Genomic DNA, 62500 nt, shown 5'->3' on the forward strand with positions numbered 1-62500 from the left:
AACAAGGAATTGTTCTCCTATGTACTTTGTGAACACTTGCAGTTTGAACCGTCTCTTAAACTGAATCATTTTGGTGCTTTGTTTGATTTCTTTGGTTAATCCATTCCATTAAGGTTTTAAGTGTTGTACGCGCATACAAATGTTTTAAAATTAGATTTTCCTCTAAGGTTATGTTGTGGCGAGTTTTTTCGTTACATTAATTTTGGTTTCCTTCCGGAGCAGATGCGAGTGGCCGCGTATCTCCGTCCATATCCTACAAACCCCATTTCCATATGAGTTGGGAAATTGTGTTAGATGTAAATATAAACGGAATACAATGATTTGCAAATCATTTTCAAACCATATTCAATTGAATGCACTACAAAGATAAGATATTTGATGTTCAAACTCATAAACTTTATTTTTTTTTGCAAATAATAATTAACTTAGAATTTCATGGCTCCATGTGCCAAAGTAGTTGGGAGAGGGCATGTTCACCACTGTGTTACATGGCCTTTCCTTTTAACAACACTCAGTAAACATTTGGGAACTGAGGAGACACATTTTTTAAGCTTCTCAGGTGGAATTCTTTCTCATTCTTGCTTGATGTACAGCTTAAGTTGTTCAACAGTCCGGGGGTCTCCGTTGTGCTATTTTAGGTTTCATATTTTCAATGGGAGACAGGTCTGGACTACAGGCAGGCCAGTCTAGTACCCACACTCTTTTACTATGAAGCCACGTTGATGTAACACGTGGCTTGGCATTGTCTTGCTGAAATAAGCAGGGGCGTCCATGGTAACGTTGCTTGGATGGCAACTTATGTTGCTCCAAAACCTGTATGTACCTTTCAGCATTAATGGCGCCTTCACAGATGTGTAAGTTACCCATGTCTTGGGCACTAATACACCCCCATACCATCACAGATGCTGGCTTTTCAACTTTGCGCCTATAACAATCCGGATGGTTCTTTTCCTCTTTGGTCAGGAGGACACGACGTCCACAGTTTCCAAAAACCAATTTGAAATGTGGACTCGTCAGACCACAGAACACTTTTCCACTTTGTATCAGTCCATCTTAGATGAGCTCAGGCCCAGTGAATTCAAGCGGCTGGTCGCTCCCAAGCTCTTTATGACAGTACAGCTGAGTAGAAGAACCACCAGAGACAGAATAGGTATTTTGTAATTTTATCTCCAAAGCTTTGGAAATATAATGAGACCAGTCCAGCATAGAACATTCAATCGCGCAGCTAAGATGGTCTGATTTAAAATATGGAAACCTTCTCTTCTATAAAGTGTCTCTCCCTCCCACCCTCGTTGTCTTGTCTCTCTTTCATGCCCAAACACATGCCCATTGTCCTCCTCAGCTGGACACAGGAACAGATAAGGAAAAGGAGTATCTTTCCTCCTTACATTCCAAAGTCAAGGTTAGCACACAGTATTTGCAGACAACCAAAAGACCACAATTGGAAGAAGAACACTAGCTGTTTTGTAATATGATTATGAAAATAAAGAAGTAACACTTAAATACGGATATATGTAAATATATGCCTCCGACACCGCTCAGGCAAATCATATTGTCTAAAAATGAATTTTCCCATCGATAACGTGACAATGTTAAATGTTGATGAACGTCAATGTTAATTGATGTTAAATGACAAAACGGATTATAAAGACAATGTATATATGTATATATACATATATATATATATAGTTAAAAAGTTTGGGGACCCCTGATCAATACAGTCTGCAGGGATACAGTCCTTAAGCACACATGATTATATTTTGTTCTAGTCCGTGGGACAACTTTTCAAGCGTTGACCGGTCCGCAGTTACAAAAAGGTTGGGGACCACTGTTCTATCGGGTTCAAGTCAGGACTCTGTGCAGGCCAGTCAAGTTCATCCACACCAGACTCTGTCATCAATGTCTTTATGGACCTTGCTTTGTGCACTGGTGCACAGTCATGCTGGAAGTGGAAGTGGTCCGCTCCAAACTGTTCCCACAATAAAACCGACTGTTGACTTTGGAATATTTAGGAGCGAGGAAATTTCATGACTGGATTTGTTGCACAGGTGGCATCCTATGACAGTTCCACGCTGGAAATCACTGAGAGCGGCCCATTCTTTCACAAATGTTTGTAGAAACAGTCGCCATGCCTAAGTGCTTGATTTTATACACCTGTGGCCGGGCTAAGTGATTAGGACACCGGATTCTGATCATTTGGATGGGTGGCCAAATACTTTTGGCAATATAGTGTAGTTATGGGGAACGTGAACTGTTTGGTCAACAAGACAGATAAGCTGGCTGCCCTTGTGAGGAATGGTCTGACATTTGGAGGGTGCAGCTAAATGTGCCTCGTAGAAACCTGGCTGACACGAAACACTCCGGACGCTATTGTGGATCCACTAGGCTTCACAACAGTGAGAGCGGAGAGAGATACTAAACGCAGCGGCAAATACAAAGAAAGAAAACATGCACTGTTTATTAACAACAGATGGTGACACCTGTGAAGGAAGCATCGTTCAGGAAGGACATCAAGCTGCTGGCGGTAGGACTCAGACCATACTACATTCCCAGGAAGTTCTCCCACACCAGTGACGTGCAGTCACTAGAGGCAGGTGGGGCGGGGCCTCACCTGCCATCATGGAAAGAAAAAAAATGTAAAAAGAAAAAAAAAAATGTAATTGTTATATGTATCCAGTGATTATACTATAAAGTTATTTTCCATTTAACTTCACCAGTTTTAGATTATTTTTATTCAAAATCACTGAATTTTCACATTTCAAATACTGAGAAGAGACGGTGCGGTGAACAGCAGCCAGTTGAGGCACGTCACTCAGTGCCTCAACATGAACGGACTCGGCTAACTGCTGGCCTGCTGTGCAGTGAGACTGTATTGCTATATGAACTATATTATACATTTCCATAGTTTAGTTAGCTGAGGTATATAATGTACAGTGTATTTTGTCAACAACTGTATGTGTGTAAAGTATTTCTTGTGCTGAGCAATCCTAAAACGGCTGCAAAAGACGCACTGGCTGAGGCTCGCCTCCTGCACCCCCGCCGTAGAATTGTTATATCAACTAAAGCCCACACTTAAACTTTCCACGTGCAAGATTGAATCTATTTTAAAAAATTATTTCATAAGAAGCCAAAAAGTGCAAAAACAATAATGTTGGTGTTGGAGGAGTTGTGAATGACTGCAGGGACACAACATTAGATACACCTGCAGACTGCAGGTGTACCTAATTCACAACTCCTCCAACACGAACATTATTGTTTTTGCACTTTTTGGCTTCTTATTAAATAACTTTTGTAACCTATTTTCATGGGCTTTCCTCTTTGTGATGTTAAGTTCCTGTTATGCGCTGTTATACAGTACATGCCTTGAGCTCTTATTTTGAAGGCGCTAAGAGCGGAAGTGATGTCACGTTGCGGAGGTTTTTGAAAGAAGGTAAATAAAGTGGTCCTCGTGTAAACTGGAGCCTCCGTGTTTGTTATTTTTGTAGTTTCATACAGTATAGGCGACATTTATAAACCCTCGGTTACACTTTTTTTAAATAGATTCAATCTTGCACGTGGAAAGTTTAAGTGAGGGCTTTAGTTGCGGCGCATGGACTTAATTTTTAAGTAAAGGTAAGACCATAATAACGTTTTTTTTATTAAATGTGCTTTTTTGTGTGCTACAGTTTGTATGTGTAAAGTTAAAGTTAAGTTAAAGTACCAATGATTGTCACACACACACTAGGTGTAATGAAATTTGTCCTCTGCATTTGACCCATCCCCTTGATCACCCCCTGGGAGGTGAGGGGAGCAGTGGGGAGCAGTGGGCAGCAGCGGCGCCGCGCCTGGGAATCATTTTTGGTGATTTAACCCCCAATTCCAACCCTTGATGCTGAGTGCCAAGCAGGGAAGAATGCTGGTATGAGCTTTTAAACATAACCCGTTAACTGCTGCCAATCAAATGGTGAATAAGATACTCTTTAGGGTTCATATGTTTGTAAATCTGACTGTGATGAAGTCAGTGCCTCACCAGCCATCAACCTCACCGCACGTCACTGTCCCACACCATTGTTTGTGTTGACATCCCAGAAAACCCAGACTGCGTGTGACGTCGTCCACGCCGATGTCGCGATATTACACACACACAGCATTTCCGGATGAACAACCAGGCCGAGATCCCGTGGGACTTCCAGATCCAGACTGATAAAACGGTGACGGCCAAGCAACCTGACAAAGTGGTGGTGGATAAACACCAGACGACAGGGGTGGTGATAGATATAGCAGTTAAGAGCGAACATCTGGGAAAAGGAACACGAAAAGCTTGAGAAATGCCAAGAGATGAAAGAAGGGCTTGAGAAAATGTGGGTTTTAACGGCAAAAGCCAGTGGTGATGGGGACACTGGAGACCGTAACCCCCAAGCTGGGTGGACGGCTCCAGCAGATACTAGAAACAACATCTGGGAACAACTAAGATCCGGCATCGAACCCTCAATCTCCAAGAACTCCGGTAGTGGACTAGAGCTTGAAGGGATTTTTAATACTGTAAATTGATTATACAACACATATTACTCAACTTTAGTGAAGTGAATTATCGTTATATAGCGCTTTCTTTCTCTGGAGACTCAAAGCACTTTTACATAGTGACACCATTATCTACTTTTTAGCTACATTCAAGTCAGTGGGGGTGGCACTACCGAGCAAGGTGGGTAGAGTGTCTTGCCCAAGGACACAACGGCAGTGACTAGGATGGCAGAGGGTGGATGATGCCCAGCTTTAGGGGTTCTATGGACAGCCATAGTAATGGTTTTGTGTCCTTGTGGTCTATTACAGTATAGTTATTTTAGAACCTCAAAAATGTTCCAACTGTTCTAGCAGAGTCCAATAGTTCGTATTATGTGGTACATTGTCCTTGAGAGAATAATGCAGCTATAGTAAATGACGTTTAATCACAGTGAGTCGAAAGCCACTTTAGATTTCAGCTCAGTAACCTATTTGGACACAATCCCAGGCTGCTTGTGCAAAGACCTTCGACTGTGAAGCTTTTGTTTCATTCTTAGAACTCAACGTATTTCTAGTACCTGTACTCTGTGTTCCCAAGACCAAGAAACACAGTGAGTGACTACTATGTCAACCGTGTCACGTCTCAAACTTTCTCGACTATACATTCTTGGTCAACTAGAAAAAGATAGGCCAATTATAGGACATGATAGGATAAGGATACGGTATGCTAAGATAAGGATTTGAAAGACTCGACTGAGGCATATAAGATGAGAACATGAGAGGCTAACGATATTATGGGTCTGGCTGAGACAGGACATGATAGGGTAGGATAAAGATAGGGTATGCGGCGCTAAGGATTTGATAGACAAGGCTGGGGTATAGACTACGATAGGACATGATAGGCTAGTGTTGGGCAGTAGCCGTTACAATTAACGAAGCAATGTAGCTTAACTACATTTCCCAGTAGCTTGGCACTACTTTTTAATGAGTAGCCATTCCTGCAGCTTAGTTATTTTTAGACCCATGTAGCGAGGTAGCTTACACCAAAGCTACAAAGAGAGAAAATGGACTGCGAACCCAGGCCAAAAAAAATAAAATGCGGAGAAAATCCAATTACCTGGATGAATGAGAACATCCATATATATACATCACAGACTGGGACGATTTCTGAACTGAATCGCAAGATGGATCACATCATGGAAAAGCTGGTTGAAAGGGAAAATTGGATATGAGTGCCAGCATGGACGAATAGAACAGACAAGCCATTGTAATGTCTGCTCGCATAAAAAACAAAAATCCTAATCTACGATTTGACTCCCTCGAATGGTCTTGACGCTGCAACAACAGGAGCAGGCTGTTCTGAAAACATCCCCGAGGACACCTCAATGATGGACGCTTATGACCTCCCTCCCTCCTCAACGACACCTGGAGTCGAACTTTTGCTTGCATGCAGAACGGCCCCAGGCCTATGGACACTACATCAACACACCAAAGACGATGGGCATATACTCACACACACACCCTCCCCCACCCACGCCTTCACCACCGCTTGATTCCCCTTCAGGGTGATGGACGGCTGGCAGCGCTTCATAGCAGCAGTCGACCTCCAGGGTCCCAACCCCCCACCCCCTCCAAAAAAAATTAAGGCCTTAAATGGCCATCTCCAGGTCAACACGCAAGAGCGAACCTGGCTAACATTGACAGGTCTGGTGACGTACCTCACGTGACCTATGGTGGCCTAGGATGGACAAACAAGGCAATTCTCACAACAGACCACAACTCTTATTCACTGACAGTAAATAAATACAAGTTCCTTCAGCTGCTTGACACTTTATACATATCTTGCTATATACTGTATTTATTTTAAATGACTTTGAGGATGTAAAATACAATATATTCAAGATGTTTCATTGACTGAGCTTATTTTTAGCGCATGTGTAGAAGTCGCTGTCTTGCGGTTCCACAGATATGTACGTCAAAGTATCCACACGTACAGAGTTGACAATAATGTTTTTCAACACAACCATCAAATAATATACTTTCTTTCAGGACTTTCCAGTCTCTCTCCAAACGTCCTCCTTCTCCTGCACCCGGCCGCTCACTGTCAAAGACAACAAATGATTGGCTTAACACGTACCGCCTGTGCAATCTAATCATCTGCCAGGTGTGTCTCGCCGGCAGCACATGCCACGCCCCCGTCTGATGGCGCTCTGTTTTCAGCACCATGGACAGAGGCGGCGACCTTTACTCCTGCAAGCGCGCTGCTCACAATCCCTTTCCACAGCATGTTATCGCCATTTTTCCAAATATCGTTCCATGACATGTATTTTTAAAAACTGTTTAAATCAAATCATCCGATTTTCAATCAATCAATCATTTTCATTACTAGTATAGTATTCATTTGTCATTCCAATAACCCTTTTAACAATGTTTTCGAAATTTGTATCCTGATTAAGAAACGTATTCTCCAGTTTGTGGCTATCATGAGTTATACTTTCAGAGGATATGCATTTTTTCGGCATGTTTTAAAGATATATAATTATTTTTTTTTAACTTCTGTGTATATTATATCGATCAACTAATTAGATAAAAAAAATTAGATGTTTATTTATATGGCTTAAGTGCAGTTCCCCTTTAAAACCTCTAAAGGCCTTAGTGGCCACATGCGTGGACAGCACCTTTTAGCTCTTATTTCCAAAACTGTGTACACTACTGAATTGGGGTCTTATGGCTGCTTATGTGGACATTTATACTGCCATCTGGTGGTGTCAGAAGAGTATAACATACAATGGAATTTGGAAAAATAAAGTGTAAAAATTAAAATGTGCATGTCACTACACATGAAGTACACGTTTGTGTACTTATGGACTAAGTACATCATATCAAAAGATGATTTGTAGTTGTTATTCTAATTAGGGTCCAATAAGCCCAAATAGCAAATAAAAATAAAAATAAAAACATGTCAACAAACAGCTTGGGCCTTAAGAGGTTAATAATTTTGAGCATTTGCTTATTAAAATTGATGGTTATGTGTCACATTACGAAGTGCCAATGAGGACAAGACAGTTCAGTATAGGACAGGCTGCCTTATACTAGAATAAAACCGAGTTTTTATACACAAACCTCTCTTTAGATCTCTACCGCACAAGACACTCTCCCAAATAAATCATATAAATTCATAATCTACGTCAGTATTAAAGTTTTATTGCACCTTTTTGCATCTAAATCCTTGTGGGTGAGCGGCCTTTAAGTATGTGTGGCTTTACTAGCCTGAATGAGGCTTTTAACCTGTTGGGCAACCATATCCCCGCTTGTTGGAAAACTCAAGCATTCCATATATTGTGCAAATCCTTAATCGTATTTGCTAAATAAAGCCAAAGACTGCATGACATAAGTACTTTATTTAGATGCAATGTCATTCTAGCATTTTGAGAATGTGATCAATGTGTTCGCAACAACATATTGTCGCTGTTTCATGTATGTCATTATTTTTCAGATATACTGTAAACAAAATGCTACAGTTTGCATGTATCGAGGAATAAATAAATGATGCCATATTCGTGATTCAAATGAAAAAAAAGCGCATACTTTCATATGATTGGGGACATTTTCCCCTATATTTCCCAAGATTCTTGACCTTATAATCCTGAGGGTGGCTCAACAACGTCAGGGTTGTTACAAGGCATGAAAAGCTGCAAATGTTGTTGTTGCGACATCAAACATGGGATGATGACAACACTTGATGGCATTTTTTACACTTTGCTTAAGCATCTTATCGTTCATGAGAGTGCCAAGACTTTAACTTATGGAACGTTTGCCTTTTTACGACTCATTATTTAAAAAAAAAAAATCATATAACAATGCTGTTAATTTTTCTTATATTGTTTTATTTGGAAAAAAAATAATTGTATATTTAGATATAATTAAATTGATATTTAGGACTTTTTAAAATAATATTTATCATGGATATAATCGTCTCGGAAAAGTGCTGTTTTCAGCCATTTTGCCCCCCAAATAAACTGTAGAGAGTACTAGGCATTTAATTGAAGGAGGTGTCTTCTTTTTTTGTTTTCGCCTACAGCTGTTTTAATAAGAAAATGGGAGGGCAAACACCTCCATCAGGGTTTTATATACATGATGTAAGTATATGTGTAATGTAGTAACAGGCACATTTACAAACGGTTTGTACATCAAAGCTACATTTAACTGCATTTCTATCTATGTGTCTGTGGAGGGGGGCGTGGCCTGCGCGCCTGCCGGATTGGCCTCGAAGACAGCGACGGGTGAGTAGATGGCCCAGGTGGGCCTTTTTATCTAATCACCTGCCGCCTTTATTAGCAGCAGCCGGAATGAGACACGGAGTTGGGGCTGGAATGGGAGCGAGAGAGAGAGAGTGAGAGACGGACACAGAAAAACCTTTGGCTGAAAACAAAACACTAGCACTCTTGTTATGGAAATAAAACAGTGTTGTAACCCTGATCTGGGCTCTCATGGCAGTGTTTGGTGGTCTAAGGCAGTGGTCCCCAACCACAGGGCCACGGCCCGGTACTGGTCCGTGGATCGATTGGTACCGGGCCGCACAATATATATATCTTTTTTTTTTTATTAAATCAATATAAAAAACAAAAGATACACTTACAATTAGTGCACCAACCCCCCCCCCCCCAAAAAAAGGGTTGTTTCTTTCTGTTATTAATATTTCTGGTTCCTACTTTATATATCAATATAGATCAATACAGTCAGCAGGGAAACAGTCCGTAAGCACACTTGATTGTGTTTTTTTATGACAAAAAATAAAAATACCATACCCCCCCGCCCCCCGGTCCGCAGTTACAAAAAGGTTGGGGACCACTGGTCTAAGGAACCCACTGGAGGGCAACCTCCACAATTTGGCGCCCAACGTGGGGCCCACCTGGGCCATCTACTCACCCGTCGCTGTCTTCGAGGCCAGTCCTGGCACACCCCGTTCCGCGGCAGGACCGCAGGCCACTCCCCCCTCCACAGTGTCCATGTGTATAATATCAATGTTAATCAATCAATGTTTATTTATATAGCCCTAAATCACAAGAGCCCACATAAGGGCAAGGAAAAACTCACCTCAGTGGGACGTCAATGAGAATGACTATGAGAAACCTTGGAGAGGACCGCATATGTGGGTAACCCCCCCCTCTAGGGGAGACCGAATGCAATGGATGTCGAGTGGGTCTGACATAATATTGTGAGAGTCCAGTCCATAGTGGATCCAACATAATAGTGAGAGTCCAGTCCATAGTGGGTCAGCAGGAAACCATCCCGAAACGTAACTGAGAGAGTACATATGAACCCAATAAGGGTCCATTACTATTAACTATCTGTCATTTAGCTGGGGACACCCTACAACTACTTCTAGGGGTCCCCACACCCCTCTGTATAATTGTATTTAGTTTGCCTTTTCTTTGGCCCACCGCTATAATATAAAGGAAAAATATACTCCATGAAGGCTGCCCTATGTGCCTCAAGTCCGCCTCCTAACAGGACCTAAATGCCTCGTCTGCCGAGATTGTGCCGCGAGTTCCGGGTGATTTCATTCCTGATGCCAGTACACCCTGGTCGGCGGCCAGGAGGCCATCAGGGTGTTCACACCCGACCCCATTTCACATCACGGCACCCCCGTTTTACGGGTTCCCCCCAGCCCGCGCTCGGCGGATTTAATTTTCTTCCGTCATGATGCCCCCCCAAACCCCTTCCCACAATGGGCCATTTAAGGTTCTACAGTACGGGGATAAGAGCCTGGTCGTGGACGTTGGGGGCAGTCCTGAGACTGTCTCTAATGATAGGATTAAGCCGGCCCACATAACTGTTTTCAGGCCATTGGAATTGGGCCATGCCACGGCCTCTCCCCCATGCCCGACCCCCCTGATCCAGTTGGGGTCCCATCAGCATCATTCCCCCCTCAGCCCGGGGGATTGTCCGGGTGAACCCGCCACCGCTCTCCCACTAACAACAGAAGAATAAGTGATTATTACATTTTAACAGAAGTGCAGATAGAACATGTTGAAACGGAAAATAACCAGATAGTACATTTTTACAGCTTGTCCCTCATCATTTTGACAAAATAGAATGATAAATGACACAATATGTTACTACATATGTCAGCAGACAAATTAGGAGCCTTTGTTTGCATACTTAATAATAAAAGAAAAGTAGTCTGGTATGTTCACTATTTTATTTAAGGACAAAATTGTTCTTTGATTGCAATAAGAAACATATGTTTAATATACTGTAAGATTTTTTGTTAAAATAAAGCAAATAAGGCCATTTTTTATGGTTGCCGTACTTCAATAATAAATATGGCAGTGCCATGTTGGCATTTTTTTCCATAACTTGAGTTGATTTATTTTGGAAAACTTTGTTACATTGTTTAATGCATCCAACGGGGCATCACAACAAAATTAGGCATAACAATGTGTTAATTCCACGACTGTATATATCGGTATCGGTTGATATCGGAATCGGTAATTAAGAGTTGGACAATATCGGAATATCAGCAAAAAAGCCATTATCGGACATCTCTACTTTTTACCTTATCAGTATTAGAACAATGAGGCTGTATTCCTTTCTGGGCAGGGTGGGGGGCTGTTTTCGTATTCAATAAAGTTGTCTCTTCCCGTTTGATATTCAGACCGCTTCTAGATGCCACTATTAACGGACTGTAGGACTGGTCTCCTAAAGCTTTCTTAAAACTTGATAATATTCCTATTCTGTCTTGATGGTCCTTCTTACTCTGCATATATGTCATCTGGAAGAATTTGGGATTGACCAGTGACTTGTATTCCCTGAGAGGAAGACTGGTCAGACGCAACTAGAGATGTCCGATAATATCGGACTGCTGATATTACCGGCCGATAAATGCTTTAAAATGTAATATCGGAAATTATCAGTATCGTTTTCAAAAAGTAAAATTTATGACTTTTTAAAACGCCGCTGTGTACACGGACGTAGGGAGGAGTACAGAGCGCCAATAAACCTTAAAGGCACTGCCTTTGCGTGCCGGGCCAGTCAAACAATATATACGGCTTTTCACACACACAAGTGTGTGCAAGACATACTTGATCAACAGCCATACACGTCACACTGAGGGTGGCCGTATAAACAACTTTAACACTGTTAAAAATATGCGCCACACTGTGAACCCACACCAAACAAGAATGACAAACACATTTCGGGAGAACATCCGCATCGTAACACAACAGAGCAAATACCCAGAATCAATCAATCAATCAATCAATCTTTATTTATATAGCCCTAAATCACAAGTGTCTCAAAGGGCTGCACAAGCCACAACGACATCCTCGGTACAAAGCCCACATACGGGCAAGGAAAAACTCACCCCAGTGGGACGTCGATGTGAATGACTATGAGAAACCTTGGAGAGGACCGCATATGTGGGTAACCCCCCCCCTCTAGGGGAGACCGAAAGCAATGGATGTCGAGTGGGTCTGACATAATATTGTGAGAGTCCAGTCCATAGTGGATCCAACATAATAGTAGTAAGAGTCCAGTCCATAGTGGGGCCAGCAGGACACCATCCCGAGCGGACACGGGTCAGCAGCGCAGAGATGTTCCCAGCCGATGCACAGGCGAGCGGTCCACCCCGGGTCCCGACTCTGGACAGCCAGCACTTCATCCATGGCCACCGGACCTGTGCCCCCCCCCCCCCTCAAGGAAAAGGGGAGCAGAGGAGAAAAGAAAAGAAACGGCAGATCAACTGGTCTAACAGGGGGGCTATTTAAAGGCTAGAGTATACAAATGAGTTTTAAGATGGGACTTAAATGCTTCTACTGAGGTAGCATCTCTAATTGTTACCGGGAGGGCATTCCATAGTACTGGAGCCCGAATAGAAAACGCTCTATAGCCCGCAGACTTTTTTTGGGCTCTGGGAATCACTAATAAGCCGGAGTTCTTTGAACGCAGATTTCTTGCCGGGACATATGGTACAATGCAATCGACAAGATAGGACGGAGCTAGACCGTGTAGTATTTTATACGTAAGTAGTAAAACCTTAAAGTCACTTCTTAAGTGCACAGGAAGCCAGTGCAGGTGAGCCAGTATAGGCGTAATATGATCAAACTTTCTTGTTCTTGTCAAAAGTCTAGCAGCCGCATTTTGTACCAACTGTAATTTTTTAATGCTAGACATAGGGAGACCCGAAAATAATACGTTACAGTAGTCGAGACGAGACGTAACGAACGCATGAATAATGATCTCAGCGTCGCTAGTGGATAAAATAGAACGAATTTTAGCGATATTACGGAGATGAAAGAAGGCCGTTTTAGTAACACTCTTAATGTGTGATTCAAACGAGAGAGTTGGGTCGAAGATAATACCCAGATTCTTTACTGATTCGCCTTGTGTAATTGTTTGGTTGTCAAATGTTAAGGTGGTATTATTAAATAAATGTCGGTGTTTAGCAGGACCGATAATCAGCATTTCCGTTTTCTTGGCGTTGAGTTGCAAGAAGTTAGCGGACATCCATTGTTTAATTTCAGAACCCCTTGCAACACTAACTCTTCCGGGACGCTACAATATACACCCCCCCCCCCCCCCCCCCGCCCCCCCCTCCCACCTCAACCTCCTCAAGCATGTCCCAAATTCCAAGCTTCTGTTTTGAGGCATGTTAAAAAAAAAAAAATGCACTTTGTGACTTCAATAATAAATATGGCAGTGCCATGTTGGCATTTTTTTCCATTACTTGAGTTGATTTATTTTGGAAAACTTTGTTACATTGTTTAATGCATCCAACGGGGCATCACAACAAAATTAGGCATAACAATGTGTTAATTCCACGACTGTATATATCGGTATCGGTTGATATCGGAATCGGTAATTAAGAGTTGGACAATATCGGAATATCAGCAAAAAAGCCATTATCGGACATCTCTACTTTTTACCTTATCAGTATTAGAACAATGAGGCTGTATTCCTTTCTGGGCAGGGTGGGGGGCTGTTTTCGTATTCAATAAAGTTGTCTCTTCCCGTTTGATATTCAGACCGCTTCTAGATGCCACTATTAACGGACTGTAGGACTGGTCTCCTAAAGCTTTCTTAAAACTTGATAATATTCCTATTCTGTCTTGATGGTCCTTCTTACTCTGCATATATGTCATCTGGAAGAATTTGGGATTGACCAGTGACTTGTATTCCCTGAGAGGAAGACTGGTCAGACGCAACTAGAGATGTCCGATAATATCGGACTGCTGATATTACCGGCCGATAAATGCTTTAAAATGTAATATCGGAAATTATCAGTATCGTTTTCAAAAAGTAAAATTTATGACTTTTTAAAACGCCGCTGTGTACACGGACGTAGGGAGGAGTACAGAGCGCCAATAAACCTTAAAGGCACTGCCTTTGCGTGCCGGGCCAGTCAAACAATATATACGGCTTTTCACACACACAAGTGTGTGCAAGACATACTTGATCAACAGCCATACACGTCACACTGAGGGTGGCCGTATAAACAACTTTAACACTGTTAAAAATATGCGCCACACTGTGAACCCACACCAAACAAGAATGACAAACACATTTCGGGAGAACATCCGCATCGTAACACAACAGAACAAATACCCAGAATCAATCAATCAATCAATCAATCTTTATTTATATAGCCCTAAATCACAAGTGTCTCAAAGGGCTGCACAAGCCACAACGACATCCTCGGTACAAAGCCCACATACGGGCAAGGAAAAACTCACCCCAGTGGGACGTCGATGTGAATGACTATGAGAAACCTTGGAGAGGACCGCATATGTGGGTAACCCCCCCCCTCTAGGGGAGACCGAAAGCAATGGATGTCGAGTGGGTCTGACATAATATTGTGAGAGTCCAGTCCATAGTGGATCCAACATAATAGTAGTAAGAGTCCAGTCCATAGTGGGGCCAGCAGGACACCATCCCGAGCGGACACGGGTCAGCAGCGCAAAGATGTTCCCAGCCGATGCACAGGCGAGCGGTCCACCCCGGGTCCCGACTCTGGACAGCCAGCACTTCATCCATGGCCACCGGACCTGTGCCCCCCCCCCCCCCCCCCTCAAGGAAAAGGGGAGCAGAGGAGAAAAGAAAAGAAACGGCAGATCAACTGGTCTAACAGGGGGGCTATTTAAAGGCTAGAGTATACAAATGAGTTTTAAGATGGGACTTAAATGCTTCTACTGAGGTAGCATCTCTAATTGTTACCGGGAGGGCATTCCATAGTACTGGAGCCCGAATAGAAAACGCTCTATAGCCCGCAGACTTTTTTTGGGCTCTGGGAATCACTAATAAGCCGGAGTTCTTTGAACGCAGATTTCTTGCCGGGACATATGGTACAATGCAATCGACAAGATAGGACGGAGCTAGACCGTGTAGTATTTTATACGTAAGTAGTAAAACCTTAAAGTCACTTCTTAAGTGCACAGGAAGCCAGTGCAGGTGAGCCAGTATAGGCGTAATATGATCAAACTTTCTTGTTCTTGTCAAAAGTCTAGCAGCCGCATTTTGTACCAACTGTAATTTTTTAATGCTAGACATAGGGAGACCCGAAAATAATACGTTACAGTAGTCGAGACGAGACGTAACGAACGCATGAATAATGATCTCAGCGTCGCTAGTGGATAAAATAGAACGAATTTTAGCGATATTACGGAGATGAAAGAAGGCCGTTTTAGTAACACTCTTAATGTGTGATTCAAACGAGAGAGTTGGGTCGAAGATAATACCCAGATTCTTTACTGATTCGCCTTGTGTAATTGTTTGGTTGTCAAATGTTAAGGTGGTATTATTAAATAAATGTCGGTGTTTAGCAGGACCGATAATCAGCATTTCCGTTTTCTTGGCGTTGAGTTGCAAGAAGTTAGCGGACATCCATTGTTTAATTTCAGAACCCCTTGCAACACTAACTCTTCCGGGACGCTACAATATACACCCCCCCCCCCCCCCCCCCCGCCCCCCCCCCTCCCACCTCAACCTCCTCAAGCATGTCCCAAATTCCAAGCTTCTGTTTTGAGGCATGTTAAAAAAAAAAAAATGCACTTTGTGACTTCAATAATAAATATGGCAGTGCCATGTTGGCATTTTTTTCCATTACTTGAGTTGATTTATTTTGGAAAACTTTGTTACATTGTTTAATGCATCCAACGGGGCATCACAACAAAATTAGGCATAACAATGTGTTAATTCCACGACTGTATATATCGGTATCGGTTGATATCGGAATCGGTAATTAAGAGTTGGACAATATCGGAATATCAGCAAAAAAGCCATTATCGGACATCTCTACTTTTTACCTTATCAGTATTAGAACAATGAGGCTGTATTCCTTTCTGGGCAGGGTGGGGGTTGTTTTCGTATTCAATAAAGTTGTCTCTTCCCGTTTGATTTTCAGACCGCTTCGAGATGCCGCTATCAACGGACTGTACTAGGACTGGTCTCCTAAAGCTTTAATAAAACTTGATAATATTCCTATTCTGTCTGGATGGTCCTTCTTACTCTGCATATATGTCATCTGGAAGTGTGGTGGAACAAAAGTGTATTTAGTACAAAAGTTTTATTTACCCATAATCAAATGGTACAAGGTTGGATTGAATTGCCATGCAAACAGACAACGTCTCCGGAGACGTTGGATGAATCGAGAATCATGCGAACCATGCATGGACTTGGTCTACTTAGTTATTTATGTGTTTCCCTCATGTGTCAAGGTCCAGTTGTTTTGGACCTGTTTGTTCTGCAACATCCTTGAATCCCTTAGCCATAACAAACAATCAAAACATTTTGTATCATGGTCAGTCCGACCATACGTTCAACTCTAACCCACATATGCTCTTCCAATGGTACAGAATACAAACCCCGTTTCCATATGAGTTGGGAAATTGTGTTAGATGTAAATATAAACGGAATACAATGATTTGCAAATCAGTTTCAACCCATATTCAGTTGAATATGCTACAAAGACAACATATTTGATGTTCAAACTCATAAACTTTTTTTTTTTTTGCAAATAATCATTAACTTTAGAATTTGATGCCAGCAACACGTGACAAAGAAGTTGGGAAAGGTGGCAATAAATACTGATAAAGTTGAGGAATGCTCATCAAACACTTATTTGGAACATCCCACAGGTGAACAGGCAAATTGGGAACAGGTGGGTGCCATGATTGGGTATAAAAGTAGATTCCATGAAATACTCAGTCATTCACAAACAAGGATGGGGCGAGGGTCACCACTTTGTCAACAAATGCGTGAGCAAATTGTTGAACAGTTTAAGAAAAACCTTTCTCAACCAGATATTGCAAGGAATTTAGGGATTTCACTATCTACGGTCTGTAATATCATCAAAGGGTTCAGAGAATCTGGAGAAATCACTGCACGTAAGCAGCTAAGCCTGTGACCTCCGATCCCTCAGGCGGTACTGCATCAACAAGCGACATCAGTGTGTAAAGGATATCACCACTTGGGCTCAGGAACACTTCAGAAACCCACTGTCAGTAACTACAGTTGGTCGCTACATCTGTAAGTGCAAGTTAAAACTCTCCTATGCAAGGCGAAAACCGTTTATCAACAACACCCAGAAATGCCGTCGGCTTCGCTGAGCCTGAGCTCATCTAAGATGGACTGATACAAAGTGGGAAAGTGTTCTGTGGTCTGACGAGTCCACATTTCAAATTGTTTTTGGAAACTGTGGACGTCGTGTCCTCCGGACCAAAGAGGAAAAGAACCATCCGGATTGTTATAGGCGCAAAGTTGAAAAGCCAGCATCTGTGATGGTATGGGGGTGTATTAGTGCCCAAGACATGGGTAACTTACACATCTGTGAAGGCGCCATTAATGCTGAAAGGTACATACAGGTTTTGGAGCAACATATGTTGCCATCCAAGCAACGTTACCATGGACGCCCCTGCTTATTTCAGCAAGACAATGCCAAGCCACGTGTTACATCAACGTGGCTTCATAGTAAAAGAGTGCGAGTACGAGACTGGCCTGCCTGTAGTCCAGACCTGTCTCCCATTGAAAATGTGTGGCGCATTATGAAGCCTAAAATACCACAACGGAGACCCCCGGACTGTTGAACAACTTAAGCTGTACATCAAGCAAGAATGGGAAAGAATTCCACCTGAGAAGCTTAACAAATGTGTCTCCTCAGTTAAAATGAAAGGCCATGTAACACAGTGGTGAACATGCCCTTTCCCAACTACTTTGGCACACGTCGCAGCCTTGAAATTCCAAGTTAATTATTATTTGCAAAAAAATATATATATATATATATATGGGTTTGAACATCAAATATCTTGTCTTTGTTTTGCATTCAATTGAATATGGGTTGAAAAGGATTTGCAAATCATTGTATTCCGTTTATATTTACATCTAACACAATTTCCCAACTCTTATGAAAACGGGGTTTGTAGATGCTGCTATTAACGGACTGCAGGACGGGTCTCCTAAAGCTTTAGTAAAACTTGATAATATTCCTATTCTGTCTTGATGGTCCTTCTCACTCTGCATATATGTCATCTGGAAGAATTTGGGATTGACCAGTGACTTGCATGTATTCCCTGAGAGGAAGACTGGTCAGACGCAAACAATTCATATGTGAGTCAAGGCAGGTGGCCAAATACTTTCGGCAATATAGTGCACGTCTGCTAATGATGGATGTATAGTGCGCACCTGTTGTGTGCATGCATGCAGTCTGCAGGCAGGGGTCTCGTCATCTGACATCATCATCCTCCTCCTCCTCATCCTCTGCATCCTCGCCACACACACACACACACACACACACACACGGACGCAACAAAAGGCTCGTTGTCCGACTAATTTCGGGGCTTTGCAGCCGCGCAGGGCAAATACGCTTGAGCCCATAAGAGTTGGGCGGTTTTAAGACATTCCTGCGCGGATTGGGGCGACAGAAAGAGAAGGGTGGTGGCTTTACATAATGAAGTGCGTGCTTTTCACGTGAAATGGCCCTTTAAAAAGCCGGCGTCCTCCAATCAGGCCGCGGCGCGTCGTAAACAAGCGAGGAGAGAGAAGCGTGCGTGTGCGTGTTTGTTTTTGTTGTTGTTGGGAGCGAACGGCTGCAAGGATGGTCTCGTCGTACCCGTTACCGGAGGGTTTCTCCGAGTTTGACGTCTTCTCCCTGGGGTCGTGTCTACTTGTCGAGGGTGAGTCTTTTGGAATGCGCACGCTCTCTTTCTGCACATTTGTCACCTAACGCCATCCATTCCAACGTAGGTCTATTTCTTGCATTGTGCGCAATGACGCATGCGTCCAAATGTGTTTATTTAACAGTCTGTCCTCCTCCGTTAAGGTCTGCTGGGGATCCTCCTCAACGCGGTCACCATCGCGGCGTTCCTCAAAGTGAGGGAGCTGAGGACCCCCAGCAATTTCCTGGTGTTCAGTCTAGCCATGGCCGACATGGGCATCTCCATGAACGCCACGGTGGCAGCTTTCTCCAGCTTCCTCAGGTAAAAAAAAAAAAAAAAAAAAAAAAAAGATGCGTTCGAGTCCCGACCACGCCCACATGGCCAATATACTTTTATAATATATTAGAGCAAAAATGGAAATGTCAAGGGAAAAAAATAAAATAAAAAACGTGAAATTTTTTTGGGGGTCTTCTGACTTTTCCGCACATTTAGCCGAATTTCATGTCGATTGGGTAAACGTAATAAAAAAAATATTTGTTTTGCTAAAATACATGAAATTGTAGTTTTTTTAGTACCGTATTTTTCGGAGTATAAGTCGCTCCGGAGTATTAGCCGCACCTGCCAAAAATGCATAAAGAAGAAAAAAACTAGGGCTGTCCGATAATGGCTTTTTGCCGATATCCGATATTCCGATATTGTCCAACTCTTTAATTACCGATACCGATATCAACCGATACCGATATATACAGTCGTGGAATTACCACATTATTATGCCTAATTTGGACAACCAGGTATGGTGAAGATAAGGTCCTTTTTTTTAAAAAATAAAATAAAATAAGATAAATAAACTAAAAACATTTTCTTGAATAAAAAAGAAAGTAAAACAATATAAAAACAGTTACATTGAAACTAGTAATTAATGAAAATGAGTAAAATTAACTGTTAAAGGTTAGTACTATTAGTGGACCAGCAGCACGCACAATCATGTGTGCTTACGGACTGTATCCCTTGCAGACTGTATTGATATATATTGATATATAATGTAGGAACCAGAATATTAATAACAGAAAGAAACAACCCTTTTGTGTGAATGAGTGTGAATGAGTGTAAATGGGGGAGGGTTTTTTTGGGGGTTGGTGCACTAATTGTAAGTGTATGTTGTTTTTTATGTTGATTTCATAAAATAAAAAATTAAAAAATTAAAAAACGAAACCGATGAAAAAAAAACGATACTGATAATTTCCGATATTACATTTTAAAGCATTTATCGGCCGATAATACAGGACATCTCTACAAAAAACGTGAACATTTTTTGGGGGGTCTTCTGACTTTTCCGCACATTTAGCCGAATTTCATGTCGATTGGGTAAACGTAATAAAAAATAAAAAAATTATTTGTTTTGCTAAAATACATGAAATTGTAGTTTTTTAGTACCGTATTTTTCGGAGTATACGTCGCTCCAGAGTATAAGTTGCACCTGCCGAAAATGCATAATAAAGAAGGAAAAAAACTAGGGATGTCCGATAATGGCTTTTTGCCGATATCCGATATTCCGATATTGTCCAACTCTTTATTTACCGATACCGATATCAACCGATACCGATATATACAGTCGTGGAATTAACACATTATAATGCCTAATTTGGACAACCAGGTATGGTGAACATAAGGTCCTTTTTTAAAAAATAAATAAATAAAATAAAATAAGATAAATAAATTAAAAACATTTTCTTGAATACAAAGGAAAGTAAAACAATATAAAAACAGTTACATAGAAAGTAGTAATTAATGAAAATGAGTAAAATTAACTGTTAAAGGTTAGTACTATTAGTGGACCAGCAGCACACACAATCATGTATGCTTACGGACTGTATCCCTTGCAGACTGTATTGATATATATTGATATATAATGTAGGAACCACAATATTAATAACAGACAGAAACAACCCTTTTGTGTGAATGAGTGTGAATGGGGGAGGGAGGTTTTTTGGGTTGGTGCACTAATTGTAAGTGTATCTTGTGTTTTACCAATAATTTCCAATATCACATTTTAAAGCATTTATCGGCCGATAATATTGGCAGGCCGATATGATCAGACATCTCTATAAAAAACGTGAAATTTTTTGGGGGGGTTTCTGACTTTTCCGCACATTTAGCCAAATTTCATGTCGATTGGGTAAACGTAATAAAATGTACAAAAAATTATTTGTTTTGTTAATGTACATAAAATTGTAGTTTTTTTAGTACCGTATTTTTCGGAGGATAAGTCGCTCCGGAGTATAAGTCGCAGCGGCCGAAAATGCATAATAAAGAAGGAAAAAACATATTTAAGTCGCACTGGAGTATAAGTCGCATTTTTGGGGGAAATTTATTTGATAAAACCCAACACCAAGAATAGACATTTGAAAGGCAATTTAAAATAAATAAATAATAGTGAACAACAGGCTGAATAAGTGTACGTTATATCAGTGGTCCCCAACCACCGGGCCACGGCCCGGTACCGGTCCGTGGACCGATTGGTACCGGGCCGCACAAGAAATAAAAAAATAAATAAAAAAATAAATTTTAATTTTAATTTTATTTTTTAATTAAATCAACATAAAAAACACAATATATATATATATATATCAATATAGATCAATACAGTCTGCAGGGATACAGTCCGGAAGCACACATGATTGTATTTCTTTATGACCAAAAAAAAAAATTAAATGAAAAAAATACCATAACCATAACCTTTAAAACTGACTTTGAAACAGTGTTAAAAAATAGTCTAATTTGTATATTGAGACAACGTTGGTGTCTAACGTTGGATACACGTTGCTGGTTGGGGAAATTACCAAATTTCAATGGTCAAATCAATGTCACAACCTGACATTGAATAAATGTTGTCAAAAAGCATGTTGTTTCAACGTTATATTAGTGTTGTACAGTATTGGTTGGAAAATTACCAAAATTCAATGGTCGAATCAACGGCGGAACCCAACATTGATTAAACATCGTCAAAAAGTATGTTGTTTCAACATTGTATTTGTGTTGCAAAATATGGGTTGGAAAATGACCAAAATGCAATGGTCAAATCAACATCAGAACCCAACATTGATTAAATGTTGTCAAAAAGCATGTTGTTTCAACGTTGTATTTGTGTTGTAGAATATTGGTTGGGAAATGACCAAAATTCAATGGTCAAATCAACGTCACAACCTGACTTTGAATAAACCTCGTCGAAAAGCATGTTGTTTCAACGTTGTATTTGTGTTGTAGAATATGGGTTGGAAAATGACCAAAATTCAATGATCAAATCAACATAAGATTGCGACATTCATTAAACGTCGTCAAAAAGCATGTTGTTTCAACGTTGTATTTGTGTTGCAAAATATGGGTTGGAAAATGACCAAAATTCAAATGTTAAATCAACGTCACAACCTGACATTGAATAAACGTCGTCAAAAAGCATGTTGTTTCAACGTTATATTTGTGTTGTAGAATATTGGTTGGAAAATGACCAAAATTCAATGGTCAAATCAACGTCAGAACTCAACATTGAATAAATGTCAAAAAGCATGTTGTTTCAACGTTATATTTGTGTTGTAGAATATGGGTTGTAAAATGACCAAAATTCAATGGTCAAATCAACGTCAGAACTCAACATTGATTAAACGTTGTCAAAAAGCATGTTGTTTCAACATTGTATTTGTGTTGCAAAATATGGGTTGGAAAATGACCAAAATTCAATGATCAAATCAACGTTGTTTCAACATGGTATTTGTGCTGTAGAATTTTGGTAGGGAAATGACCAAAATTCAGTGATCAAATCAACGTCAGATTGCGACATTGATTAAACGTCGTCAAAAAGCAATGTTCCAACGTTATGTTTGAGTTGCTCAAAGGTCAGGACCTAACTCAACAACTTCTCAACGTTGTTTTAATGTCTTGTGTCTGCTGGGTTAAGTAAATGACTGATATTTCTGTATTGATTGCTTTTTTTGTTTTTACTAATTCTACTTTTATTTCTTGTTGTAAAGTGTCTTAGTCTTTAGAAAAGCGTCACAAATTCAAATGTATCAACACTGATGTTGATATGCGGTCGACAAAAAAATGCATCAAAAACAAAATAAAATGAATTAACCAACAAAAATACCTTCAGATAAAATGTATCAAATACTCACAAATGTTGCTCATGCATAAGTTTTTAAAATACAGCCTATTTTGTGTTTGCTTTTCCTAATAAAAACAAAATATTGGAGATGCATGTATGTCCAATTTACTGTATATGTAAAAATGCAACTATTATCTGGAAGAAAAAGACAAGTTAATTTTGTTTGGACTTGGTATAATAGGAAAAATTTGGAGATGTATATACCGTATCTAAACATATACTTTAAAAATAAAAAATACTTGTATTCATAAAAATGTATATTATATTAAAAAATGTATAAATATATTTCTATATTCCAAACCAACTGTTAAAAAAAAACCTCTCGAATTGTTGTTTCATGCCTCTGAAATGTATCATTTGAAATTGAAATTATTTTTGTTTTTATCAAGGAACATATGTTTTGTATTTTTTTTTAAATGTTAAATGGGCATTTACATACTGTATATGTCAAATTTACGTGTTAAAATGCAATTAATTATTTGCTCTGTCTGGGGAATAAAAAGATAAGTGAATGTTGTTTGGATTTGGTATAAAACAAAAACTTGAAGATGCATATAACACTTAAAAAAATAGACATATATTTAAATATGTCGTTAAGAAATGTGTACAAATACATGTTTGTGGAAGTTGCTTCCTAGCAGCTCCACTGTAGACACGGCACAAGAGCCAAGTGTGCCGGTTTTAACAAGGTTTTAATGATCAATTGTTTTAACACTGTCTTTCTCCAGTGACTTTTCGGTCACGTCTGTATCCTCTCTCTCCTTCTGCTCCCGGCCGCTTACTGTTAAAGACAACAGATGATTAGATTAACACCTACCACCTGTGAAATGTAATCACCTGCCAGCTGTGTCTCGCCGTCAGCACTGTCACGCCCCCGTCTGATGGTGCTCTGTCTTCAGCACCATGGACAGAGGCGGTGACCTTTGCTCCTGCAGGCATCTGCCTCCACAATGTTATACCAAAATATTTATGAATGTATTTTTAATCCAAACAAACCGATTGCTTATAAATAAAATTACCAAATGTGTCATTTTAAATGAAAATGTGTTTCTACGTAAACCTTTTTTTTTTTTTTTTTTTTTTTTTAAAGAAAAAATGCAAAATGGTATTTAAATATATCTCCAAAACATATGTTGAAAAAATTAATTTAAAAAAAAATGTTGCGTTTGGCATGCTTTTAATTAAATGTTTAGCTATACTGTGTACCCATTCCTACAGAGGAAGAGTGTAAAATCAATAGCAATCAAGGCTGCATGGTGTAGGGAGAGAAGGGACGGGGGGTGCTAGTACTCAGTTAATAGCAATGTTATGAAGTGCACAGGCAGAGGATTTCCATGCTGTAATCAGGGCCTGACTGTGTTCCATTGTCATGACAGCAGAGATTATGCAAGTGAAGGATGGCCTGCTGGTGCCTCACCTACCTCCAAACATGAAATGGGCCAACAATAATAATACAAAAAAATCCTTCTACCCCCTCAGGTACTGGCCTTACGGCTCTGAGGGATGTCAGACTCACGGCTTCCAGGGCTTTGTCACGGCCCTCGCCAGCATCCACTTCATCGCCGCCATCGCCTGGGATCGATACCACCAGTACTGCACTCGTAAGTCACCTGTTTGTCGTGGGAAATTCTACAAGTGTTATTATTGGATTATTTACATTATATTTTGACCTTCCTAGGGACCAAGCTGCAGTGGAGCAGCTCCATCACGCTGGTCATTTTCATCTGGCTTTTCACCGCCTTCTGGTCCGCAATGCCTCTCATCGGCTGGGGGGAGTACGACTACGAGCCCCTCAGGACCTGCTGCACTCTGGACTACAGCAAGGGAGACAGGTACTTGATGAACATAATATTTGTAGCTCTATTATTCATTGATTTATGGTTTGTGTTGTGATGTTTCATCCTCTAGGAACTACGTCTCCTACTTGATCCCCATGAGCGTCTTCAACATGGCTATTCAAGTCTTTGTTGTCATGTCCTCCTACCAGTCCATCGCACAGAAGTTCAAGAAGACCGGAAACTCTAAAGTAAGTAATAAAAAAATAATCATAAAATCATGGTTTATACCTAGGGATGATGTTTGATAAGAAAGTATCGCGTTCGAGTCTATTATCGAATCCTCATATCGAACCGATTCCTTATCGATTCTCTTATGGCAGGTGTCGGCAACCCGCGGCTCTAGAGCCGCATGCGGCTCTTTAGCGCCGCCCTAGTGGCTCTCTGGAGCTTTTTCAAAAATGTATGAAAAATGGAAAAAGTTGAGGGGAAAAAAATATATTTTTTGTTTTAATATGGTTTCTGTAGGAGGACAAACATGCCACAAACCTCCCTAATTGTTATAAAGCACACTGTTTATATTAAACATGCTTCACTGATTCGAGTATTTGGCGAGCGCCGTTTTGTCCTACTAATTTTGGCAGTCCTTGAACTCCCCTTAGTTTGTTTACATGTATATCTTTCTGCGACTTTCTAGGACGTGTTTTATGCCACTTCTTTTTCTGTCTCATGTTGTCCACCAAACTTTTAACGTTGTGCATGAATCCACAAAGGTGAGTTTTGTTGATGTTATTGACTTGTGTGGAGTGCTAATCAGACATATTTGGTCACTGCATGACTGCGAGCTAATCGATGCTAACATGCTATTTAGGCTAGCTATATGTACATATTGCATAATTATGCCTCATTTGTAGCTATATTTGAGCTCATTTAGTTTCCTTTAAGTCATATTAATTCAATTTATATCTCATGACACACTATCTGTATGTAATATGGCTTTTAATTTTTTGCGGCTCCAGACAGATTTGTTTTTGTATTTTTGGTCCAATAAGGCTCTTTCAACATTTTGGGTTGCCGACCCCTGTCTTATGGAGTCCAGATAGGTTGTTGTATATGGAAAAAAAAACACAATATTTGGTTTAACAAAAGCTCACTTTTATTATATAAGAAAAAAATAAAATCGAATAAATAAATAAATATTGACTGTTACCCCCCCTAAAAAAATAAAATAAAATAAATAAATATTGACTGTTGTTACCCAAAGTATTTTTCAGAAAAACAAATATATACAGTAACACAACAACAACCTGTCTCTGTGATCACTATAGGTCAGGGGTCTGCAACCCGCATGCGGCTCCGGAACCGTCCCGATTTTTCCGGGAGACTTCCGGATTTCAGTGCCTCTCCCGGGGCAAACATTCTCCGATTTTCACCCGGACAACAATATTGAGGGCGTGCCCTGATGGCACTACCTTTAGCATCCTCTACAACCTGTCGTCGCGTCCGCTTTTTCACCATACTATCTGCGTGCCGGCCCAATCACATAATATCTACGGCTTTTCACACACACTAGTGAATGCAAGGCATTCTTGGTCAACAGCCATACAGGTCACACTGAGGGTGGCCGTATAAACAACTTTAACACTCTTACTAATATGCACCACACTGTGAACCCACACCAAACAAGAATGACAAACACATTTCGGGAGAACATCCGCACCGTAACACAACATAAACACAACAGAACAAATACCCAGAACCCCATTGCAGCACTAACTCTTCCGGGCTACATTATACACCCCCGCTACCACCAAACCCCGCCCCCCCCAACCCCGCCCACCTCAACCGACGCACGGAGGTGGGCGGATGTTCTCCCGAAATGTGTTTGTCATTCTTGTTTGGTGTGGGTTCACAGTGTGGCGCATATTAGTAAGAGTGTTAAAGTTGTTTATACGGCCACCCTCAGTGTGACCTGTATGGCTGTTGACCAAGTATGCATTGCAGTCACTCATGTGTGTTTGCAGAAGCCTCGTATGACATGTAACTGAGCTGGCACGCTGTTGGTACAACTTGTAGAGGACGCTAAAGGCAATGCCATCACGGCACACCCTTATTATTGTTGTGAAAATCAGCAGGCATTCGAGAGAATAGTTGCCACGAAATTCGGGAGTCTCCCGGGAAAAATCGGGAGGTTTGGCAAGTATGACGCTGTCAAGCGCCATTCATATAAAACTCGCGGGCCGCACTAACATAAAATGTTCATATTAAGGTGCGGGCTGCGTGTCTGAGACCCCTGGTTTATACATAGCACAAAGCAAAAAAAAAACTTTGTATGCAGTGTTTATTTCATTTTAAATTTAAAAGAGTTTTGTGGCTCCCATTGTTTTCTTTAATGTGTGAAACGGGTCAAAATGGCTCTTTGAGTGGTAAAGGTTGCCGACCCCTGCTATAGGTGTATAAATAATAATATAGTGTTAAATAAAATCAGTCCCTTGGGCACAAAACTGAAAATAATACAGCTCTCCAAAAAGTGCACTTCTGCTGCTATTTGACATAACTGTTTGTTATGATGCTTTGACATTTTTGCACTTTATTTCTTTATTGAAAGAAAATTCTATGAAGAGAAAAGTTGTTTGCAAATGTGGTTACAATGCTAAAAAAATGAAAAGTTAAAGCTAAAAAAAGAAATACACTTTATTGAGTTAACATTATTTCTTTATAGGGGGAAAGATGTGATGTTATGAGCTAGGGAATATAACAACTACTCTACCCAGCATGCAACGGGAGTGACGAGCATGCGCGGTAGCCCCGAAAAGTGTTGTTGCATGTCGCCACCCGGCAGCTAAGAATGAGGTTATGAGCACGCTGTGAAAGTAAACGTCAAGAACTCAGCCAACACGCCTCGTCTGCATTATTTATAATTAGACAGACAACACATATACAGTGTGATTTTGTTTTGTTTACAAGGAAAGAAAAACAAAAGTTAAAAAAGGGAGATATGTTGTGTATATATGTATGTGCTGCGGTTGCTTTAAGAACGTTGCGACAGCTGCCGTAAAGGAGGTGCGTTGCTAGCCTGGTTGCTATGTTTCCGGTTGGTCATAAAAGCATTCGTCATGTGTTTGTACCCTGCTCAATTCTCTCAGTAAAGTTATTCATTGGATTATACCTTTTGTTTTGAACTTTATTACACCTTGGAGCGCTTTTTCCGGTCCATTGTTTTTCCTGCTTTCCCTATTTGCGCCTAATGACTGAGCTACGTGACGTCATTTCTTGTGATGTCTCACGGGGCATTTCTGGTCGGGACGGGATTCGTTCCCAGGGATTCGAATAAAGAACCAACTCTTTTTCTTTACTATAGTGGTCTCGATAACGGGTACCGGTTCTCAAAAAAGGATTCGAGTCCGAGGTTCTTTTCTTATCGAACAACCGGGAAAATTGGTTTCGAGTATCATCCCTACTTATACCAGAGCTGGGCAAATATTTGGACTCGGGGGTGACATTGAGAGAAGAAATGTGTCTGGGAGGCCAATGTGTATATGTGTATAAATTATATATACACATTTAGCTGTAAAAAAAAAAAATTGCTGTACAGTATGTGTGTTTGGGTCCCTTTTTTTAATAATTTATGAACACTAATACTAAAAGTCACAATGTCCGATAGAATTCTAAAAAAGTTATGACAAACCACCTAAAAAAAACCGGAAAATACATTTACAGTTTTTTACTGAATGGGACACCCAAAATGTACACTAAAATTAATAAAGTGGGATTTACAATATTAACTATGAACAATAAAACACTGAATATTAACATTGTATGAACATTGCTCCTCTTTTACTTCTCAGACCGGCTCCTCGATAGTTGTGTATCATTTACCGTCAAGCAAAACACAACAAAAATGTAACAAAATATGGATTTACAATTTAGGATTTACAATATTAACTATGAATAATAAAACACTGAATATTAACAAAATATGAACATCGCTCCTCCATAGACATATTTTACAATCAAGCAAAACACAACCAAAATAGTAATGCAAAGGGTAAAAAACACCTACAATATGATATATTATCACTTTTATGCAGAAATTTGTTGTAAAAATGTGCTTCTGCATCTGCTCCTGACACATGCGTTTCGGGCTGGCTGCTCCCAAAACACACCCCGCCCACTCTGCTTTGTTCCTGGTCTGAGCTGCTGTGACGTAGATTACCGTAATAACTCAAAAAACACTCAAAAGCGCAGATTTCAACCATTGAAATTAGAGATTGTGATATTGGAAATTATCGGTATCGGTTTGAAAAAGTAAAACGTATGACTTTTTAAAACGTCGCTGTACGGAGTGGTACACGGACGTAGGGAGAAGTACAGAGCGCCAATAAACCTTAAAGGCCCAATCACATAATATCTACGGATTTTCACACACACAACAGCCATACAGGTCACACTGAGGGTGGCTGTATAAACAACTTTAACACTGTTACAAATTTGCGCCACACTGTGAACCCACACCAAACAAGAATGACAAACACATTTCGGGGGAACATCCGCACCGTAACACAACATAAACACAACAGAACAAATACCCAGAACCCCTTGCAGCACTAACTCTTCCGGGACGCCACCCCCCCTCTCCACCTCAACCCCGCCCACCTCAACCTCCTCATGCTCTCTCAGGGAGAGCATGTCCCAAATTCCAAGCTGCTGTTTTGAGGCATGTTAAAAAAAATAATGCACTTTGTGACTTCAATAATAAATATGGCAGTGCCATGTTGGCATTTTTTTCCATAACTTGAGTTGATTTATTTTGTAAAACCTTGTTACATTGTTTAATGCATCCAGCGGGGCATCACAACAAAATTAGGCATAATAATGTGTTAATTCCACGACTTTATATATCGGTTGATATCGGAATCGGTAATTAAGAGTTGGACAATATCGGGATATGGGATACCGGCAAAAAAGCCATTATCGGACATCTCTAATTGAAATACTTTCTATAGTTGAAGACTTACGGTCATTTAAAAACAGCACTGCACATCATAATGGCGGCGACAGTTTTGATGTTAAAGGTCTAAAAAAATCATGTCGAACATCCAGCGGGCCGGATTGAAAATCTTGTTTTGCCCGGGTCTTACTTATACTCAAAGTCAGATACAATTATGATAAACAGAGGTTTAGTGCAATATTCTTGTAGGGATTTTCTATTTTTCAATGTCTTTATAGTGAGTGCTATTGACAGTTTAATAATATCAACACATTATTTTCTTTTTATTGCATGGAATTAGTTTGATCAAAACAAATAGTACACAATAACTCAACAGAAGCGACTGTCTTCTACTCTTTTAAAACGTTCGGTTTTTGCCCTCAAATGAGTCGGTAAGTAATAGCAAGAACGACAAAACAATGATTTTTTTGAGAAAATAAAAATATTGACCTAATCACTCTAGTCATAATGATCCTATAGATCAGACCTGGGCAATTTAAGGCCCCGGGGGCCACATGCGGCCCATTGAGCTTTTCAATCTGGCCCGCCGGACATTCCCAAATAATTTTTTTAGATCTTTAGGATGTAAACTGTAGCTGCCATTATGATGTGCAGTGATGTTTTCTAATGACCCTAAATCTTGATCTATACAAAGTATTTCAATGGTTAGATTCTGCGCTTTTGAATTATATACTAGTTACTATGGTCATCTAATTAGTTACTATGGTAATCTAAGTCACAGCAGCTCAGACGAGGCCCCAAGCAGCGTGGGGAGCGTTTCCACAGAGTGTTTCCAGAGCCTAAAATGCAGGTGTCAGGGACAGACGCGGAAGGAGATTTTTACAACAAAGTTTTACAAGAAAAGTGATATTATATCAGATCGTAGGTGGGGTTTTTTTTTTTTACTCTTTTCGCGTTCATATTTCACTGTTTTTGTTGCATTTTTGTTGATTGCAAAATATGTGGATGGAGAGTGGGTGTGACGTTCATACGTTGTCAATATTCAGTGTTTTATCGTTCATAGTTAATATTGTAAATCCCACATTCTTCATATTCATGTATATTCTGGGTGTCTCCTTCAGTAGAACATGTAAAATTCCATTCCGTTTCTTAAGGCGGTCTGTCATAACGTTTTAAGCATTCAATCAGACATTATTGTGAGGTTTTCTATTAGTGTTCCTAAAAATAGGACCCAAACACACACATATTGTACAGCAGAGTGTCACTGTTTATATATATGTGTGTGTGTGTGTGTGTGTGTGTGTGTGTGTGTGTGTGTGTGTGTGTGCGTGCGTGCGTGTGCTTGCGTGCGTATATTTATATTTATATTTATATATATATATATATATACATAGATAGATAGATGTACCGGCCCCCAGACACATTTTTTTCTCTAAATGTGGCCCCCGAGTCAAAATAATTGCCCAGGCCTGCTATAGATCGAGTCACCCTTCCTCTTACGGGTAGCGGTTAGCTTAGCTATTAGCATTCTCGGTGTGTAACATGTTTACCCTCGCCCTCCAGTGATAATAGTACTTGATAATGACACCTCAGATACTAAGAAATGCAGTTTATTTGCCGTAGTGGAGGTGATTATTATTATTACCTTAGACTCCACACTGTGTATAGAGACACACAACTACTAGCCGCTTGTCAGCCGGGTGTCTAAAAATACATAGAGTGTCAGCCAGAGGGGATCTGCGTTTATGATCGGCATTAAATAGCACTAATTGGCAATGGCAATCACACACCTTTTCACGAAAATTGGTCGAACGATTGGGTTTAATTTGTTTTTGAGTGGCATGTTAGGCTAGATATAATGCATGCAGTATACGTCCCATGAGCCACATGTTGCCCACCATTTTTTATTTATTGAACAGCATTATTGTGGCATGCTGTAGAGTGGAGTGTTAAAAATTGACATCACAGTAAAACATTTCATTATTAGTCCGTTTCAAAGGTCAGAGTTAAACCAAAGAAAACATGAGAAAATAATTAATTAATCCACTCCAGGCACCCAAAATTATCAATACAAAACCTTTTTTTTTAGAGAGATGAATTATATGTTTACATGCAGTAATTTAACATACATATAAATATAGAATGAAATGGATGAATAAACACACTGAAGATTATTGTTGGTGAATATGTGGAGATGGTGATGCGGACGCCACCTTTGTACTTTGCTAAGAGTTCTTTCTTGAATTCAATAGTGTTTCTCACCTTCCTTATCTAAGTACTGGCACTCGCAACTTTCTTTGGCCCCATGGTGGCTCACTTTGCAGTCGTACTTAACCCTTGTGTGGTGTTCGGGTCTGTGGGAGCCGTTTTCATTTTTTTATTAAAAGAAAAATGATATAATTAATTATTTTTTCAAACTGAGACTCACTGACTTTGGCTCATTTCCTGTGAAGAACATATATCAGAATACATATTTAATGACCACACACCATACACCCCCCCTACACATTTCTATTATTCTATTACATATAAGATGTCCACTGGTCCCATACTTGCCAACCCTCCCGATTTTCCCGGGAGACTCCCAAAGTTCAGTGCCCCCTCCCGAAAATCTCCCGGGGCAACCATTCTCCCGAATTTCTCCCGATTTCCACCCGTACAACAATATAGGGGGTGTGCGTTAACGCCACTGCCTATAGCGTCCGCTTTTCCTCCATTCAAATAGCGTGCCGGCCCAGTCACATGATATATGCGGCTTTTACACACACATAAGTGATTGCAAGGCATACTTGGTCAACAGCCATACAGGTCACACTGAGGGTGGCCGTATAGACAACTTTAACACTGTTACAAATATGCGCCACACTGTGAACCCCACACCAAACAAGAATGACAAACACATTTCGGGAGAACATCCGCACCGTAACACAACACAAACGCAACAGAACAAATACCCAGAATCCCTTGCAGCACTAACTCTCAAATACGCTACAATATACACCACCGCTACCACCAAACCCTGCCCCCCCAACCCCGCCACCCGCCCCCCATCTGTATATAATCCCGCGGGCCAAATTCGGCCAGAGTTTGACACCCATGCTTTAGGTCAAAAACGGGTAAGGGTTGGTAGAAAACTTAGAAAAAATAAATAAATAAAAAACATCAACAAAACAATCTGTGATGAATGAAACCACAACGTTTAAAGTGCGATGTGGCAAGACAACAAAAGTTTGCCCAACACTCCTGTCCGCCATTGGTCGGGTATGAATAGTTGTATCTAAGTCATAACAGGACTAAAAATTAATCCATTCTTGCATGTGATGCTAATTAAATCCATGTGGAATGCGTTAGCCGACGGAAGCGTTATTCATCCGACGGACAAAGTATAATTTCCCCGCTTTGATGTGGCCCGTTGGAAAGAACCGCCGGAATTCTCCTCCATCTTGGCCCAGACATAAATTCCTTACGTGTGAGCAACACGACTGACAGTGAGCGAGGGGGATGGAGGCGAAAGGTGGGGGCTGAGATGCTGTGACCTATGTAGGTCATCAACACACCACCCAGTGCTTCTGTTTGGAGCTGGTGGTCTACGGGAGGGGAAAGTGTGTCGAAGGGGGATGGGGGTTGTGTAAGCTCATTACTCGCGAGTTGTGTAGTGGGAAACACTTTCATTACAACAAAGTCCTAACTGAGGAACCAGACAAGCGACACATGTGGGTCATAAAACCTCACCAGTCAGCCAAAACCATCATCAATACACCCGGCCTCAATAATCTCATTATTGTCGGGTTGATTAATTGCCTCAGCGGCAAAGACGACTGGGCGGTAATTGGAAACGGGCCATAATTAACAAGAGTTGTTAACTCATTATGAAAAAACAGCGTCAATGTTTGTGTTGGAGTGCATGAGAATATGGAAAGGAAAACAACTAAAATTGTCCAACAAAGCAAAAAAAAAATAACCAATGTTGTAATTAGAGATGTCCGATAATGGCTTCTTTGCCGATGTCCGATATTCCGATATTGTTCAACTCTTAATTACCGATACCGATATATACAGTCATGGAATTAACACATTATTATCTAATCTCTAATTATTAGACATGTCCGATAATATCGGTCTGCCGATATTATCGGCCGATAAATGTGTTAAAATGTAATATTGGAAATTATTGATATCGTTTTTTTTATTATCGGCATCGGGTTTTTTGGTTGTTTTTTTTTATTAAATCAACATAAAAAACACAAAATACACTTACAATTAGTGCACCAACCCAAAAAACCTCCCTCCCCCATTCACACTCATTCACACAAAAGGGTTGTTTCTTTGTTATTAATATTCTGGTTCCTACATTATATATCAATATATATCAATACAGTCTGCAAGGGATACAGTCCGTAAGCACACATGATTGTGCGTGCTGCTGGTCCACTAATAGTACTAACCTTTAACAGTTAATTTTACTCATTTTCATTAATTAATAGTTTCTATGTTTCTTTTTTATTCAAGAAATGTTTTTTAATGTTTTTATCTTATTTTATTTTTTTATTTTTTTTAAAAAGGACCTTATCTTCACCATACCTGGTTGTCCAAATTAGGCATAATAATGTGTTAATTCCACGACTGTATATATTGGTATCGGTTGATATCTGTATCGGTTGATATCGGTATCGGTAATTAAGAGTTGGACAATATCGGAATATCGGATATTGGCAAAAAAGCCATTATCGGACATCCCCACTAATTATTATGCCTACCGTAATTTTCGGAGTATAAGTCGCACCTGCCGAAAATGCATAATAAAGAAGGAAAAAAACATATATAAATCGCACTGGAGCCCGGCCAAACTATGAAAAAAACTGCGACTTATAGTCCGAAAAATACGGTAATTGTGTTGTGATGCCCCGCTGGATGCATTAAACAATGTAACAAGGTTTTCCAAAATAAATCAACTCAAGTTATAGACAAAAATGCCAACATGGCACTGCCATATTTATTATTGAAGTCACAAAGTGCATTATTTTTTTTTAACATGCCTCAAAACAGCAGCTTGGAATTTGGGACATGCTCTCCCATGAGGAGGTTGAGGTGGGCAGGGTGGGAGGGGGGTGGGGTTGGGGGGGGGAGGATAGCGGGGAGTGTATATTGTAGCGTACCGGAAGAGTTAGTGCTGCAAGGGGTTCTGGGTATTTGTTCTGTTGTGTTTATGTTGTGTTATGGTGCGAATGTTCTCCCGAAATGTGTTTGTCATTCTTGTTTTGCTATGGGTTCACAGTGTGGCGCATATTTGTAACAGTGTTAAAGTTGTTTATACGGCCACCCTCAGTGTGACCTGTATGGCTGTTGACCAAGTTTGCCTTGCATTCACTTGTGAGTGTGTGAAAAGCCGTAGATATTATGTGACTGGGCCGGCACGCAAAGGCAGTGCCTTTAAGGTTTATTGGCGCTCTGAACTTCTCCCTACGTCCGAGTACACAGCGGCGTTTTAAAAAGTCATAAATTGTACTTTTTGAAACAGATACCGATAATTTTGAAACCGATACCGATAATTTCCGATATTACATTTTAAAGCATTTATCCCTAGTTGTAATCCAGCGTTAACGCCTCTGACAAATGTAAAAACATGTCACACCACTTGCACACCAACATTTCAAAGTGCATGCAGCATCGTGTGGAGTCAATTCAAAATAATAATAATCAGGAGGTTACCTACAGCCACGTTTTTTATGCTAGGGTTGTACTGTATACTGGTATTAGTATAGTACCGCGATACTAATGAATCATTGTGGAGGATGCCCTCCAGGGGGTTCTTCTGACCACCAATCACCGACATGAGAGCCCGGTTCAGGGTTACAATACAGTTTATTCTGTAATAATTTCCTCAGGTTGCTTTTCAGCAATTGTCTGTGTGTCTTTCTTTTGCTATCAGTCTGTGCTCGCGCTCTTGCTCCAGCTCCCCACAACGTCTCTCCTCCCGGTTGCTGCTTATACAGAGCGACAGGTGATTAGATAACAAGGCCCAAGTGGGCCATCTACGCACCTGTTGCTGACTTCGAGGCCGGTCCTGGCACACCCAGTTCCGCTGCAGGCCCGCATGCCACGCCCCCCTCCACAATCATATTCGGTACCTCTAAAATGTTATTTAAGGACAAACTTGCAATAAAAAACATGTTTAATGTACTGTAAGATTTTTTGTTAAAACAAAGCCAATAATGCAATTTTTTGTGGTTAGAAAAGTATCGAAAAGTACCTGTAGCGGTAAAGTCCTATACTATTACTGCTACTGGTTGCCGAATATAACTGAAGCTAGTTTAGACGTGTGCAGCTGGCTAATAATTGATGTCCAAAATTGTGTCCATGTTTATCACAAATATTTATTAACATACAGTCATAAATCAAACTCACTTTGTAACAAAAAACGGAAAATAAACGGGAGCAAACAAATCATAGCCTGGCACAGTCAAAAACTGTTGCACCTCTACTCAGCAACACCTGAGCAAGATCCCAGCCCCTCCCTAAGTAGACTGGCACTTGGCCTTGAGCCAACCCTTTTAGTGACGTCATAAATTTGACGGACAGAAAGAGTAAATGGCTCTAACACACCAGCCCCTAATTGCTACTGGTGTGATGAACAGAGCAATTGAATTAAAAATAAATACATACAAATAGAGCCATAATACCAAAACAAAACCTTTTTTCTTTGGTTTTCATGTTCCCTTTTGCAATAATGCAATTAATTTACTCCATACCTTCACATAGAAGGCATATCTTTGTTATGGGTCTTTCAATTATGCTCGTTTTGGTTTGCAGACTGAGCGTACAAGGCCTTTCTTATCAGGAAAGGTTACCAGTATTCTTCTAAGTATCCAACTTCCTCTTGGTGCTGAAGCATCCTTTTTCCATTTGTCCACGTTAGTCGCTCTTGTAGCAACGGTAAATACTCGCGAATCCACCTTTTCCAAAAAAGGTCAGCGATATAGACTCTGCCTCCATCTTCTCTTTGAGTACAGATCCTCTTCTTTCTGCTTCCAAACTTTGAGTGTTGCCTTTTCTATTTCTCTCTTTTCCTTCTCCTCGTGTTGCTGCTGGAGAAGTGTTTGCTCCAAGGCTCTTTGTCTTTCTAGCTCTAGAGCTCTCTCTCTGGCCAGAGCTTGCTCTCGCTCTTCCTGCTTTTTGGCCAAAGCATGTTCTCTCCTGCCTCTCCTTTTCCAAAGCAAGTTTTTTCTCCCACTGCAAAACTTTTCTTGCTCATCTTTTTCAATGCGGAAGCTTTGAGTCCACTCATTGGACTTTTGGGCTGATTGTGTTCCGCCAATGCTCTGGTTGGTAAGCGGTTCCTCCAACCTGTTAACGATGGTGTGGTTAACAGTAACTGTGGGGCTCCCATTATGCTGGTTGTTGCCTTGTATTGGCCCATTAATTACCCACCCCAGTAGGGTTCTGACAGCATAGGGTCTGTCTCCGTGGCTGTTAATCACCTCCCATGGTTCCATTAACTTGGAGGCGTTGGTACCAATTAACAGGTCCACGTTGGCAGTTAGTCGAGGGATTTTGATGCCTTTGAGGTAAGGCCACTTATCTAGCTCTGCTTCACTGATCAGATGGTTAGTACCCACAGGCATCTGCATTTGAGTGAACATATCGGGAAGCTCAAAAAACTTACTGCCAGTAAGATTAGAGATTTTCAGGCCATTTACAACGCTGCTAGGGACCGCCTTACTGTGCCCCATGGTGCGCAAGTGGACTCTTGTTCTTCGGCCTTCTGTATTCAGCCTGTTCAGTAGCTGTTCAGAACAGAAGGTCCCTGTGCTTCCTGGATCTAGGAAAGCGTATGTCTGGACTATCTTGCTGCCCTTTGAGCACTTCACTTGAACGGGCAGGATAGGTAAAATTCCATAGTTGCCAGCCCCTGTATGGCCACAAGTTGATGATGTAGTGCAAATCTTTGCTTCTATTTTTGGCAGATGGCTATTTCCTCCACTTTCCAGATGCCTCCTGTGAATATGTAACACTTCGGGATGTGTCTTGTTGCAGTAAGAGCAAGTGATGCGCCTGTCGCAACTCTTGCTGAAAGTGCCCTGTGCACAGGCAACCAAAACACAGGCCTTTTTCTTTTAAAAAGTCAAGCTTTTCCCTGTGCGCCTTCTTTCCCAGTATTGGACAGTGCTCCAATGCATGTTCACTTTTACAATAAAGACAGGAAATAAGAGTTTGTCTTGGAGAAGTAGATGCCTCTGTTAACAAACTTATCCAGGTTTGGATCCGATTTAGGTTCAGTGGCAACTGCCACATGAGTTGCGAAACTGCTTCTTCTGAACTGTGATTTGCTTTGATGCATAGGCTTGGGTTTGGTTATTGTTTTATTTTGAGGAATGTCCTGAATGTCACCAAAGACAGGATTTGAAGCAATTCTGACCTGCTGTTCAATAAATTTCACAATGTCTATGAAACAAGCACGTCGCTTTTGTGTGTCAACAATGCCAGCTGCTTTTCCTCTCCACTGGTCCCTTAATTTGTAAGGAAGCTTTTGTATGAGCATCTTCATGCTAGCTGGAATATTGAGCTCGTCCAAGTATTGCAGCTCTTCCATCGCATTGGAGCATTCTCGCAAGTAGAGTGCAAAAGCTTGGAGATTTTTTATATCCTCAGACTTGATGTTTGGCCAAACCATGATTTTGTCCAGGTAGGCTGCTGTTATTTTTGAAGGATTTCCAAAGTGTTCCCTTAGTAGGCGTTTTGCTGTAGCATAGCCTCTCTCTGTAGGCATATAGAGGCAACTGCGCACCAAATCTCTCGGCTGTCCTTTGGTAAACTGCTCCAGATAATATAAGCAGTCACCACAATCATTGGTTTTTGCCTCTACACAATGCTCAAATGCTTTTATGAAAGCCTGAAACTGCAATGGGTCACCTTCAAAAACCGGAATGTGTCTGTGTGGAAGTAATTGGGAGGTTTGTGCTTGAACCAGGAGTGCCATCATTTCATTTTGCCTTTGTAATATAGTGTGGAATTCACCTGGTATTGTGTTATTGCCTTGAAATGATTGAGCTGCTTGAGGTAAATGTTGCCTTGATTGGTTTTCCACAGGATCCAAAGTTGATGAGCGAAGTGGTTTGTTTGGTTGAGGGTGTGAATGAACCTTGTTTGGGGCATTCTTGGCTGTGTGAAGCTCGGAAGGAGCAGCTTTAACAGACTGCTGAAGTTGTTGTACAGGCACTTTTCTCAATTTTGTCCCTTGCCTATAATAGGACTCCATTTCATCAGACTTTTTGCTCCTGCCAGAAACACTGGCTTCATGGAGGACAGACAATTTAGCATTGTGGGCTGCTATTTTAGCATCCAACTCCATTTGCTCCCTTTTCCTCCTTAAGGCCTCTGTTTGTTCCTCCTGTTCCCTCTTTAGAGCTGCTGCCTGCTCATCTTGTCTCCTCTTTAGAGCTGCTGCCTGCGCCTACAATGCATGAATGTCTTTTAGAGCAATAGCACGGGCAATAAGTGCTGCCTTATCTGCCTCTGCTATTATGCGAGCAGAAGAAGTGGAAGACATTTTGCTTTTGTTTGAGGCTGTGGAATTATTGAGCTTTGATAAGACATTGGATTGAACATTTGAAATGCTGTCATGGGGTTGTACACTTTCATTTTCAAAACCATCAACAGCAGAACCATCATTTTCAACTTCATCGTTTTGAGAATACATCAACCTGTCAACCTTGTCAATAAAACCATCAAAATTCAACATTTTTGCTTTGTACCATGTCTCATGTTTAGTACACTCATCATCTGGCAATAGAGACAACAAAGTTATGTGCACTTTTCTGGTTTCATGATAAAAACCCATAAACCTGCTAAATTCCTCATTTAGCTCATGTGAACGTGTTTCGTCATTTAACACGGCAATGACCCCCTCTTTCAGCATTGAGAGTCTTTGCAACTTTAATTTTCTTTCCCCTTTCAAACTTTCAATTTTGTGACCTAGAGCCTTGGGTGTCATTTTTACCACACGTTTTTTCCCTTCAACCCCTTGCCCAACATTGTCACGTTCAGCCACATTGTCCTCCTGTGGCTGTTTATGTTCATCAGCGCACATTTGTGCTCCCTCCTCCTCCATTTGGAAAAAGTCAAAGTTTTTCAACCCGCGCGCAAGTCAAGTCAAATAGTCACCAATGCATTGGATTTTTTCAATATTTGTGTGCACACATTTTAACAATGGCCGTTTTGCTTTTGTTTATGTCGGCGCGCCGCTAAAACATACCACACAGGTGTAGGACGGGCTCAACGCTGCTCCGCGTCCTCCTCCACGCACAGCACGCATGCGCGAGGCTTGGCTCGGTGGGATGATCTGCTGCTGCTGCTGGCTGCTGTCCCCAATGAGCGACCCTGTAGCTCTCCAGTGGGACTCGTAGCTGTCGATGCAGAGCTTGATTGCAGAAGGTCTCCACCACTTCGCCGATCCGTTTCCTCCGCCGCCGGTCGCCAAACAGACGCTGACAGCGGCCCGTGCGTTCCTCTTCCAAAACCAGCCTCGTAGCTTGTTGCTTCCCAATAAACAACTCGCGTTCCGATGAGGCAGTTTTTGACTAAGTGTAGCGGTAAAGTCCTATACTATTACTGCTACTGGTTGCCGAATATAACTGAAGCTAGTTTAGACGTGTGCAGCTGGCTAATAATTGATGTCCAAAATTGTGTCCTTGTTTAACACAAATATTTATTAACATACAGTCATAAATCAAACTCACTTTGTAACAAAAAACGGAAAATAAACGGGAGCAAACAAATCATAGCCTGGCACAGTCAAAAACTGTTGCACCTCTACTCAGCAACACCTGAGCAAGATCCCAGCCCCTCCCTAAGTAGACTGGCACTTGGCCTTGAGCCAACCCTTTTAGTGACGTCATAAATTTGACGGACAGAAAGAGTAAATGGCTCTAACAGTACCAAAAAGTATCGAAATAATTTTGGTACCCGTATTGGTATCGGGACAGCACTAGTTTATGCCAATGTTTTTTTTTGTTCCCCATTGGAATCCAAGCACCCCCCTGCACCTGTGCATCCGTATGAATTAGGGATGTAAATACCGCGGTATTGCCGTTTGAAATATTCACAATAATGCAGTCATGTGATGAAAACTTGGCGAGTGTAGTTTTTTTTCTGGCGCTTTTTCCGTCGGCTGGTCTGGAAAATAAACTACATTTTCTGTAATCCCGCCGTGCAGACGGTGTGGAGTCGACTTTGGGAACGCGGCGGTGAAGTTTAACACCTTCCACTCACGTTGGAAGTAGAGATGTCCGATAATATCGAACATATATGGCCGATAAATGCTTTAAAATGTAATATAATGTAATATCGGAAATTATCGGTATCGTTTTTTTTTTTTATCGGTGTGTTTTTTTGTTTTGTTTTTTTTATTAAATCAACATAAAGAACACAAAATACACTTACAATTAGTGCACCAACTTAAAATACCTTCCTCCCCCATTTACACTCATTCACACTCATTCACACAAAAGGGTTATTTCTTTCTGTTATTAATATACATTATATATCAATATATATCAATACAGTCTGCAAGGGATACAGTCCGTAAGCACACACGATTGTGCGTGCTGCTGGTCCACTAATAGTACTAACCTTTAACAGTTAATTTTACTCATTTTCATTCATTACTAGTTTCTATGTAACTGTTTTTATATTGTTTTACTTTCTTTTTTATTCAAGAAAATGTTTTTAATTTATTTATCTTATTTTATAATTTTTTTTTTAAAAAGGACTTTATCTTCACCATACCTGGTTGTCCAAATTAGGCATAATAATGTGTTAATTCCACGACTGTATATATCGGTATCGGTTGATAACGGTATCGGTAATTAAGAGTTGGACAACATCGGAATATCGGCAAAAAAGCCATTATCGGACATCCCTAGTTGGAAGCAATTGTCAGTGTCCAACAAGAATTTGGTGGCGTCGTTGTGCATCAAATTATGTGTGATTGCGGGGTTCCGTGTTGCTGTGTGAAAGAGCTGAGAATTAAAAAGTGACGCATGTACAGTATCTCCAAACTTGTTTTTCAAAACTAAAAATTATTTCATTCTTACATTTGTGAAAGAATGGGCCGCTCTCAGTGATTTCCAGCGTGGAACTGTCATAGGCAGCCACCTGTGCAACAAATCCAGTCGTGAAATTTCCTCGCTCCTAAATATTCCAAAGCCAACTTTATTATAAGAAAAGTGAAATTTGGGAACAACAGCAACTCAGCCGCCAAGTGGTAGGCCACGTAAACTGACAGAGAGAGGTCAGCGGTTGCTGAAGCCATCCATCCATCCATTTTCTACCGCTTATTCCCTTTGGGGTCGCGGGGGCGCTGGAGCCTATCTCAGCTACAGTCGGGCGGAAGGCGGGGTACACTCTGGACAAGTCGCCACCTCATCGCAGGGATGCTGAAGCGCATAGTGCAAAGACTTTCTGCACAGTCAGTTGCTACAGAGCTCCAAACTTCATGTGACCTTCCAATTAGCCCACGTACAGTATGCAGAGAGCTTCATGGAATGAGTTTCCATGGCCATGCAGCAGCATCTAAGCCATACATCACCAAGTCCATTGCAAAGCGTGGGAAGCAGTGGTGTAAAGCACGTCGCCACTGGACTCTAGAGCAGTTGTTTTCAACCTTTTTTGAGGCAAGGCACATTTTTTTCATTTAAAAATCTGGAGGCACACCACCAGCAGAAAACGTTAAAAAAATTAAACTCCACCAGGTCCTCCTCGTGCCTTATTTTGAGTTTGTTGGTGTTTTCCTGTGTGTAGTGCTTTAGTTCTTGTCTTGTGCTGTTATTTTGGTGTTTTCCTGTAGCAGTTTCATGTCTTCCTTAGAGCGCTATTCCCCACAACTACTTTGTGTTAGCAAGCAAGGCTATTGAAGTTGTTGCTGTCCTTCTTTGTGTGGACATTGTTGATTGTCATGTAAGGATGTACTTTGTGTACGCCGTCTTTGCTCCACACGCTGCAAGTATTTGCTGTCGTCCAGCATTCTGTTTCTGTTTACTTTGTGGCCAGTTCAGTTTTACTGTCGTTTTACATAGCCCTCCCTATGCTTCAGTTCCTTTTCCTTTCCCTTTTGTTCATTTTTGGCTTAAGCGTTACATACCTCTTTTACCTGCATGCTGTGGTCTGCATATTGGGATCACAGTTCTACAGCCGAGTTCTACACAGCACGGACACTAAGGAACGGCACAGTATTTGCAGATTATAATTATTGATTTGCAAAAAAATATTTTTTGGACCAATTAGGTGAAGTTGCATAATTTAACAGACAATATCTCGCGGCACACAGTGGTTGAAAAACACTGCTCTAGAGCAGTGGAGACGCCTTCTCTGGACTGATGAATCACGCTTTTCCATCTGGCAATCTGATGGACCAGTCTGGGTTTGGAGGTTGCCAGGAGAACGCTACATTTTGGACTGCATTGTGTGAAATTTGGTGGAAGAGGAATTATGGTGTGGGGTTGGTTTTTCAGGAGTTGGGCTTGGCCCCTTAGTTCCAGTGAAAGGAACTTTGAATGCTCCAGGATACCAAAACATTTTGGACAATTCCATGGGATGGCACTTCAAGTGTCCCTCGGGAAGTCCTGTGGGGAGTGCTCAGAGAGTATGGGGTATCGGACTGTCTGATTGTGGCGGTCCGCTCCCTGTATGATCAGTGTCAGAGCTTGGTCCGCATTGCCGGCAGTAAGTCGGACACGTTTCCAGTGAGGGTTGGACTCCGCCAAGGCTGCCCTTTGTCTCCGATTCTGTTCATAACTTCTATGGACAGAATTTTTAGGCGCAGTCAAGGTGTTGAGGGGTTCCGGTTCGGTGGCTGCAGGATTAGGTCTCTGCTTTTTGCAGATGATGTGGTCCTGATGGCTTCATCTGGCCAGGATCTTCAGCTCTCACTGGATCGGTTCGCAGCCGAGTGTGAAGCGACTGCGATGAGAATCAGCACCTCCGAGTCAGAGTCCATGGTTCTCGCCCGGAAAAGGGTGGAGTGCCATCTCCGGGTTGGGGAGGAGATCCTGCCCCAAGTAGAGGAGTTCAGGTACCTCGGAGTCTTGTTCACGAGTGAGGGAAGAGTGGATCGTGAGATCTGTGCGATGTCTTCAGTAATGCGGACGCTGTATCGATCCGGTTTGGTGAAGAAGGAGCTGAGCCGGAAGGCAAAGCTCTCAATTTTCCGGTCGATCTACGTTCCCATCCTCACCTATGGTCATGAGCTTTGGGTTATGACCGAAAGAACAAGATCACGGGTACAAGCGGCCGAAATGAGTTTCATCCGCCGGGTGACGGGGCTCTCCTTTAGAGATAGGGTGAAAAGCTCTGCCTTTCGGGAGGAGCTCAAAGTAAAGCCGCTGCTCCTCCACATCGAGGAGCCAGATGAGGTGGTTCGGGCATCTGGTCAGGATGCCACCCGAACGCCTCCCAAGAAGGTGTTTCGGGCACGTCCGACCGGTAGGTAGGAGGCCACGGGGAAGACCCAGGACACGTTGGGAAGACTATGTCTACAGGCTGGCCTGGGAACGCCTCGGGATTCCCCGGGAAGAGCTGGACCAAGTGGCTGGGGAGAGGAAAGTCTGGGCTTCCCTGCTTAGGCTGCTGCCCACGCGACCCGACCTCGGATAAACGGAAGAAGATGGATGGATGGAAATAAGTAACAAAGAAAAGTATATATAATTTACAATGTGTATATTATTTTATTAATATACGGGGTGTCCCAAGTGCAGCCCGGGAGTCATTCGCAGCCTGCAACTAATTTTATAATGGCCCCAGACACATTCTGAAAATACTATTAATAAAAAGAACAAAACATAATAAGTGGGATAAAAGAACAAACTGGTGTAATGTAACAAGAAAATGCTGACAAATTGAGGTTAACAACACAAAGCTCACACGCAGGCAGGTTTTTTTTTTTGTTTGTTTTTTGAAAAATCGATATATTCAACTGAAAATGATCAAAATGAAGTGAATTATATTCATATAGCGCTTTTTCTCTAGTGACTCAAAGCGCTTTACATAGTGAAACCCAATATCTAAGTTACATTTAAACCAGTGTGGGTGGCACTGGGAGCAGGTGGGTAAGGTGTCTTGCCCAAGGACACAACGGCAGTGACTAGGATGGCGGAAGCGGGGATCGAACCTGCAACCCTCAAGTTGCTGGCACGGCCACTCTACCAACCGAGCTATACCGCCCCACGCATCCTTTGATTTTTCATTCTGTCGCCCTCAGTGGTAAAAGTTAGGACACCCTTAATAGACAGTATATGATAAATATCACATGTTAATAGATACATGCTTCAGACGCTCAAATTTTGGGGCATCTCCGTGTGAAAGCGGCTAACATGAAGTGGTTATTCTTGGTTTATAAGGTGGTTACGGACTAAGTTGGCTTACCGTTGACTGCTATAAAACATTAGATTCAGCGCACATATAACTACGCAAATGTAGTAGCGTATTAGGCCTAAGTATTGATTAAAACACGGTCAAGGCTTCATTTAACAAGCAAATTTAATACGTTTAGCCTAGGTAACATTACACACGGTCTGAACAGTAACACTGTGTTTGAATATAGGGGTATAAAACACTGTACTTTAAATCCAGTGATTCTTTGGCATACCACAGTTTGAGAATCACCGCACTAAGCGGTTATTAACTAATTGTGTTCGTAATGGTGTCTCAAACTGCATAATTGTCCAGAATAGGCTGCTGATTGCCAAATCGTGAGACATTGTTTACTTCTGTACAGTCCCTTTGCTAGAAATAAATGAAGATTTACTACAGTAATATTACAAGTATGCAGCCAGGCTTCCTTTTGCCAGAAGATCTGATATGTAACCACGTTTAAAGCATGTATATCCTAATTATAGACTATTGTGAACTTATGGGACTTTCTTTTGTTTGCCCCCATCTGTAGTTCAACCCCAACACTCCTCTTAAGACCATGTTGCTGTGCTGGGGCCCCTATGGCATCCTGGCTTTCTACGCCGCCGTGGAGAACGCCAACCTGGTCTCACCAAAGCTGAGGATGGTGAGCGACACACACGCACACACACACACACACACACACACACACACACAAATTCTTGTATTTGTTACCTTCTTGAGACCTCCGAAAAATGCCTACCTCTTTAGGGCCACCCTTTCTAGATATATAAAGATTTGTATTTACAACATTAATAATATATACATAGTATGCAATTATAAAAAAGCTTGTTGTGAAAAATGAGTTGGAATTTTACAAGAAAAAGGTCACAATTTCACAAGAAAAACTTAGAATTTTGGCAGTATTATAATAAAAGTCGTAATTTTACTCAACGCAAGTCAAAATCTTACAAGAAGAACTGAACATTTGTGCAATATTATGATAAAAGTTGGAATTTTACTCAATAACAGTCGCAATTTTACAAGGAAAAGCTTAACATTTTGGCAATTTTATTTAAAAAAGTCGTCATTTTACTCGACAAAAGTCACAATTTTAAAAGAAAACTTCAAAATGTTGGCAATGTTATAATAATAATCGGAATTTTACTCCGCGAAATTATGACAAAAGTCGTAACTTTACTCAAAAAATGTCACTATTTGACAAGAACAACAAAAAAATTAGCGACATTGTGATAAAAGTCAGAATTTTATATGAAAAATGTCACCGTCTTGCATTAAAAGGTAATAATTTCACATAAAAAAAAGTAATAATTTTACGAGAAAATATTGCAATATTATAGAAACAGAAGGAATATGAGAAATTGTTCCCAATTTTCTAAGAAACAAGTCGACATATGGTGATAAAAATACTGTTTTTACTAAAAAAAAAAAAATGTGTACCGTATTTTTCGGAGTATAAGTCGCACCGGAGTATAAGTCGCACCTGCCGAAAATGCATAATAAAGAAGGAAAAAAACATATATAAGTCGCACTGGAGCCCGGCCAAACTATGGAAAAAAACTGCGACTTATAGTCCGAAAAATACGGTAATTGGTTTTTAATTTTCATTATTTACTTCAAGTTATTACAGTATATAAACATATTTATTTATTTATTTTTAAATTAATTTTGGCCAAAGGGGGCGCATTTCCATTTCTTACACACACTTGTTATTTCATATGTTAGCCAGAAGGAGGAGCACTTCAAATTTTTACACACACTTGTTATTTCATATGTTGACCAGAGGGGTAGCACTTTAAAACCGACACACAGTCAATTAGAAAAATCCCTCCTTTTTGGGACCACCCTAATTTTGACAGATTTCACCACCAGGGGTGCAAATGAGACATTCTCTATTAGATGCGATGGTTTTCCGTATTGGGACCATGATTTATGTACTAACTTGTTCACCGGTCCTCATATGGAAGGTACTTTTCCTTGTCGAAGAAGGGTAGAAATACAAGAAAACACACACACTCACACCTATTTGACGTTTGTGTACGCTTCCTCAGCTCTAATAACAATATCTCCCCTGCACACGTGTGTCCCCCAGATGGCCCCCATCCTGGCCAAGACGTCCCCCACCTTCAACGTTTTCCTGTACGCTTTGGGAAATGAGAACTACAGAGGAGGTATCTGGCAGTTCCTCACCGGGGAGAAGATTGAAGTGCCTCAAATTGACAACAAGTCCAAATAAACTAAGCGTTGCAATGTTACACCTCCATTACGCTTCTAGTGTGTGTGTGTGTGTGTGTGTACACTACGTCTATGTGCTTTGGCTTGCTGTTTGTTGTGTGTTTGTGTGTCTGTGTGGTGTTGTGCGTTGTTCCTCATCCTCTCGCTCGGTCCTTCATTTGAATTTGAACTACATTATTAGCTGAAGTGTCATAGAGCGTTTACTTTCCCATAACGACATCATGTATCCGTATGTATGTATGTATGTATGTATGTATGTATGTATGTATGTGTGTATATATATGTATGTATGTATGTATGTATGTATGTATATGTATGTATGTATGTATGTATGTATTTATGTATATATGTATGTATGTATGTAAATATGTATGTATGTATGTATGTATGTATGTATGTATATATGTATGTATGTATGTATGTATGTACTGGTCAGTATGAAAGAGTGTTAATTAACTAAAATTAAGTTATAGGAGAATATCCTTGCAATATTTTAAGAATAATTAAAATGTGTAAGTGATAATATTGTGTCGGTAAATTAAGGGAGGGGAGGTTTTACTGTTGTGTCAAATTTTTATGCAGCAAAATGAGTAAGAATAGGGCCCTTATTTAAACAAGAAAACATTAAAATATTTACACACCAGCTCACATTATTCCCGCTTAATGTTTTTCACCCGATTCAAACCGTTCCAACTTCAAACTGTTCAGCCTATTGGGGAATGGCGGGCTTTTTCCTTGACAAATTCCAAAAATTCCCAGATTTCCCCGAATTCCAGGTCCATTTTTAAAATTAATATGCCATTTTTCAAACTTTCACCATTTCCACATTTTTCCAACCCATTTCAACCATTCCACCATTCTGTAAATTCAAACTACCCTTTTTCCAAGTTAAAAAAAATATTCCAGGATTTTCCAGAATTCCTGCTTTTCCCAAGCCTTATTTCCACCCTTTTTTCTGGCGACTACTCCTTCCACATTTTTCAACCCACTTCAACTGTTCCCCCGTCAAAACATTCCTCTTAATCAGGACCAAAAAAACGAAGTTATTTTTTGAACTGTAAAATTTCCTATTTTTCCCAAAATTCCAGGAATTCCATAATACCATTCCTCAATTCAAAATGTTATTACTTCAACATTTCACAAAATTTCAACACCAACCATTTCAATTCATTCCGACCATTCAAGTTTTTTTACCATTTTCAGAAAAAAAATCCCGCTTTTCCCGAAATTCCTAATTTTTTCTGAAATTCCCCTTGAAATGAATGGGACATTCTTCAAAGTTCCACAATTCCCACATATTTCATCAGATTCAAACTGTTCCAACTTCAAAATATTCAGCCTGTTCAGGAATTGTATGTTCTACTTCAACAATTCTAAAAAAAAAATTCCCCGATTTCCCATAATTCCTTTTTTTTTTTTTTTTTTGCATTTTCCCCATTCAAAATGAATTGGCCATTTTTCAAATTTCCACAATTTCCGCATTCTTCAACCAATTCGAACCATTCCACCTTCAACACATTCAACTCATCCTGGAAATTCAAACTACCATGTTTTCACAATCTACAAAATTCCAGAAATTCCCGTTTTTTGGTAACCTATTTCCTCCATTCTTAAATTCGAGTACTCCTTTCACAGTTTTCAACCCATTTCAACTGTTCCACCGTTAAAACATTCATATTCAGGACAAAAACCAAGTTGGTTAAGGAACTAGAAATATTCCCGGTTTTCCCGAAATTCCAGGAATTTCTCAATTAAAAACTGTTACTAATTCAACATTTCTTGACCGACTTAAATAATTCCAACAGCAACCAATTCAGCTCATTCAGGACGTTCATGCTCCTAAACATTTTCAAAAAAATCCTGCTTTTCCCAAAATTCCAGGAAATTCCCATTTAAATGAATGGGAAATGAATGGGAACTTTTTTCCAAGTTGCACAATTCCCACATTTTTCAACCTATTCAAACCATTCCAACATTAACACAGTCCACTCATCCTGGACATTCAAACTAAGACTTTCCCAAGTTCCGAACCAAACTCCGGTTTTGCTGGAAATTCAAACTCTTCAACATTCAAACTATTCTTACATTCATACTACATTCTGTTAGCATTTCAGTTCAACTTCAGCATTGGAGAATTCACACGCAATTCCTTTGGGAATTGCCTCTTCTAATTATATGTAAGACACACACTAAGTCAAATGTTTTCCCTTGATTGTTCATAATATTCTGAGTTTATTGTCATTAAATCAAATATCTTTGGGCTTTTTTCCCTAATCACTGTAATACCACACCACAATTGACATAAAATTACATTGTTTCATAATATCACAGCTTTATTTAAAATATATGTAATTACGAGAATAATGTCTTAATATTATGGAGGTCGGATAATATGTTTTCTGATATTTTTTTTTCCAATTCAAACCCCAACTGGTCAAAGCTTTATCATCATAAATTAGACTTGATACATTTGTCATAATATTCTGTCTTTATTGTCATTAAATAACTATCTTGTGATATTTGGGCTTAATTCTCTTTCTTTAATCATTGTAATATTACACCACATTATTCAAAACTTACATTGTGTTTCATTATATTACAGCTTCATTTTCATCTTTAATTACAAGAATAATGTCTTAAAATTATGGAGGTGAGACAATCATTTTTCTGATATTTGTTTTCCGATTCAAACTACAACTGGTCAAAGCTTTATTATCATCAATTAGACTTAATACATTTTCCATAATATTCTGTCTTTATTGTCATTAAATAACAATCTTGTGATATTTGGGCTTAATTCTCATTCTTTAATCATTGTAATATTACGCCACAATATTCATAAATGATATAATGTTTCATAATATTACATTTTTATTCTCATCAAAAATATGTTCAATTACGAGAATAATGTCTTAACGTTATGGAGGTGAGATAATAATTTTTCTGATATTTTTTTTCCAATTCAAACTACAACTCATCAAAGCTTTATTATCATCAATTTGACGTACTATATTTTTCATAATATTCTGTCTTTATTGTCATTAAATAACTATCTTGGGCTATTTGGGCTTAATTCTCTTTAACCATTGTAATATTATGCCACAATGTTCATAAATTACATTATGTTTCATAACATTACAGCTTAATATCTTTTTTTTTTTTTTTAAATAATTACGAGAATAATGTCATTATATTGTGGAGGTGAGATAATAATTTTTCTGATATTTTTTTTCCAATTCAAACTGCAACTCGTCAAAGCTTTATTATCATCAATTAGACGTACTGTATTTTTCATAATATTCTGTCTTTATTGTCATTAAATAACTATCTTGGGATATTTGGGCTTAATTCTCTTTAATCGTTGTAATATTATGCCACAATGTTCATAAATTACATTATGTTTCATAATATTACAGCTTAATATCATTTAAAAAATATAATTACGAGAATAATGCCCTTATATTATGGAGGTGAGATAATCATTTTTCTGATATTTTTTTTCCAATTCAAACTAAAACTCGTCAAAGCTTTATTATCATAAATTAGACTTCATACATGTTTCATAATATTCTGTTTTTGTTGTCATTAAATAACTATCTTGGGATATTTGGGCTTAATTCTCTTTAATAATAGTAATATTTTTTATTTAGTTCTTATTCAGTATTATTATTATTTAGTAATATTACAACACAATATTCATGAATGACATGTTTTATAATATTACAGCTTTCTTTTCATGCTTAATTACAAGAATAATATCTTAATATTAGGGGATACGGTCATGTTTTTTCCCGATTTTTTTCCCAATTAAAATGACAACTTATAATATTTCAACTTTACACTAATAATTATGACTTTTGGAGAACAATGTGATTTTTTTTACTTTTGTTGCCATAAAATTGCAACTTAAAACGTATGATATCACAACTTTTCAATGTGACCCTAATATTATAAAAGGCTTTGTCTATGGGCTTATCATCTTTGTTGAAAATGATTTCAGTTGATGTTATTGTTCTGATGTGAACACTAAAACTATTTTGAAAGTGATGTTAAAATGTTAGTATTTGCAAAGAAAATCATTTATTAGTATTAATTCAATCATTAAGGCGCTACTTTGCTATTCAGCCTCCGTGCCAGCCCCTGGTACCATTCCCGCCGCTGACGTGTGCACTCGTGCTCCAAGAGGTCAGGATTGATCCTTGTGTGTGTATCCAGAGTAGAACTGGCTGTAATCCTTGCAAACAAGAAGACTATTCACTAGCCCCCACCACAAGTTAGAGATTAAGTCAGCAGCTCCAGATTATGACCGCATGCTTCCAGAGTTGACAAGTTTCTCTCCGACGCTGAAACAAAGTTGGCTTCTTTGGAAATTGACAATGCATTCCTGTTTGATGCATCTCTATATAAACTTTGGCTTTGCATAGTAGAGTTTTAACTTGCACTTACAGATGTAGCAACAAACGGATTTTCTGAAGGATTCCGGAGCCCATGTGGTGATATCCTTTACACACTGATGTCGGTTTTTGATGCAGTACCGCCTGAGGGATCGAAGGTCACGGGCATTCAATGTTACGTGCAGTGATTTCTCCAGATTCTCTGAACCTTTTGATGATATTACGGACCGTAGATGGTGGAATCCCTAAATTCCTTGCAATAGCTCGTTGAAAAATGTTGTTCTTAAACTGTTTGAAAATTTGCTCACGCATTTGTGCACAGAGTGGTGACCCTCGCCCCATCCTTGTTTGTGAATGACTGAGCATTTCATGGAAGCTGCTTTTATACCCAATCATGGCACCCACCTGTTCCCAATTAGCCTGTTCACCTGTCGGCAGTTCCAAATAAGTATTTGATGAGCATTCTTCAAATTTCTCAGTCTTTTTTGCCACTTGTGCCAGCTTTTTTGAAACATGCTGCAGGCATCAAATTCCAAATGAGCTAATATTTGCAAAAATAACAAAGTTGTCCAGTTCCAATGTTAAGTATCTTGTCTTTGCAGTCTATTCAATTGAATATAGATGGAAAAGGATTTGCAAATCATTGTATTCTGTTTTTATTTACTATCAACACAATGTGCCAAATTCACTGGTTTTGCACTTAAATAAAACAAAAAAAACAAAAATAAACTATATATATATATGTATATATATACATACATATATACACAGTATAATACAATAATAATAATAATATAATAATTATATTTGAAAATAATACAATAAAAAAAAAAAAAATCAGTATTAGTTGTGGCGATAGTAGCATAAAATAATATTGGTATAAAAAAATGAAAAGAACATTTAATAATCCGATAAGTAGATGTGTTTTTACTATTTTTTTGTTTGTTTAAGTGCCACTTAAATTGATGTTGACATACAAGATCATATAAAGATACAAATTTTAGACAAACAATATTCAAAGTCTAGAAAAAAATGTTTAGACTTTCTAAATTTCTATGAATAAAAAATCTGTCTTAACTTCCTCATCTTGACTACTGTCTAGTTACACGACGTGCACACAGGGACTTCCCGTTCAGTGTAAAGAAAGCTTGAAAATAAAAGCATGGCAGTATCAACCTGGATTGTACCACAACAGCTAACAAAATACACACGTCATTGTTTTTAATAATAATAATGATAATATAATTTATTTATAAAGCGCTTTTTAACGAGGTTAAACAAGAATTTTCTACAAAGAATTAAAAAAAAAACGAACAGTTAAACAACTGACTTTAAAAGTATTAAACATTAAAAAACATTTTAAAAGGTTTTCAGATGGTTAACGAGCGGGAAAATGTACAAAATCTTCACAACGACAGAATTACCGCAGTAGCCCTGTTAGATAAGAGTATGAAATATAATATGAAAACAGAAGAATCTAAATAGAAGTATGCACAAAAAGAGCACGACGAGTAAATGTGCACGCAAGGCAGGTTTCAGTTTCGATTCGCTAAAGGGCCGAATGTGAGGAATATTAACACTAATATCATGTTTCTTGTTGGAAAGAGTTGGGACAAACTTTATTTAGCTATTTACCTAACAGTTATATTATGTTTATTGGATTCGTGGCATCATCATTACGACAAATGTGTACATTCTTCGCTCCTGAGGACTTTTTATTTGTCTCATAACATTTTTTCCCCCTCCCCGATGCATTTCCTGTTGATATAAACTTGATTAAAGATGACAGCAATTCCTGATTCTTACGTCCAGTCGAGTCTTTTTGTCTGTTTCTGTTAGAATAATTATGTATATATCATCACACAACTCTTATGCTTAAGGGCCGTTGCTATAGTTATCATCAATTGTGCTGAACTGGTATTTTTCTTTGTCTGTGCAAAGCTGGCAATCCCAAAAGATTGCGAGCCAGTCTGGTATCAGTGTCTGTGTCCAGGAACGGCCTGGTGACTGCCAAGGCCGAACACCGCCGTGACGCAGACAAAGCAGAGACAAGGCGATATCACGACTGTCAGCACATTTGCATTTTTGTATAATAATATATTGTGTCGAGATTACCCCCTTCCCTCAGCGACAGCTTCCGTGATGTAACCAGGGATCTCCCAAATAAATAGAGGAAGCACGTGGGCTGGACTCATACTTGCCAACCTTGAGACCTCCGATTTCGGGAGGTGGGGGGAGGGTGGTGGGGTGGGCGTGGTTAGGGGCGTGGTTAAGAGGGGAGGAGTATATTTACAGCTAGAATTCACCAAGTCAAGTATTTCATATATATATATATATACATATATATATATATATATAAAGGAAATACTTGACTTTCAGTGAATTCTAGCTATATATATATATATATATATATATTTATATATATATATATATATTTATTTTATTATATATATGTATATATAAATAAAAGAAATACTTGAATTTCAGTGTTCATTTATTTACACATATACACACACATAACACTCATCTACTCATTGTTGAGTTAAGGGTTGAATTGTCCATCCTTGTTCTATTCTCTGTCACTATTTTTCTAACCATGCTGAACACCCTCTCTGATTGATGTGTGGCACGCACAAAAGTGCTTTCATCAAATGCATTAGAGTCTGGAATCTTCCATCTCTCCCTAGCATGGCCCAAAACCGGTCAATCTTTGCTTCCTGAGGAAGATCTTCAGTGCCAAGCACTTGGTAGTCCACTACTTCTTCCCGGAGGCCAGCCAGGTCCAATCGCAGCTGCGGCTTGGAACTTACAAGCTGTTATGAGAGTAGCGTATGTGTGTGTGTGGCCCTTTAATAGGTGAGCATGTGAGGTGAGTGACGTCAGTGAGTGAGTGGGCGAGAGAAGAGAGGGAGCGGTAGCGTGAGTGCGGGCGGGAACTAGTTTGTTTTGTGCACTACACTCTCTAAAAGCCGTATATGTTATTGATGTTATAGATGGCAGTATTGTCCTGTTTAAGAGTGTCACAACATTGCTGTTTACGGCAGACGAACTGCTTTACGGTAGACAAAAACATGACTGCTGTTGTTACCGCGCTGGGAGGACATTAATGAAACTGCCTAACAATAAACCCACATAAGAAACCAAGAATTCGCCCTCGATCATTCTACAGTTATAATGTGTTTGGGCAGGCACACTGTTTATATCGTGGGAAAGCGGACTCAGGTCCGCATGGAGCTGGAGGGGGCGTGGCCTCCAGCGCCACCTGAATTTCGGGAGATTTTCGGGAGAGGCGCTGAATTTCGGGAGTCTCCCGGGAAATCCGGGAGGGTTGGCAAGTATGGCTGGACTTTAGAGCGAAGTTTGGATCTGAAAACTAGAGGACAGCCCGAATAACGTCTTTCCTCAATTGAGCCAAATTTAACTCTGTCTCTGCATGATTCCTTGCTTCTCGTCTGTTTCAATAGATGTCATCAGTGTTTGAACCTGACATCTTCTCTCACTGACACACAATGGAGGCATAAATTGTGGCGTGTGTGAGTAATGACATTGAAGTAAAGATGATAATAATATCAGCAGACAGAGGAAGTGGCCCAGCGGGTGTTGCTAAGCAGATTGAGTGTTGACGGCAGCCTGTGGCAGCAGATAAGCCTCCCATCTTGTGTGTCAAAACTAGGCAAAGTGTGTATGCCAAAACTTATTTTAACCACTCTGTTTGTGCCGTTAGGGGTGCATGTCTGACCTTTCTTACGTCACGACTCTGGAGACCGATGAGCGTTGTCAGCAGGTTTATTGACTTTCAAAAGGGTGAAACTAAAAAGACAAACAATACAGTCAATATATACACATGTTATGCAAATGTATCATATATATGCTGTAATGCTACCTTACAAGGCATGAGAAGGTAAACAAAGTGAATTTGTACTACGACGCCATCTTAGATGACATCGCAAATTATTGCTAATGAGTATGGCAAAGATCATACATCAAAAATCATAAATTTAGCTCGAAATATTTTAGACAAAAACCAAGTTTCAATGTTCAACTTATGACACATACCGGCGATGCAACCTTAAACAAAAGATATATGCAGTATTTCTTCGAAAATAACCACCATAAAGTACGTGCTGACACCGTAGATTTCTCTGCTTGGCTTATGCAACTTCCGGTCAATAAAGTTTGATTCAAAATAAAACACTTCTCAACGATGTAGTAACTGCCATGACCACATGATGGCGACAAATACACATGTAATGTTCATTACATAAGAAGCTTATTTAAGCACAACACATTTCAACAACAAGAGTTTACAACTTTTAGTTGTAACAGAACACTGTTGTTGTTTTTGTGCGAAATGGGTCACGCGTGCGTCGTGTGGGGTGGTAGAAACCGGGCGAATTCAGGACAAGGGACCAAAAAGTACTACAATATTCCCGAGGCGGGGAAAAAGAAACCGAGCGGCTGTCGACAGAAAAGACGCAACCTGTGGCTGGCTAGAATTAACAAAGCTGGATTTACTCCCGATCCAGCATAACGACACGATAATGTTTGCTCTGATCATTTTGTAACAGGTAATGTGCTTTGATTTATGTTGTTTTCCTTGTCCATGATAAAGGGTCCCTGGTTCAATCCCCACCTGGTACCAACCTCGTCATGTCCGTTGTGTCCTGAGCAAGACACTTCACCCTTGCTCCTGATGGGTGCTGGTTAGCGCCTTGCATGGCAGCTCCCTCCATCAGTGTGTGAATGTGTGTGTGAATGGGTAAATGTGGAAGTAGTGTCAAAGCGCTTTGAGTACCTTGAAGGTAGAAAAGCGCTATACAAGTACAACCCATTTATAATGTTATTTAAAGGCCTACTGAAATGCGATTTTCTTATTTAAACGGGGATAGCAGGTCCATTCTATGTGTCATACTTGATCATTTCGCGATATTGCCATATTTTTGCTGAAAGGATTTAGTAGAGAACATCGACGATAAAATTCGCAACTTTTGGTTGCTGATAAAAAATGCCTTGCCTGTACCGGAAGTAGCAGACGAGTAGCGTGACGTCACAGGTTGTGGAGCTCCTCACATCTGCACATTGTTTACAATCATGGCCACCAGCAGCGAGACCGATTCGGACCGAGAAAGCGACGATTTCCCCATTAATTTGAACGAGGATGAAAGATTTGTGGATGAGGAAAGTGAGAGTGAAGGACTAGAGGGCAGTGGGAGCGATTCAGATAGGGAAGATGCTGTGAGAGGCGGGTGGGACCTGATATTCAGCTGGGAATGACTAAAACAGTAAATAAACACAAGACATATATATACTCTATTAGCCACAACACAACCAGGCTTATATTTAATATGCCACAAATTAATCCCGCATAACAAACACCTCCCCCCTCCCGTCCATATAACCCGCCAATACAACTCAAACACCTGCACAACACACTCAATCCCACAGCCCAAAGTACCGTTCACCTCCCCAAAGTTCATACATCACATATATTTCCCCAAAGTCCCCAAAGTTACGTACGTGACATGCACATAGCGGCACGCACGTACGGGCAAACGATCAAATGTTTGGAAGCCGCAGCTGCATGCGTACTCACGGTACCGTGTCTGCGTATCCAACTCAAAGTCCTCCTGGTAAGAGTCTCTGTTGTCCCAGTTCTCCACAGGCCAATGGTAAAGCTTGACTGTCATCTTCCGGGAATGTAAACAATGAAACACCGGCTGTGTTTGTGTTGCTGAAGTCGGCCGCAATACACCGCTTCCCACCTACAGCTTTCTTCTTTGCTGTCTCCATTGTTCATTGAACAAATTGCAAAAGATTCACCAACACAGATGTCCAGAATACTGTGGAATTTTGCGATGAAAACAGACGACTTAATAGCTGGCCACCATGCTGTCCCAAAATGTCCTCTACAATCCGCGACGTCACGCGCTGAAGTCATCATACCGAGACGTTTTCAGCAGGATATTTCACACAAAATTTAAAATTGCACTTTAGTAAGCTAACCCGGCCGTATTGGCATGTGTTGCAATGTTAAGATTTCATCATTGATATATAAACTATCAGACTGCGTGGTCGGTAGTAGTGGGTTTCAGTAGGCCTTTAATCATGTGATTGAATGTGTTTATTAGTCTTACACAGTTGTTGTTTATTAACACCGTATTTTTCGGACTATAAGGCATACTTGCCAACCTTGAAACCTCCGAATTCGGGAGATTTAGGAGGAGGGGTTGAGGTGGGCGGGGTCGGGGTGGGCGGGGTCGGGGTTAAGGGGGGAGGAGTATATTTATAGCTAGAATTCACTGAAATTTAAGTATTTCTTTATATATATATATAAGATATATATATATATATATATATATATATATAAAGAAAATAAATACTTGACTTTCAGTGAATTCTAGCTATATCTCTAATATATATATATATATATATATATATATATATATATATATATATATATATATATATATATATATATATATTAGAGATGTTCGATAATATCGGCCTGCCGATATTATCGGCCGATAAATGCGTTAAAATGTAATATCGGAAATTATCGGTATCGATTTTTTTTATTATCGGTATTGTTTTTTTTATTAAATCAACATAAAAAACACAAGATACACTTACAATTAGTGCACCAACCCAAAAAAACCTTCCTCCCCCATTCACACAAAAGGGTTGTTTCTTTCTGTTATTAATATTCTGGTTCCTACATTATATATCAATATATATCAATACAGTCTGCAAGGGATACAGTCCGCAAGCACACATGATTGTGCGTGCTGCTGGTCCACTAATAGTACTAACCTTTAACAGTTAATTTTACTCATTTTCATTAAATACTTATATTTATATTGTTTTACTTTCTTTTTTATTCAAAAAAATGTTTTTAATTTATTTATCCTATTTTATTTTTATTTTTTTAAAGTACCTTATCTTCACCATACCTGGTTGTCCAAATTAGGCATAATAATGTGTTAATTCCACGACTGTATATATCGGTTGATATCAGTATCGGTTGATATCGGTATCGGTAATTAAAGAGTTGGACAATATCGGAATATCGGCAAAAAGTTAGCGCCATATTTTGACACTTCTTCCACCCCCGTCCTTGCACGCTACACCGCTGCAACAAAGATGACGGAGAAAAGACGCTGTCGAAGATGAGCCACGTAAAAAAGTGTTCTGTGGTTTGACGAGTCCACATTTAAAATTGTTTTTGGAAGCTGTGGATGTGGTGTCCTCCAGACCAAGGAGGAAAAGAACCATCCGGATTGTTATAGGTGCAAAGTTGAAAAGCCAGCATCTGTGATGGTATGGGGGTGTATTAGTGCCCAAGACATGGGTAACTTACACATCTGTGTGAAGGCACCATTAATGCTGAAAGGTCCATAAAGGTTTTGGAGCAATATTTGTTGCCATCCAAGCAACATTATCATGGACGCCCCTGCTTATTTCAGCAAGACAATGCCAAGCCACATGTTACAACAGCGTGGCTTCATAGTAAAAGAGTGCGGGTACTAGACTGGCCTGCCTGTAGTCCAGACCTGTTTCCCATTGAAAATGTGTGGCGCAAAATAAAGCCTAAAATAGTACAACGGAGACCCCCGGACTGTTGAACAACTTAAGCTGTACATCAAGCAAGAATGGGAAAGAATTCCACCTGAAAAGTTTAAAAAATTGGTCTCCTCAGTTCCCAAACGTTTACTGAGTGTTGTTAAAAGAAAAGGCCATGTAACACAGTGGTAACAATGCCCCTTTTTTGCAATGTGTTGCTAAGCAATTAAATTCTAAGTTAAAATAGAATGAAGTTTCTCAGTTCGAACATTAAATATCTTGTCTTTGCAGTCTATTCAATTGAATATAAGTTGAAAAGGATTTGCAAATCATTGTATTCTGTTTTTATTTTCCATTTACACAACGTGCCAACTTCACTGGTTTCGGGTGTTCTAGAAATGAAGAAAACTGCCTGCCAGACAGACTGATTGTGTGTCCTTTAGGCTTTTCCTGGGTTACAATCAAACATATTCAGGTACTTAGAGTTGAGGATTAAGTCTGGTCAACCAATCAACTTTGTCATATGGGGTTTTTTTTGTTGAGAGGATTACATGCAGCAACATGACCAATGAATGGGGGAGACAAAGGGGGGAAGGTAGACAATCAGAAGGCACGACCACAACTTTCCCAGACAAGAAAAAAAATGATCATGCAGGAATGCTTCTAATCGTGTGCAAGACAGGTCATGTGACTTTACTTTGTCATGCAGGAGTATCATCCTTTTATAAACTGAGTTTGTATTTTAAACTAGTCAACTTTATATGCAGCATTGGATTGATGTAGTTGCACCTCAACACCGACCAAAAATGTTATCTCTTTCTTTCAAGTTATTACAAATATTCTTTGTTTGTTTCATAGATTCAATGTGAGTAAAAAGAAGCTTTTTGCAATACCGTATTTTCCGGACCATAGGGCGCACCGGATTATAGGGCGCATTAAAGGAGTCTTTTTTTGTTGTTGTTCTAAATGTAAAACACTTCCTTGTGGTCTACATAACATGTAATGGTAGTTCTTTGGTCAAAATGTTGCATAGATTATGTTTTACAGATCATCTTTGTCAGGTTCAAACACTGATGACGTTTATTAAACGAGACAAGAAGCAAGGAATTAAACAGAGACAGAATTAAATTTGGCTCAATTTGAGGAGAAACGTCTGGGCTGTACTCTTGTACAGTCTCCAGCACGCTCTGGCGAAAGATTGTACGCCACCTCTTTTTATTTGGACTTTCCCTGTTTACATAACAACAGTTGTTTTTAAAGCAGTGGTTCTTAACCTTTTCGGAGGTACCGAACCCCACCAGTTTCATATGCGCATTCACCGAACCCTTCTTTAGTGAAAAATAAAATGTTTGTTTTTTTTCAAATTCAAGACAAAGTTATATGTTTTTGGTAACACTTTAGTATGGGGAACATATTCTAAGTAACAAAGACTTAATTTAGAGTTATTTGGTTAGGGTTAGGGTCAGGGTTAGAGGGTTAGGGTTATAACCCTCCGAATAAGGCATTAATAAGTACTTAATAATGACTAGTTAAAAGCCAATATGTTACTAATTTGCATGTTAATAAGCAACTAATTAATGGCAAATGTTCCCCATACTAAAGTGTTACCATGGTTTTTTTTTTACTGGTGCACAAAATGAACCGTGCATGAACATCACCTTGTTCAAAGAACAAAACCAACACAGTGCATAAACTCACAACAAATTACACACCTGCAAATCAGTCAGCTGTTGCCGTATCCGTAATACGCCGATAAGGAGAAGTTTGTATTTACACGATGAGTCGGGTGTGTTTTGACCTCCGCCGAACCACTGAGGCCGACTCACCGAACCCCTAGGGTTTGATCGAACCCAGGTTAAGAACCACTGTTCTAAAGGAATGGGGGGGGGTATGTAAACAGCCATTATTTTCGGTCACATTAACAGAAAAGAATAAGATGCCTCGGGCTTGGTCTGGTCCTGGATCGAGCTTGGGCAGGTCTTGGATCACAATAGATAACCTCTCCCGTCTCCTCCCATCGTACACAGTGGAATTTTCCAAGCCTTTGGCTTGGTGCAACAAAGACAGCTTTCGTCTGTTCACTGGGAACGGAAAGTTTTTTGATAATTTAAATACAATTTTTCTGACAATCTGCATGCCGCTTTCTGACAGTCGCTTCCGGGCGGTCTTATTTACGTGGCTCACCTTCAACAGCTCCTACTCCCCGTCATCTTTGTTGTAGCGGTGTAGCGTGCAAGGACAGGAGTGGAAGAAGTGTCAAAAGATGGAACTAACTGTTTTAATGACATTCAGACTTTACTTCACTCAATAACGGAGCAGCATCTTCTCATCCGTCCGACCGGAACTCTCTAATAACAAAAATTCCTTGGGTGAATAATGTCATTTGAATTTAAACTGGTATTTCGGAATTTGGAAAAACCGGGAATTGTATGGGAAAAAAATTACAACTTTTGTTGTCCCAACTAAGCAGAATGTTTTGAAGGTGGAATGATCAAAAACGGTTGGAAAATTTCCAGGAAGAGGTTAAATTAGGGCTTTGGAAAACAGGGAATTAAGGGAATTCCTGGAATTTTTCTGAACTTGGAAAATGGTAGTTTGTCTAAGTTGAGTGGAGTGTGTGGATGGTGGAACGGTTCGAATCGGTAGAGAAATGTGGAAATTGTGCAAGTTCGAAAAATGTCCCAATTATTTTCTATGGGCAAAATGACCCGGAAAACCGGGAATTCTGGGTAATCTGGGATATTTTTGTGAGAGCTCAAGATTCCCGGTCGAAACGGACGTTTTGATGCTCTAACGCAGGGGTCACCAACCTTTTTGAAACCAAGAGCTACTTCTTGGGTACTGATTAATGCGAAGGGCTACCAGTTTGACACGTAAACACGAAAAAAATGAAAATTTAATTTTGAAACATAGTTTATCTTCATTTTCGACTCTTTAAAATTCAAAATTCAACCGGAAAAAAGAAGAGAAAAAATAGCTAATTCGAATCTTTTTGAAAAAATTAAAAAAATAATTTATGAAACATCATTAGTAATTTTTCCTGATTAAGATTAATTTTAGAATTTTGATGACATGTTTTAAATTGGTTAAAATCCAATCTGCACTTTGTTAGAATATATAACAAATTGGACCAAGCTATATTTCTAACAAAGACAAATCATTAATTCTTCTAGATTTTCCAGAACAAATATTTTAAAAAAAATTAAAAATACTTTGAAATAAGATTTAAATTTGATTCTACAGATGTTCTAGATTTGCCAGAATAATTTTTTTGAATTTTAATCATAATAACTTTGAAGAAATATTTCACAAATATTCTTTGTCGAAAAAACAGAAGCTAAAATGAAGAATTCAATTAAAATGTATTTATTATTCTTTACAATAAAAAA

At 39.8% G+C, this 62500-nt stretch overlaps 1 protein-coding gene across 1 annotated transcript; it reads left to right on the forward strand.

Moving 5' to 3' along the window:
* The first annotated feature begins 18302 nt into the window (after positions 1–18302).
* rgra (retinal G protein coupled receptor a) lies at positions 18303–47177 on the forward strand. The gene is made up of 7 exons (XM_061938854.2): positions 18303–18650; positions 18797–18953; positions 24271–24392; positions 24470–24623; positions 24700–24817; positions 45455–45568; positions 47015–47177. Exons 1-7 carry the CDS (start codon positions 18572–18574, stop codon positions 47156–47158), a joined length of 888 nt encoding a protein of 295 aa, XP_061794838.1. The 5' UTR covers positions 18303–18571; the 3' UTR covers positions 47159–47177.
* Positions 47178–62500: the final 15323 nt, after the last annotated feature.

Source organism: Nerophis lumbriciformis, linkage group LG02 (assembly GCF_033978685.3).
Source record: "Nerophis lumbriciformis linkage group LG02, RoL_Nlum_v2.1, whole genome shotgun sequence".
NCBI lineage: Eukaryota > Metazoa > Chordata > Actinopteri > Syngnathiformes > Syngnathidae > Nerophis > Nerophis lumbriciformis.

Coding starts and splice junctions, on each gene's coding strand:
- rgra (XM_061938854.2), top strand. CDS start 18,572: ATGGTCTCGTCGTACCCGTTACCGGAGGGTTTCTCCGAGTTTGACGTC. Junction 24,393..24,469: donor ATACCACCAGTACTGCACTC/GTAAGTCACCTG, acceptor TGACCTTCCTAG/GGACCAAGCTGCAGTGGAGC. Junction 45,569..47,014: donor TCTCACCAAAGCTGAGGATG/GTGAGCGACACA, acceptor TGTGTCCCCCAG/ATGGCCCCCATCCTGGCCAA.